This window comes from Aristolochia californica, unplaced genomic scaffold (genome assembly GCF_029961685.1).
Source record: "Aristolochia californica isolate CCGP_79_NKW_82.1479 unplaced genomic scaffold, dmAriCali1.0.hap1 SCAF_10, whole genome shotgun sequence".
Classification (NCBI taxonomy): Eukaryota; Viridiplantae; Streptophyta; class Magnoliopsida; order Piperales; family Aristolochiaceae; genus Aristolochia; species Aristolochia californica.
This window is the reverse complement of record NW_027181771.1, coordinates 30,602,584-30,657,914: the sequence shown is the minus strand read 5'-3', so window position 1 is coordinate 30,657,914 and position 55,331 is coordinate 30,602,584. Positions and strand designations below refer to the sequence as shown.

Here is a 55,331-nt window from a genome sequence, read left to right as displayed (position 1 = left end):
CTACTCAAATGTTAGGTATGAAGTTTTTATCTCAATCAATTAATCCACCAAAGTTTTATGATGATGTAGTCTTGGCTTATGGTTCTACTTCTTCAATTCTGGGGGAGGGTATTGTTAGATCTACTTCAAAAATGTCATTGGATTTTGTTCTATTTGTTCCCAACTTTTCATTTAATTTACATTATTAAATCCCTGAATTGTTTTGTAATGTTTTCCCCTACATCATGTGTGTTTAAGGATTTGAAAACAAAGAGGATAATCGGTTTCGGACATGAGACAAACGGGCTTGATGTGATGGATGGTGTTTCTACTTTGACAACAATAGAATTATTTGAAAAATATTTATCTTTCTTATGGCATCTAAGGTGGGAGCATCCATCAACAACAAACTACGTCAGTCCTTTCCGTCTTTACCCATTGATGTATCTTTTGAGTGCAAGTTCCGTCAATTGGGAAAATGCCATAGATTTAGTTTCCAATTAGTTCTATTAGTAGTTCTCCTCTTTTTAAATTAATTCATTATGTTTTTTGGGGGCCATATACTGGAGTCCTGAGTTCATTTGGCTTTTAAGTACTTTGTGTTCTTCACTGATGACTTCAATCATGTGAGTTGGTTGTATCTGTTATGAGAAAAATCTAAGGTATTTGATGTATTTATGAAGTTTTTTAATAAAATAAAAAATAAATTTGATGCACCTATTAGTGTCTTTCGTACTAATAATGGACTTCAGTACCTCAATCAGCAGTTTGCATCTTTTTGTGCCTTGCATGGAATTATTCAGAAGACTTCATGTGTGTATACTCCCCAACAAAATGGGGTTGTTGAGCATAAAAATCGACATCTTCTTCAAGTTACCGTACTTTATTATTTCATATGAATGTTCCTAAATCGTATTGGGGAGATGCAGTGTTGACATTCTGTTTTTTTATTAATCGTATGCCATCATTTGTAGTGCAAGGAAAAATTCAGATAAGATTTTAAAACCAGAGTGTAAATTGTTTGATGTTGTCCCTCGGATATTTGGGTCTACTTGTTTTGTCCATGCTTTCAGTTTGTCTATGGATAAGTTATCTCCTCATCTATCAAATGTGAAGGGATACAAATGTTATGATCCAGTTAACAAGAAAACATATATTTTTTCTAATATCACGTTTTTTTGAATCCACTCCATATTTTATATCTTCCACAGAATCTCCTTCAACGCCTTATATGGATAACCCAGTTCCTATTACCGTTATGGATGCACCTTCTACAGGTCCTTCTCCACTAGTTCAGGTGTATAGCAGCGCTTTCGCTGCCTATTGCCTCCATCAACACTAGCAGAATATCCAACCTGTGAGCTCCCTTCTCATAACCAGCCATCTTTTTCTTTGCCTACAATTCCTACTACCTTTGACTTAGATCTTCTTATTAGTCTTCGAAAAGGTAAATTGTTGTGTATTTCTCATCGTTTTTCTCACTATGTATGCTTTGATTTCTTGTCCCGTTCTTACAAGTCCTTTGCTATGTCACTATCCTCTTCTTCAATTCCTCGATCAGTGTAGGATGCTATAACTTTCCCTGAGTGAAAACGTGTTATGGATGAGGAAATGGATGCATTGGTATCTAGAAGCGCATGGAGCTTGTGTAACCTCCTTTTGGTGTAATTGTTGTTGGATGTCACTGGGTTTATACTATTAAGTATAAGGATGATAGAACTATAGAGTGGTATAAGACCAGATTAGTAGCCAAGGGCTATACACGTATATTTGGTGTGGATGTCTTTGAGACATTCTCATCCATTGCCAAACTTACTTTTGTTCGTATATTGGTTTTAGTGGCTATTGTTTCAGTTAGATGTGAAGAATGTTTTTCTATATAGGGACTTGAAGGAAGAGGTATATATGGAGCAACATCCGAGGTATGTTGCTCAGGGGAGAATGCAAAAGTGTGTCGATTGAAGAAAGTTATTTATGGGCTTAAACAAAGTTTGAAAACTTAGTTTGAGAAGTTCAATAGTGTGGTTACACAATTTGGTTTTTATAGAAGTCATTGTGACCATTCGATTTTTGTACTCAAAAGGAAGCACGGTATGTTATTTTAATTGTGTATATTGATGATATTATCTTGTTTGGCAGTGATTTAGAAGGGATTGTAGAAGTATAAAAGGACACCCCTATGGAAGTGAATGCTACTTTCCATGACTCACACTCCCTTTGTTAAGGATAAGATCCGATACAAACACATAGTTGAAAAGTTGATTTATGCAACAATTACTAGGCTCGATATATCCATTGTAGTGGGAGTGGTGAGCAAGTTTTAAGGAGAATCCCAGGTTGGTACATTTAGAAAAACTTTCGGATCTTGAAATATTTGAAATGAGCTCCTAAAAAAGGCCTCATGTATACTCAAAATAATATGATGTTTGTACTAGGTTACCCTGATGCAAATTATGCTGGGTGAAAAATGGATTGGAGATCCACTACTAGTTATTATTGTTTTTTTTTTTTTGTGGAGGTAACGTAGTGAGCTGGAAGAGCAAGAAGCAAGCTGTAGTGATTGATCCAGTGCAAAGGCTGAATATCGGGTAATGGCTCACATAGGTAGTGAACTTATGTGGGTCAAGTTTATACTAGTTGAGTTTGGTTTTTTTGTTCCAAAACATATGACTGTGAAGTGTGAAAAACAAGCAACAATTTTCATAACAACCTTGTGTTTCATAAAAGAAAAAAACACATGGAAGTTAATTGTTATTTCATTAGAAATGTTGTCTTGCAAGAGAAAGTTGTTACTCCATATGAAGTCCACAGAGCAGCTTGGAGATGTGTTTACGAAACCTCTGGGAAGAAAATAACACTTGGAATTTTGTGACAAACTGTGACTTTTGATATCTACTCTCCAGCTCGAAGGAGAGTGTTAAATTACATAGGCAGGGGTATTTGGTCATTTATCCGTGTCGATAAGTGTTATAATGTAACATCAGGGTATTTTTCATGTCATATTCCTATGTTTCAATTTGTGTCAAAATCATAGTTGTATAGAGTAAGATATGAAGTGTTTGTACCTAAGGGGTATTTTTGTCCTTTCATTGTATTTTCACTTAAGTGAGTATATAAGAAGGATTAGTCTCAATTTCCAGACAAATCACACAGCTTTTCTTCGCTGCTCATGTCAGAACTTCTTCCCCCTTTGCTTCTTCGTCTCTTCTATCTTCATTTTTCCAATATTTCTTATTTTTTATCATGAATAATAGGATATGTAGTGTGTGATGTTGCATGAATGATTACCTGCTCAGGAAACAATGGAACTGAATTGGAAGCTAGTTTTGAAAGAGATTACAGATTCCCAAATTTGACCTCCTCCTCTCAAAAGTCCAACACCAATTTTTTGCTAGCCTGCCAAGAAAAAGAAGCCAATGCTACCATGCATCAAAACCAAAACTTGGTGAAATAGTTTTACAAAGAAAACAAGATACCTTTCTTGTTTACTTATTAACCTAGATTATCAAGCATAGGCTGAATACTAATTGTCCTTAAAATGTTTGAGCGAGTCCTGCACACATGCTAGTGTTTTTTCAGTTTCAGGATAAGGCTAGTTGAACAGAGGATAAGTAGTAAACAAGTACCAGCCATCAATCTGTGACAGCCAAAACTGGCATCAACCTGCTAGGTTGATTAATGTCCAGTTCAGCAAATACTACCAACTTAAATGAAAATTATAAAATAAAGAATTGAATGAATACTTTAGATCTCCCCACATTTCAAATTGGAACCAGTTGAGTTTACATGCCAGTATCACACAGTTCACAATAGAACCGGCTGGTTAGTCTGGCTTTTCCATTTTTTACCACCCTTGATTCATCTTGGGATTTGGTCCTGGCTTCATTGAACCAGGTTTGAAACCATTGCCATCTGTTGAGCTATCAAGGAAGAGAAGAAATAAAGGTGATTCTCCCTGAGTATGCTCCGGAACAGAAGAACAGTATCACCTCATAAGCTCCAATAGAAGTGTCTGATGAGGTTAACATTCTAACCAGCACCTCCAGAACAAAAGGTGAAAAATCCTCAGATAGTTCACAAAAGCATCCAGCGGCAAATGGTGATGCTTTTACCTGAATTTATTCACTATTTATAGGATTAATGATGGGATATGATCTGTTCAGCTGCACTGAGAGCACAAGTTCAAAACAGAAAAAACATACTCCTTTTTCCTTTGCATCTCACCTTATATTCCGTGAAGCCATAACCTGCTAGAACAAACATAATTTGAGAAGAACAGGGGACAACATGAGACTTGGCAAGGATAAATTAACTTAAGTTTGAATTGAATTCGTAATAAATTTGATATCTCAATTTTTTTAGTATCATTCAAGCAGCTGATTGGATACAATTTAGAATTTCAACTAGATTTCCTGAGGTGGAATCTTCTGATAAGCAAGTTACCATACACAAACTTTATAGAACTTAACTGCCCCTTCTAATAGCTGGAATTTCAAATGGATGGTAACTGATAATGATTCAATATTCATGCAATGTAAAACATGCAATACTGACGTGCACAAGCTTAAGCTATTATGTAGATAATTTCCTTAGTTGTGCAGTAGACAGTGTAAGGAAAGAAAAATCCAATCAGGAGAAATTTCAAAATGAAAAAGAATACTCATACTCAAAACATTAAAATTCTCTCGTACTAATTAAAGGACATTATGACTAACCTCACCTCCAGGGTGTGGCATGAGTCCAAACATGATTGTATCATAAACCATACATTAGCAATATCTTTTGCAAGTTCAGCCAAATAGCAGAGGACATGTAAATATAAAGCTTTTGATTTAACAACATCAGTATAAAAAAAATAATAATGATTCTTCTCTAAAGCTCTACATAGTTGGGAACCCTTTGCTTGGATAAGATGCCATTATACGGTTGAAGAATTTTCTCTGTTGCCTCAACTCAAGGAGAAATGTCCTTAAAACATCGACCCTGATGTTGTGGAAGAATTGTGTTTGCAAACAACCTATCCTCCCCTGGGACTAATCCTAACATATATATCATAGCCATTATAATGAGTCATTTGGTGCTCCACAACTGGGGTTAAAGCCTGTTAGAAAATATGTCCAGGGGCATTTTTGTTAGTTCACAACTTCTGTAGTTTTATTTCTATATGTAATCTTGTTCTATGTGTTGAATTATGTTAGTGGTTAAATTTTCATGCATATAGGATATATATTTACAGAGATATAAGGAGATTAAGCGTTATTGAGTGTATAGGGGCAGTATTATAATTTTGATCAAGCCCTATTATTAAATAGAGATGGGGGTCGTGCACAACCCCCCAACAAGCCTTCTTTTGGCTTTTCTGTCTGCCTCTCTCATTTTTCTCTTCTTACACCACCAAAAACCTTAATTTTTACAAAGCCCAATCTGAACTACTGCCTCAACCTTCTGTCATGCAACAATGGACAGAACTGCTTCATGAAGACAAACATGACTTATTGTAATAAAAAAACAAAAACATCACTTATTTATTCTTCAGAGCTCTAGAGACTATTACAGGAATAAATAGAATTCACCTCAATAACTTGAAAATAGGACAAGAGAAGATGTAGGCCTTCTGCAAGTCAATAAGATCTGACAAGCAAATTAATAAGTTTTTTCTCAAGTTTGAATTATCAGTGTTCATAGCAGATTCACCACATCCTTTGAGACTCAGCAGACATTGGAAAATGGCAATGGATCAAACTTGCTTTATCAAAAAACTACTTTTGTTGTTTTACAAACCCCTAGGCTAAAACTGGAATGAGAGATGGAGACATCACACAGACTGCAATACACGTCAAACAATATGGTGACCATCTCAAAAATTTATCTTTTGTTGTTTTATATTCTTATAGCATTGGTTGATCCTATTTCTAATTATTTTGTCATATTTTTGCTGACTCTCACTTCTACACAGTTCCATGTACCCTGTAGCAGATTAAGGTATAGTGTGACAATAATGTTTTCATCATTCACTACAATTTGTGATAAAGCTCTCTTCTATGCTAACCTCAGCTGAATAAGAAGCTATATAGCATGTAAAGTACAATATATTGTTATAATCCTGTTGCACCCAAACTGGGGTTGGACCTTGCAGTACCATAACACATCTTTAAATTCAGGATACTTCCCTCCCATTTTAGCAACAGGCAGAAGACACATGATCAGTCTTGCTTCTCAGTCAAAACAGATGGTAGTAACCATTTTTCCTTCAGTTGAAGTGAGCCTACAATACTAACAAAGCAGTAGATCCATATCTAAGTTGGCCTGTTGCAAGTATCCTCAAAAAATTTGGAGTGATCTAGATTTCTTGTCTCGACATCCCTTAACGAATGGAAGTTAAAGTGCACAGAGCTCCTTGCATAACCAAGAATGTCCAAGTTGTAGATGTTTTATATAAAAATATGCAGAACATAGCCGATCTAGGGCATAACTTTTTGTGACAGTATAATTAACATTTCACAGGTCAAACATCTGATTTTCCCTTGTACGCATGGTTGAATCTCAGTGACAAAATAATGATCACTGCACTCTAATATACATGGTCTCAAAATGAGTTTGAACTCGTGTATAAAGCGATAACAAAAGTTTTCAGCTGATTTTGCATCCCTCGTCAGTGAACAGAATACATAGGACTGTTACATGGAATCTACAGCATAATCTTCAGCTGGTTCAAGCCGCCATTCACTCCCATAATAAGAGTTTGGAAGACCCAACCAAAACTTGAAGGCCTCGGCTGCTCTCTTCCTCTCTATCCTTCTCTCCTGCCTGGCCCTTGAGGCATGCTTACTTGTGAACATCCTTGCATGCATTTCTACATAGATCCTTTTAAACTTGGTCTTATTAGGCGCTATTCCATTTTCCTCCATGCAGGCAATAATCTCCAGTGCTTTCTGGAAGAAGGCAGCTCTCACACAAACATCTGCCAGAGAGTCGAGCAGCCCTTCATCTGGCTTTATTGGGGGCAGCGAAGATGAAGCAGAAGAGACTCCATCGGCCTTTGCTTGATAACACCTCTCTTTGACCTCATTCCATAGCAAGAGAGCTTCCCCTGGCTTTCTTGCCACTGCAATCCCATTGGCTAGACTACCGTAAGTAGATACATTAGGGTAAAACCCATTTTCCTTCATCGTTTCTATGATCTTTTTCGCTATATCCACGAGCCCCAGCCTGCAGTACCCTTCAACCAACATATTCCATGCAGCCAAATCAGCTTTTACTCGGGGGTCTTTCAGCATCTCGTCAAACACCTTGTGTGCCATCTTTGGCTGCCCTGACACAACAAAGGCTTTCATCAAAGTGGTATAACTGACCTTGGAGGGTGCAATCCCCTTTTCACGCATCTCATTAAAGAATGCAAAAGCTCCGGCTGTATCATCTACTAGTATACACCCATCAATTAGTATATTGTAAGAAACCACATCTAGTTCAATTCCTGCATCTTCCACCATCTCCTGTACAAGTTCCTTTGCCTTCTCTACCTGAAACTGTTGGCAGTATCCCTTGAGAAGGACATTGTATGTAATCCGATTGGCAGGAATCCCTACACGGGCCATCTCTATGAGCACATATCTTGCTCTATCAATGGACCCTGCCTTGACAAACGCGGTTACCACTGTCGTATAAGTGACATGATCAGGAAGACTGCTATCGCCCTCTCCCTGCATGGCTTCGAGAGTCTGGACCACATCACTCACTCTGTCTTGTTTCATGTAGCCTTTCATCATTGTAGTGTACATCCTAGAGTCCGGGGTATATGTCTTAGGCAATAATAGCGGTTCTCCGTCCGTTTTCCCGACCAATTCATCAAGAAAATCGTCATTCTTTTCTGGGTTTTCATATTTTTGGCTTCTCAGGATACTGCATATGTCCCTTCTGCCTTCTCGCAATGCTTGAATCATGTTTTCTGCAGTCTCCAGATCACCAAAACCAACATAAGCCGCAACCAAGGAAGTCATTGTAGTGACACAAGGGGTAATTCCACCGCGAATCAGCTTTTCTAAAACGAAAACAATCAAATCTTTCCTACCCACCCGCGCACAGAGCTTGATCATGACATTGTAGGTGAGGACATCTGGCTCAGCCTTAAACTCCTGCATTTCTTCAAACAACTGCGCGAACTTTTTAGTGTTTCCAACATTGGCGCAAGCATTGAGCACCGCGTTGAATGCAGCAGTGTCCGGCCTCGAATCAGCAACAACCGAAGGGTCGACCATGAGTGAGCGTATCCGGCGGGTAACAGAAGCAAAAATCCGAATGGCCTCGGCTGGGCCTTCGTCAGGAGAGGAGGCGAGACGACTCACCACAGCACTCCATGCCTTGACATGGGGTAGGTAATTGGACTTGAGCATGAACTTGATGATTGAAGTGGCATACAGGGTAGACCCCCTTTTGGCCGCAAAAACGGCAAGGAGACCGAGGGAGTTGGCATCGAGTCGGTGGAGCTGGTTTTTGTTGCGGAGGCGGCGGACGATGGACTGTGTGCGGGAAAAAGCAGTTGAGTTGTTCTGGTGGGACAACTGGGCAACCAATCGACTGAGACAAGTGGGATTGGGAAGACGAGGAGAATTCCTGTAAGCAATCCATGCTTCCTCGGTTTTTCTCGATTTTAGCAGCGTCAGCAGGTTCTCGTTGCTTTGGCCATCATGATCAGGTGTGGAGGTGAAGGAGACGCTTCGGGCATGTTTGGTGGTTTGGGCTCTCACAGGGGACTGTTTGGAGGATGAATATGGTGGCGACCCAAGGCGAAGATGAGCGCATTTGAGGATGCAGCAATCCATTTGAGGGGAAAGGTCGATTCTGTTTATCTGGTTGTCTCATGGCTGTTGATCCATGGGATTCATCAATCAAAATCTGGAAAAGAAAGAAAGGGAGATAAGGATCTCACTCTTGTTAAAATTAGGTGAATGGACCAGACTTGCATACGTATTGTGAATATTGTCCTCTAATTATTTGTGGACGGGGAAATTAAACTCGATGGTCTGATGGCGCAGAGATATTATAATCTAAATTTTTATTTGTCTCAACCCTACTTATAGAGAAAATTCGAAAAACCCATCGTTGTTTTATGTCTTGTCTCCCCGATACAAGAATAGTCTCCTCCTGCTAAAATTTTTGTTTGCAGCGTTTGATGGAATAAGATCCTCACCTTCCAAACCCGTCTTCTCCCTTTTGCCATAACTTGCCGGGAAGTGTTACTCATGTGCTGCTACATTGTAACTTCGCTTAGTCAATTTTGGTTAGCCTTCTAAGCAGGATAGGCATCCACTACTGTGTCCATCATGATCTCCCTTCCTTGTTTTCTGAGCTTGCTTAATCCATTGTTGGATAGGTCTCCACTTGGCTCCTCATAAAAAAAGAATTCATCCACCTCTGAAACTCCCATCTCTGAGGGAATTGGTGTCTTGTTGCTGCAATGACATATCCTTCTCGTCCTCCCACTATGGTTGCTTGGACGGCTACCTCAACCTAAATTTTGATGACAATGCCTATGGCTATCCTAGGCCTACGGGGTTTGGTAGAGTTATCCATGATAATTGTAGCAATATTCTTTTGTCCTTCATTGGTTGCTTGGGTATTTTGGATTCCACCTCTGCTGAGCTCATTGGGGTGCTTCATGGCCTTAAGATCTTTTGTGATCGGTTTTTCTGGTCTCCTCATCATCGAAGGTAACTCCAAAGTGATAATTGACTGGTGCGCCAAGTTCAAGACTCCTCCCTAGTGTCGTTGGGACATCTTTTTAGATGTTTGTAACATCTCTTCTCCCCTTGATTGTATTTGGGCCCATGTTTCTTTGTCCACAAATTAACTTGTTGCACATCCCTCCAAACCCTTGATGTGGTAGGAGGCCCCTCCTTCTAGGTTGTATATTTCTTTTGCCTTATTTTTTTTTAAATAAAATTTTCACTTTTCATAAAAAAAAATATATAGTGCAAGCTACCTCAAGTAAATGACGATTCTTACACTCAAAAACTCTATTTGTTGTGGAGTGAATACACAAGAAGTTTGATAAATGATTCTTTGTAACTGACAGAAAGAGCCAAATTTACGATTCATAAGCTCAAGACCGTTGTCTGTACACAAGCTATGGATAAAAGTTGCAAAGTGATTTTTTATTTCATTATAAAATAGTTGAAATACATAAAAAACTTCATATTTTTTTCGCATGAGATAAATCCAAGTACATCTACTGAAATAATCAACAAAGGAAATAAAATACCTATGACCAAACTGATTAGTCACAGGACAAGGACTCAGACATCTAAGTGGATAAACTCAAAAAATTACTTTGTCTTATGTGATGAAACAAGAAAAAATCTTCGATAATGTTTACCCAATTGATATGACTTGCATTGAAAAGTAATATTAGAAGAAGATCTTGATATACTTGAATCAGTTTTGTTAGAGATAGATGACCAAGTCTACTCTGCCACCGAAGATGTGAATTAATGGTGTATAGTGCATGAAAAATATTGTCATGTGTTATAGTTTTCCAAATAGTATAATTCCCCTGTTTCACTAGCGGAACCAATCATGAAATCCTGAAAACAACAACATTTTTCACTAATTGTATTAGTGAACAAACTTTTTAAATCAGAAAATAGCGAGGACAAACTCTTTAAGCCTTTTACGTTGGACTCGAGATCAGACATAAGAGAGATTCTTCAATGTTTTTCTTTGTGCAGGTTCACCTAACTTTTGGACGCTATTACGGTTCTCCTCATATGCCCTGGATGAAGAGATTGAGAAAAGGGCGTGAGAGTGGGGCTGTTATTGGAAGCTGGCATGGCCGGGGAAACAGGGTTTTAGAGAACCAACGGTGAAGATAAGGAAGCAATTTCTCTCTCCATTTCATCCCAGGCGTCTCCTTTCTCCACTCTTCTCCACCCTCCGATCTCTTCCCCTCTTTCTCTCTCACCCAAACAAACCAAAAAAAAAAAAAAAAAAAAATCCTCGCTTCTCTGCCTTCACGCGCCAAATTCAAGATTCACAGGTATCGCTTCCTCAACTCTTCTTCTGCTTTCTTCCGATTTTTTTTTCCCGCTTCATGGCGACTCCAAATCTAGGATTAGGGTTTCCGTACTCACCGGCTAGGGTTTCGGAGTTAGGGTTTCGTCGCCAATGGCGGAAGTCCCAGGCAGCCCGGGTGGTGGGAGCCACGAGAGCGGGGAGCAGAGTCCTCGAGGCTCCTCATTAAATGTGAGGGAGCAGGATCGTTACCTTCCTATTGCCAACATTAGCCGAATCATGAAGAAAGCGCTCCCGGCAAATGGCAAGATCGCCAAAGATGCCAAAGAGACTGTCCAGGAATGCGTGTCTGAGTTCATCAGCTTTATCACTAGCGAGTGAGTCAAATCTTTGAAGTGTTTTCTTCTTCGTTGTATTTTCTGAAGTGGCCGTTGTTTCTTTTAAATTGAGTCTTTCGCTGTGTTTTCTTCCGTTGCAGGGCGAGTGAAAAGTGCCAGAGGGAGAAACGTAAGACGATCAACGGTGACGATTTGCTGTGGGCAATGGCGACCTTGGGTTTCGAGGATTATGTTGAACCGCTTAGGATCTATTTGAACAAGTTCAGGGAGGTTTGTCTGATCCATCTACTAGTCAACACTAGAGTTAATATTCTTTCTTGGAACGTTGGACTGACAATGGTTTCTCACTCAATGTCGGGATTGCGATTTAATCGATCGGTGACTTCAGATGGAGGTAAATGAATGCTTTCTTTTCTGCTATTTATTCCATTTTTAGTTCGAATTCTATTCCGTGATTTACCTTGCCTTCGCTGTGCGAACATCTTCATAGGGTGACAGTAAAGGGTCCGCCAAGTCTGGGGATGGGTCCACTAAAAAAGATGGTGTGCAAACTGGGTCTGAAAATCAGGTAGAACCTAATACAATTATTTTTGCTAGAGGGATTAACTTCAGCATGACTTGTGCATTTTGACATTTGTTTTTTCCCTGGAAGAGTTTATGTGTATTTTACTACCAAATCTGCCATTGATAATTAATGCAGATTGGCTATCAGGGCTCTTTTTCGCCAGGCATGAACTATTCTCAGCCACAGGTACTATTTTTTTCTGATACTTGTCTTCATCTATTTCTTAGCACTCGTTGTTTCAAATGCTATGCTTTAGCTGTTTTACATTTCCACACTGATTGGAACAGATTTCCTCTGTTATAATTTGGTTTCTATTCATATGTTTTTGTACTTTACTGAACTTCAATTGATTAAGTTTCCCAGTAAGGAAGTTATAGTCAAACTTTATTTGCCATCATTGTTTACATGTTTCATGTTTTACATAATATGAGACTACCCTTGGATCTAATGTTGATTTCGGTATTTATTTCTAATTTTACTCTCTTTTCTTTACTGTTCATATTATTTTTTCTTCAAATCTTCATGGACCAATATATTTATGCGGATGTTGGCTCCTTTTTTCTGTGTGCTGGTTTCTTCCCATTTTCTCTCTTCTATCTTTGTATTCCTTTTTCTACTGAATGATGCTGCAGATATAGTGTGCACGTTTACAGGAAGAAACAAGGAAAAGTTGAAAGCTCACTAAACTGTGTAATTTTTGTAGGGGTTGGCTTTATCTGTATCAGATACTGTGTTGGGACTCTTAAAATTTGATCCCTAATGCTGATATATTTTGTCTTCGGTGAAAATAGCTTAAAAAACAGATATATAATTATCAATGATATGCCTTTCGACGTATGTCTCTTTTGGAAATCCAGTACTTTATTTGGTTGGCTAAAGTGCGCAATAAGTTGATCAAAAACAAGAAAATTAATTCCAAGGTAATTTAGTTTCTTGAGAAAATGTGTCTGTATGTGTGTTGTGCATCCATGTAAAAATGTGAAGTGAGGGGAGACAATGTTTTATTTAGATTAAAGGCTGTGATGTGAGATGATCATGTCACCTTATCCTATTTTAACTTTAAGAAAAACAGACATGATACCCTTTTATTAAGTAACTCACTTTCTTTCATTTACACCCCCTTTCCTCTCCCTCTCTGAGCATTTTGACTGGTAGGGGGGCACCAACATGGGACTCCCCATCCCCCCTAGCTGCACATGCAGGAGGTTCTGGGGGACCCTTTCCTCCATTTGCAGTCATGCAGATGAGGAGGGCCTATCCCTGACCATAGTTTTTTATTGTTGTTATCAAATTATGTCAGATCTGGTTCAGTCACTGTTTTCTTTACTGTTCTTTTGGTTAAACTGAAACCAGCAACCTCACTGGGCAATGGCTGGGCTAGATTTGATAACATTGCTCTAACTAGCACCTTTTATCTAATTTTCTTGAGAAAGTCAATTCTCCCGCAACTTTCCCAGTGCAGTAATTGGAAGAGACGAGAACAATCGTGGATCTAGTATTTTTATCAGTTTTGTATTTATTTGATATGATCTAACATGAAATTGGGTACCTATAGGTTGTTGGGATGTGTTAAAATACAAGTTCAGGGGTATTTTGGTAGATTTTCAATATTAAAAATTTCTCTTATAGTATGGCTATTAGATAGAGAATGTCTTATTTTATCTCTAGTTAAAATTTTATTCAATTTAGACATGTATTTTAGGAGATATGTAATTTTGAGTATTGAGGGGCATTTTTTTCCTATTGTAAAATTTCAATTAAATCCTGATTATAAAGAAGCAGGAAAGGCCTTTCTAGCTCAGATTCCAAGGCAACAAAGCTGCCTCTCTTCCAGAAATCCATTTTTTCTTCTATTTTCTCCCCAAATCACCTATTTTTCATGGTATCAGTGCAGTAACGCAAGTATTGGGCAAGTTTTTTTGGATTTTGTGGGTCTTCTTTCCATTTTTAGCAATCTCCTTGAAGGTTTTCCCCACATTTTTGGACTGATAGGGTAAAATTTTCATTTTTCCCTTTTTCTGCGTATCTTAGCCTATTGGCTAATAATTACTGTTTCTATTTGATTGAATGTTGAGATTTAGAAGTATTTAATGATCCCAATTTGAGAAAATTTCTCAAATCTGCCTGTCGTTAACCTAATACTTGCGTCATCATCCATATAGCCTACGCCATCTTGATTTCTTGATTTCTTTCATTGATTTTTGGTCTCAATTGCTAGAATTGATCATTATTGGTTCTAAATTGAATGAATTGGGTGTTGCATTGCCCTAATTGAATTTGGTGCAGTCTATTCAGATAACTACAATTCGGTTGAATGGATCGAATTATGTAAATTGATCTAGATCAGTTTTGATGTATTTGAGGGCTAGAAGAATGGCAAAATATATAAATGATGATCCCCCGGTACCTGTTACTGAAGATTGGGTGGCAAAAGATAATTTAGTAATGATCTGGTTGGTCAATAGTATGGAATCCATATTTAGTGATCAGATTTTGAGTTGCAATATTGCTAAGGCAATGTGGACTACATTGACTTCCATTTTGTCTCAAGAAAGTAATTTATCAAGGATCTATGAGTTATATGTGAAGTTTTTTAATATGAAGCGTAGAGGTAGATCAGTGACAGATTATTTCACTGAGAGAAGGGGAGTACTACAGGAGATTAATACTTTCCATCCTTTTATTACGAATATTGAAGACATCTGTAAAAAAGAAAATCAGATTTAAGTAGCCCGGTTTTTGGATGGTTTGGGGGATGAGTATGATGCTATTAGAGCCCAATTGTTGGTTAATGAAGATGTGACCACTCTTGAGCAAGCTTTTAATAGAGTTCTTTGAGCTGAAGATGCAATTGTAAATAAGAATGAGTCAGGTGGATGTTGGACCCACATTCTAAGATCCGCAAATTCAGCGGCAGATGTACTTGCTAGGCAGGGAGCTACCCTACAATCTCTGGTTGTAAGGGAAATGCTCCTTCAAACTTTGTAATTTTCTTCTGTTTTATTAATACATCTTTATCAAAAAAAAAAAAAAGAATGAGTCAGGTGGAGCCCTCTTAGAAGCAGCTGCCCTTAACCTTCAATCTTCTACTGGTAAGCCCGACGGTCAGTTTCAGGGTGGTAATAATAGAGGTAGAGGTTGCTCTTACACAACCCGTGGTCGTGGCTGAAATGATCGGGGGGATCGAAAATGTGTTTATTGTGGTAGGACTAATCATATTTCTGAGAAATGTTAGGACAAATTTGGTAAACCTACTTGGGCCAATTCTATAGTCACAGATAAGGACGCTTCTTCACACACTGGATCGTGTGAGGAAATTCAACAGTTATTACAATCATTGGGTCAATTGATTACTTCATCTATTGTTTCTTAGACTATCGAGACTCCTTCTTCCTTAGCGAGTGCCACGATGGCTAGTACAGGTATGAATGCACCAAATGTGTCTCATTCCCCCTTTTGGATCATTGATTCAGGAGCCTCTACACACATGTCAGGTATGCCCTTTTTATTTCAGTCTATTAGTCCATCTCATTCATATCGTCGAGTTACTTTTAACTGATAGATCCACCTCTCCCATTCTGGGGGAGGGTATAGTTCCCACTACTCTACAAATATCCTTAGATTCTATTTTATTTGTACCAAAGTTTCTAGTTAATCTCTTGTCTTTGAGTCATATAACTAAATCCTTAAACATTCCAGTAACCTTTTATCTTACTTCTTGTGTTTTCCAGGACTTGCAGACGAAGAAGACGATTGGTTCAGGACACGAAAAGAGAGGGCTCTACATGCTGGATGATGTATCCATTTCTCGAGTTGTAGCTCTTACTACTATAGATTCTTTTTACTTGTGGCATCTGCACTTGGGACATCCCTCACTAGCTAAGTTTCGTCAGTCTTTTCCTTCTTTGCCAACCGATATTTCATTTGATTGCGAATCCTATCAGCTAGGAAAACATCGTCGCTCCAATTTCTCAGTTAGTTCTAGTCAAAACACCAAGTTGTTTCAATTAGTCCACTCTGATGTATGTGGTCCATGTCGGGTTCCTAGCCCATTTGGTTTTAAGTATTTTGTGTCGTTCATTGATGATTTCAGTAGAGTCACTTGGGTGTATCTCCTACGGGAGAAATCCTAAGTATTTGATGTATTCCTCAATTTTTTCAATGAAATAAAAAATCAATTTGGTGCATGTGTTCATGTACTGCGTACTGACAATGGTTTGGAATCTCTTAACCATAAATTTTAAGTATTTTGTGATTTTCATGGTATTACCCATCAAACATTTTGCCCTTGTCCTAAAAATAGACATCTCCTTGAGGTTACAAGGACATTATTATTGTATATGAATGTTCCTAAATCTTTTTGGGGAGATGCAGTTTTAACTTCGTGCTACTTGGTTCATCTTATGCCCTCAACCGTTTTGAATGGTCAAGTTCCACTTCAGGTTTTAAAACCCAATTGTAAATTGTTTGGTGTGGTTCCCCATATTTTTGGATGTACCTGTTTTGTTCATATGCTTGGAACTTCGGTCGATAAGTTGTCACCTCTGTCTGTCAAATGTGTTTTTTTGGGATATTCTCATCAACAAGTACAAATGTTATGATCCTATTTGATGTAAAACATATATGTCAGCTGACGTGACCTTTTTTGAACATGCTCTATAGTTTTTCATCATCTACTGAGCTTCTTATATCATTTGAATCTCCTTCGGACTGTCCTGTTCCTATTGCAGTTTTGGATGTACCAGCATCATTGAGTTCTTCATTGCCTCTTCGTGTTTACAGTCGTCGCTCTCGTACTCCTGTAGTGCCTCCAGTAGTTACCTCTACAAAGCTCTCTTCTCATGATCTACTAACTTCCTAATTGCCTGCAGATCCTGCTGTCTCTAATTTGGACCTGCCTATTAGTCTACGAAAAGGTTAATGGTCTTGTACTTCTCATCCGATATCCAAATATGTGTCACTTGATTTTTTGTCCCCATCCTTCAAGTCTTTTGCTATGTCATTGTCTACTTCTCGTATACCTCGTTCAGTGCAGGAAGCCTTGTGCTCTCTAGAATAGAAACAAGTTATGGATGTTGAGATGAGTGCTTTGTTGTTTCAGGGAACATGAAATCTATGTGATCCACCTGCAGGAGCAGCTATTGTGGGGTATCGTTGGGTTTATACTATCAAATATAATGTTGATGACTCTATTGAATAGTACAAAGCTCGGGTGGTAGCGAAAGGGTATACACAAACTTTTGGAGTTGATGTCTTTGAGACATTCTCTCCTGTGGCCCGATTTACTTCGGTATGTATCTTAATATATGTGACTGTTAATAAGGGTTGGCCTCTCTTTCTACTTGATGTGAAGTATGCCTTTTTATATGGTGATCTACATGAGGAAGTGTATATGGAGCAACCTCCTGGGTATATTGCGCAAGGGGAGATAGAAAAGGTGTGTGAGCTGCAGAAGGCTATTTATGAAATTAAACAGAGTTCACGAGCTTGGTTTGAAAAGTTTAGTGATGTGGTACTACAATTTGGGTTCTATAAGAGTCATTGTGATCATTCTATGTTCCTACTTAAAAGGAAGACTGGTATGATGGTTTTGGTTGTCTATGTAGTTGACATTGTATTATCTGGTGATTTTGATGGTATTACAGAAGTTAAATAATATCTGGCCTCACATTTTCAGACAAAGGATTTGGGCTCTCTCAAGTACTTCCTTGGCATTGAAGTCGCTCGTAGCAAGCGAGGTATTGTTCTTTCTTAGAGAAAATATATATTGGATATGTTATAGGAGTATGGTTTATTAGGTGCTAAACCTATAGACACCCCCATGGAAGTTGATCATAATCTACATGATACCCAGGGTCCTACACTCAAGGATAAAACTCAATACCATCGGTTAGTAGGTAAACTGATCTATGCTACAGTTACCAGGCCAAATATTTCATTTGTTGTGGGAGTTGCGAGCCAGTTTATGGAAAATCCTTAAAAAGTTCATTTAGAAGTTGCTTAGAGGATTTTGAAGTACTTGAATGGTGCACTTGTAAAAGGTCTTCTGTATACTCATAATGGGAAAATTGATGTACTTGGGTATTCTGATGCCGATTATGCTGGGTGTAAGATGGATAGACGTTCTACATCAGGCTACTGTTGTTTTGTTGGAGGCAACCTGATAAGTTGGAAAAGTAAGAAACAGACAGTTGTGGCTAGGTCCAGTACAGAGGCTGAGTATCAAGCAATGGCTCATACAGTTAGTGAGCTTATGTGGATTAAATTTGTGCTTCTTGAGTTTGGTTTTATGTTACCTGACCCTATGGTTATGAATTGTGATAACCAAACAACCATTTTTATTGCCAGCAACCTTGTATTCCATGAGAGAACGAAACATATAGAGGTTGACTGACACGTCATTAGAGATACAGTTATGCAGGGGAAGGTGGTAACTCCTTATGTAAAGTTTTCAGACCAGTTGGGAGATATATTTACCAAGCCTTTGGGGAGACATGAATTTGTATCCTTTAGTGACAAGTTGGGATTGTTTGATATCTACTCTCCAGCTTGAGGGGGAGTGTTAAAATATAAGTTCAAGGGTATTTTGGTCATTTCTTAGATTTTTGTTGGAAGATGGGCTCCAGCCCACACGACCGAGGAAGGCCCACATATCTAAATGTACTATAAAATGGGCCACACGACTAAGAAAGGCCCAAGCCCATAAGAAGTAGGACCCACCATGATTACCACGAGCTGGCATCCTTATCACATAAGTTGAAAGATAAAAAAGGATCGACAAAATCATATTTATCTTATGATCACGTCCTAGAAGAGTTCTAGTTTGAGTTATATTTGTCTTTTATCTATATTGAGTTATTTAATTATACTAGGACTTATCTTTAAGTGTTAGAGTTTTGGTGTAATTGGGACAAAGGTAGTTTTATTGTAATTGGACTCTACTACCTTCCTCTATTATAAATAGAGGTTCATGTACTTTGATTAAAACAAGTCAATGAAGTATTTCTCTTTTTCATAAATTCAACATGGTATTAGAGCAGGTTCTATGAGTTGACATGGTCAACCTACAGAGGTAATGTGATCCTTTTCTCTAAACCCTAAGTCTTGGTTCGTATTTTTTTTTCAGCCTCTACACCCGTTAGTTTTCTTTGCGTTTTCACCTCTATATTGAGTTTTTCATATTGCAAATTATATATTGACAGAAAGCTATTTGAGTCTACTTTCCCAAGAAAAAAATACTTTTTTCAATCGGAGTTATCTAAAGAGAGATATCAATATTTGAATGAGCGAAGGTTAGATTGCAAAAAGGTTCGAGTAGCAACAGCAAGCTTCCACATCCGAGGTATTTTATGCTATCAAGAACTAGACTTTATATGGAGAAATATACATCCAAAGAAAGATCTGTACGTTTATTTTTTACCTATTCAACCAATTTTTTATTTAAGTTATCTACAAAGAGAAATCGAAATTTGAAGCACCAAAAGGTCAGATTGCCAAAGAGGTTCGAGAAGCAGCGGAAAGCTTTAACTTCTGAGGTATTTTATGCTATAAAGAAAGATATTTTATATGGAGAATTATATATCAAAAAAAAGATATGTAAGTCTATTTTCTTACCTATTCAACCAATTCTCGGTATGATTTTTTTATAAAGAGATATTGATCTTGGAAGAGTCAATGGTCATTCTAGAAAAAAAAAGAAACAGTACTTAGTTAGGCCAGATGATAGAGACCGAAATCTATCAGATTATTTATCTTCTTATAATTATATTTTATGAAGAGAAGTTATATTTGGATGAAAGGTATTTAAGTCTAGTTTCAGACGAAGAAAATTTCATGTCAATCTAATCTATATTTAAAGATATATTCGCATTGGAAGAATCAAAGGTCATGCTGGTATTCTGTTTCATTAAAAAATTTGAATTTAAGCCAATTGTTTTGCGTCACTTTTTGAGTTGATATATCAGGAAAGTATCTCAATTTTCCCTGGTTTGAGGGTTTATCTATACATCTATGTTATTTGGGCTTATGGCTACATCTATGATATTTGGTTCAAGCTGGGATCATTGCCATTACCTCCCAGCTTGAGGGGGAGAAGTAGAAGAAGTACAAGGAAGAGGTATTTTATTCCATATGTTGTGGATAAGTTTTATGTGACCAAAATATTTAAGAAAGGGGGAGCACAAAAGATGAAGCTTATGCATCTAAGAAATAATATTTATATCAGATTATGATTATTTCATGGGTCCTTCTACAAGGTTTATTATTTTGGTTCGTGTTATATGTGTTGGAAGATGGTCGTGTTACATTACATTTACTACTATTATCTCTTTGGATGAGACATTATATTGAAGAAGAGGTGACCTCAATACCTTTTCTCATACCATAATTTATTTGACTCTAAAAAATGTCACGGTTGGGACACCATGAGAGTCGGTACCCGGATTGGGACACCATGATAAATTTAACTCTAAAAAATATCACAGTTGGGATACCATGAGAGTCGGTGTCCAGATTGGGACACCATTATAAATAAACCCCCTACCCCCCTGTAATGGCTTTTATTACTCCTAGCACTTGAAAGTCGTTGTCCTGTGGAGGGATACGGTGGTGGACACTTCAGAGCAATGCTGATAGACACACTACCTATAGAAGATAGAGTGTGCCCTACATCCAGCATTAGGACTGGAGTATGGAGCAATGTCTTACCGGCTAAGAGTGATTTTTACTCTCATTTATATTATGCCAACAAGACCACATGGAAGGACGCAACAGCATGAGGGGGAGCGTTGGAAGATGAAGGCATATTGGAATATGTGTTATTTTATACAAAAAGATTCTATACATCATTTGTAGCAAGTTGGGACTACATGATGTTCTCTCACCCCCTGCTTGAGGGGGAGTGTTGGAAGATGGGCTCCAACCCACACAACCATGGAAGACCCACATATCTAAGAGTATTATAAGATGGGTCACACGATCAAGAAAAGGCCCGCAAGATGGGCCCAAGCCCATAAGAAGTAGGATCCACTATGATTACCACGAGCTGACATTTTCATCACATAAGTTGGAAGATCAAGAAGGACTGACAAAGGCATCTTTATCTTATAATCACGTTCAAAAAGAGTTCTAGTTTGAGTTATGTTTGTCTTTTATCTATATTGAGTTATTTAATTATGCTAGGATATATTTTTAAGTGTTAGAGTTTGGGTGTAACTGGGACAAAGGTAGTTTTATTGTAATTGGACTCTACTATCTTCCTCTATTATAAATAGAGGTTCATGTACTCTGATTAAAACAAGTTAATGAAGTATTTCTCTTTTTCATAAATTCAACAATTTTCAATATTACTCAGTTAAATATTATTTTATCTCTAATTAAATTTTCATTCGATTTAGACACGTATTTTAGGAGATGTAATTTTGAGTATTGAGGGGTATTTTTGTCCTATCGTAAAATTTCACTTAAACCCTGATTATAAAGAAGCAGGAAGGGCCTTTTTGGCTCGGATTCCGAGGCAGCAAAGCTGCCTCTCTTCCAGAAATCCATTTTCTCCCCAAATCACCTATTTTTCAGGATGAAACTGTTTGAGAGGTGCAGAATAGTTCTGGTATCTAATGACACTAGTTGTAGTGTTAGAAACCGTTTTATAAAAGAAGAATGTGACTATATTGATACATCCTCTTTTGTGATTGTTATTACTCAGTCATTACTCGACATTCAGTTATGCATTCTTATTCAGCAACCTTGTTGATATGCTTTTTTGTTCTATATTTTGTTATGTGTGCACCTTCATGGGATCTTGAAATAGCAGCCAGTGTCATTCGCTTTCTTTCTTTTTGTTTTTTTTCTTTTGGTTTTACATTTAATAGACCCTCACTTTCTGATGTTTCTGTTGAAGATCAATGGTATTTTTTTTTTTTTCATTTCTTGTGGGTATGTCAGGAAAATTTTCAATTAAATGGCCTGAAAAAGAATATTATATTGTAAGTGACCTTTTCTAGACGATCAAAACCATTTCTATTGTATATTCAGTATAAAACCTTTTGTGTATCTAACATGCTGATTAGAATAGTTTTTTCTCTTTCTATCAGTTTGCTAATTTCTCAATGGACGATGTCAAGCTTACTATCCTCTACTTTGCTTATTTTGTTTTTCGTGATTTATTTTGTCATTTTATTTGTTTTCTGCTGTTATATCAAAAGGTTGGGTTTGAATGATTTATAATTTATATCCCAGTTATTTCAGATTAACAAATCTTGTTGGCTTTTCTGCTATGAATTTTTCTGCGACTTTTTGAAATCTGGTTGTAACCTCTTCCAGATGTGTTTTCTTACTGTAATATGAGAGCAGGTATTAGTTAGGAATGCCCAAAAGAACGTGACAGTGGCATGGTATATGTAGCATGTAATGTTACAAGGAAAACATCTAAAGCCTGGTGAGAAAAAAAAAAACTGCAGCTGTTGGGTAGACAAAGTTCAGCATAGTGATTTGGGTTCTATAAACGACACAGCTGTTTAATTCAGATTTTTGTTTGCACCGCCTCAAGCTTTGCCTATTATGCTAAAAGCTGTTTCCTGAAACATTGGCCATTGTCGTAGCAGTCTCCTAGTATTTTTTCCCAAATGAAAACGTAAAAGCTAATGATTTTGATTCATGTTTTGCAGACACAGGCACATGTCATGGTGCCTATGCATGGAAGGGAGTAAAAAATGGCTCACTCAAGGGTCCCCCTGAGATGTATGGACAGAGTGTGGCCCAACGTGCTTCTCAGGAAATGTACTTGTCTGGGCATCCTTTGCTTTTCATCAGTTTTAGAGCGCAAAATCAAAATCGTTGGCCTCTTGATGTCTGTCATGAAGCGTTTTGTCTCTGCTAAAAAATCATCAGAAGAGCGCCAATGGATGACATATAACTTGAATTTGGTTTTTACTCTCTGTGTAGTGAAAATTGAACCGCTGAATAATCCTAACGTGTATTCATATATAAAAATCTTCTTTCTTCAGGTACTTACTATTCAGCTCCCGTTTATTTTTCTTTGCAGTCCATTGTTAGAGGCGCTCAGCTATCATTAACATGCCGCACGGGGTTGCTTCGTCTAGTAGGAGCAAATTTTAAATGAAGCACCCTAGTGGGGAAAAGGTACTAAAGAAGCGACACACACAGTTCATCACACTGTCCAAATCCTAAGCTCAGGAGGAAATTTTCAGAGCTTTAATACGAAATCATGGGAAGAACGAGATAACTTTTCTTCTGCTAAGATTCCATTTTCTGAAAAGCTCCTTGTCCGAAAAGGTGTTAATGAGTTGGCGGGGCTTGCTTCGTCTAATGGGGAAGAACTCGGCTGTGGCCAGGAGTTCTTCAGTCAATGCGATCGGGTTTCCTGATGTGAAAAAGTGCACTTTGATGGAACAAAAGATAAAGTTATATTTGAGGCTTCCGCGTTCCTTCTCCCTTTGCTTCCTCGAGGCACAAAAATGCGTCCTCTTTCGGGTCGGAAACGAGGGGCCCCATGTTCACGTGCTGTTGCCCACTTAGCGGGTCCTCGAGTCGGATTCTTCGCGGTCCCAGGTGTGATCCGAAAAGAGTTGATTTCGTCGGTTGATTCGTTTGTTATGATAGTTTATTATTAAGTATTCACATCTTTCTATTATTCGGAGCGGGTTTTATTTTTAAACAATATGCGTCGTGTGCGAATATAATTGTCGGGAAAAGAATGTCCGGAAAAAAAGTCCGGAATCTGAGGAGGAGAGTAGAGCAGAAGGAAGAAATCAGTTGGGGGGACCCACTTCACTGACAAAAGAAGCCGGGAATGAAACAGTCCTTCCCACTCCGTAACCAAACAAAATTTGTTCAAAAGAATCATTTTGCTGCTTTTCCCACTTCCTTTAACAAAGCGCTCACTCTCAGAAAGATACTCCCTCTCTCCCTCCCTATTTTGTTTTTCGCTCTGCTATCACTTTGCCATTCTCTATCTTTCTCTGAAAATGGCATCGCGTCTCCTCCTTATCCTTCCTTTAATTTTTCTCAACGCCAGAGGTCAAATGCCCGGTAAGCTTCTCTTCTGGTTGTCTCTCATGAGTTTCGGTATCTCTTTCTGTGGAGTTTTCTCTTCCTGGGGCTTTTTTTTTTGTGTTCTTGAAAGTGATATATTGAGTTTTTGGAGAGGATGTCTTTTAGTTTTCAGGGGAAGAAATAAAGGAAGCCAAATACATCTTAATCAGACTTGCGTCGATCCTTGAGGCTGCTTAACCGACCCAAAATTAGTAAACTAGTTCTGAATGAGGAAGAACCGAAACATCTCTAGAAGTTCTTTCCAAGGGACGAACTTGAATGGATTTGCTTTTCATGTGTAATGTCCGCCTACCTCCGTATTTAGTCGGCAGAATCTGCCTCTGAATATCTCCATCATCAGTTTTGGGTTTATCCCCACTTAAAAGCCAAAATGGAATGGTAAATTTATACTACTCAAATCTCAGGTTTTTAGTCTCCCAACACACCAAAATGTTCGTGCATGGCACGAAAAATTAGTGGCCACAACTCCTGATCTGCCCCTACTGGATATCATCAATTTGTTTTACTTGTTGAATTTCGAATTGGTTCACTTACTTTTGTTGGTTTGCAAGAAGTGAACGGAAGAATATGTATGGAGTAGATAATCTGGTGAGCTTATCTTGATTTAAACTTCGTTTATCTACTGAACGATGGATTTACATTTAAATGTTTCTTCTATAATTCACAGGGAAGACCAACCATACACACCATAACACACCCCTTGCAAACTTGGTGTTGAGTGGATCATAAATAAAGCAAAAAACTTGCTCTTATTACTTGAAATGAAAAACCAAGTATAAATATTTATTACATGACCATCAATCTCTCAAATAAATATGTACATCTTTCTAAACAAACCAAATTTTAACCTTTTTTAGAAATTCAAAGTTGCAGGCTCTTCTGAATCTCTCATGCATACACAGAGAGGCACTGCAGTTGTTATACTATTGACATGGGTGGACTACCATAGATTTCATGCCAACTGGTTTTTGCTGAATTGATTTTGTCTTTGTTCAAATTTTTATGTTGTCTTTTCATTTTAGAACATCATAAACCAGTTTTTTGGTTTATAACATACATGTTTCTGAAAAAAGAGATTTCTTCTTCCTTCATGCTTATGAGTGCTCTGTTTTTCGACAATTTCAGTATGCTTGAGGTCATTATATTCTAGTAAACAGAATTTCTTAGTTTTGTGGGAGCAGGTTTTGTGAGCATTGATTGTGGTGGCACCGGGAGTTACACAGATGAAATTGGACTTGAGTGGGTTCCAGACAACCAATACATGTACGGTCAAACAGCTAATATATCTGTCTCTGGTGAGACCCGAAGACAGTATACAACTCTTAGGTACTTTCCTCCCGATGATAACAGGAAGTACTGTTATGACTTAGATGTTAAGTCAAGGATGCGGTACCTCATACGAGCAACCTTCTTGTATGGGAATTTTGACAATAGTAATGTTTTTCCAAAATTTGATATCTCTTTGGGGTCCACACATTGGTGGACGGTGGTCATCTCTGATGCTAATACCTTGGAAACTCGAGAGCTTATCATTTTGCCAATGTCTTCAACAATTAGCATCTGTGTATCTAATGCCACTACAGGACAGCCATTTATTTCCACTCTTGAGCTTCGCCAGTTCAATGATTCAATGTACTTAACAGATGATGAAACCGAATTTTATCTTAGTGTCTCAGCAAGGATTAATTTTGGCGCATGGAGTCCAGAACCTGTCAGGTATTCTCAAATCCATTATATTTTACATTTTGGGTTGGATTCCCAACTATTCTGACATAACTCAGCTTGTTAAAATCTTTGATGCAATTGCCTCTGAGTATTTCCTAAGACATGTAGAACACTTGGCCCTAATATGGCCTTTGTGAAATAAAATGCTTCAACCTTCTTCACCTTCTTCTAAAAAATTTTAAAAAATAAAAAATTCTCACCGTGCTGTGAGAATAGTCATCCGAATGTTCCAATGAGAAATAAAAACATGTGATCAGGGTGGCATGAATCGAAAATGGCTGATGACAGGCTGAAAATAGCCAGACATTTTTCACATATGCTTTTTGACTTTTAATTTCTGTTTCTTGTACTATTCATGGAGCAAAAACAAAAAGTCAGTTTCCTAATTACTCATATTTACATCTTTAATGGTAATTTTTGTTGGCTTTAGTTTTCTGAAATTGGCATATTCTTTCTGAATTTTGATTAGCACTACCAACAACTTTCCTGCTAACGGGACATGTCTATCTGATCAGGTACCCTGATGATCCATTTGATCGAATATGGCAATCAGATACTCTGAAGAAAGCAAACTACTTAGTTGATGTTGCTCGTGGGACAATTAATGTCTCAACCTCAATGCCAATTGATGCTAACAGATATGAGAGACCACCACAGAAAGTAATGCAAACAGCCGTGGTCGGTACAGGTGGCAGTTTAAATTACCGGTTGAACCTGGATGGTTTCCCTGGGAATGGCTGGGCAGCGTGCTATTTTGCTGAGGTTGAAGATTTGGATCCAAATGAGATCAGAAAATTCAGGCTACGGCTGGCACAGCACCCTGAACTTAATAAACCTGAAGTTAATATTGAAGAAAATGCTCAAGGAAGATATCGGTTATACGAGCCAGGCTTCCCCAATTTAACTCTCCCTTTTGTCTTGTCATTCTCATTTGTAAACACATCCGACTCATCCCATGGACCCCTGTTGAATGCTATGGAGATAAGCAAATACTTGCCGATAAATTTGGGATCTGTTGATTGTAATAGCCTGAGATCTTGCTCTCTGTTTTTAATTGTGTGATTTGAAATACGTTTTGGTAGTCACTAATGTGACCCATTTTTTAAAGTACAGCTACTACAATGACAAGGTTGATTTCACTATACTCAAATGCTGATTGGGCTCAAGAAGGCGGCGATCCCTGCCTTCCAGTTCCGTGGACATGGGTGCAATGCAACTTGGACCCACAGCCAAAGATAATCAAAATGTTTGTAAGATGGCAGTGTTTTCGAGTATCCATTGCTTTTCTTTGACCCAGTTGATCCTCCAAATTTTTAGGTCAGTTTTGTTAAGAAGATCATCAGTCTGATTTGGCACTAACATCTTCTCCTATTTCTGCAGTGTCTTGTCAAGGAGGAATTTGACTGGGAGTATACCTATAGAGTTAACCAAGTTGACAGGCTTAGTGGAGCTGTGAGTACCATGCTTGTTAATTTTGCACACCTTGGATCCCCTTTTTTCTTCTCTAACTGTATGATTTTCTTGTCAGTTGGCTTGATGGGAACTCATTGGTGGGTCCAATTCCTGATTTGAGTGGGGCTATAAATTTGAAGAGCATGTAAATGTTTTTGATTTTTCAGTATATAGTTGTCTAATGACTATAAACATTTAAAAACTATTCAAATAACAGTCGTTGTCTCTTTACTGTAGTCATCTTGAGAACAATCGCTTGACTGGAGCTGTACCATCATACTTATTGAACCTCCAAAATCTAAGTCAGTTGTAAGAATCTGTATCTTTATACTAGATGAATTCAAGGTTTCATTTATTTTGAACTTTTTAGTTATCATACCCTCTGAGTGGACCCTGACTTAGTGGTGATAAACCTGTCCTAACAATAGTACTTGTCAATGTGTCTTGTTTCAGGTACGTGCAGAACAATTTACTGTCAGGACCAGTACCTTGTTCCCTTCTAATAAGGGATGTAGATTTTAAGTGGGTATTGGTTTCTTTACAGTTATTCTTTTTTCGCTTATATGTTTCCTCCCAGAATAAGATGAAACTCTTTACTTTATATTTCTAAGGATGCAGCTGTTTTGGCAGCACTCACAACCAGGTGTTGTCTGATTAATCTTTACAAATGGGTATAATCATGGACTGCTCTATCCTATATAAATTTCACTATTTTAGTGTGTAATTGCCTCTTAGTGGCAAACAAATGAAGAAAATAGGGAGATCTTTGAATGATATAATTAGCGCAGTTTTCTGAATCATTTTTTCTTCCCAGATCTCCAATGAACATACCAATGTTTAAAATGGAAATGTCTTTTGAATTATTTTACTATGTTGCAAGGTGTACTTTTCCCAAAAACAGAAGGCTGCAAGGTATATATTGAATAAAACATTCACAAATTTTGACACATTTGTACTGTCATTGCAGTAAAATAGCACTCATCTATCAATATAACTATTTTGTCAGTTCAGGCCATATTAGTTTTTAAATGATCGAACCAAGTTTATCTTGTTATGCAGCTATTCAGGAAATGTAGAACTCCATTGCAGCAAGGGTCTTTCTAAGGACAAAAAGATCATTATTGTTGCAGTAGTTGGAGCATCTGCTTTGGTTCTGGCTGCCATTATATGTTGTTTATGTGTATGTCATATGAAGAAGAAATATTTTGAGGAAGGTATATCTAGTTGACTGGTTTTATGCTAATCTCTGCTCTTGTTTTTTACGGTAAAAAATTCTCCACATTCAGTATTGCTGTCATATGCAACAGAGAATCTTAGTGGTGTTCTACCTGCCCATAAGCTTGCTTCTTCCTTGAGTGATGCTGGTGCTGAATCTGCCCACTGCTTTCGATTGGTGGAGCTTGAAGATGCAACTGAAAGATTTGGGAGGCAAATTGGTTCTGGGGGATTTGGTGTTGTGTACTATGGAAGACTAAAAGATGGATATGAAATTGCAGTCAAGGTACTCTCGACAGATTCCTTCCAGGGAAAGAGAGAATTTTCCAATGAGGTATTTGTTCGCTTCATATTATATCTTTATTCTAATTCTTAATGCTTCTGCCTTTTCTGAGTGCAATTCCTGCACCTTTAGTGCAGCCTGAGCCTTATGATAGACTACTGAAAAAATCGTATCATTCAGGTTGCTCTTCTTTCAAGAATACACCACAGAAATCTTGTCCAATTTCTGGGGTATTGTCAAGAGAAAGGAGCAAACATCCTTGTTTATGAATTCATGCACAATGGAACTCTAAAGGAACACCTTTATGGTAGGTGCAGTTAGTTTTTTTTTGTTTTTTTTAATATTTCTATGCACGTGTGATGCTGTGTCATCCCTATTTGATATTGCCAGGAAGCTCGACTCAGGAGAGAAGCATCAGTTGGATCAAGCGCCTTGAGATTGCTGAAGATGCTGCTAAAGGTTAATACAAACATTTTATGTTATTATTATTTTTTTAATAGTGAACCCTTACCCTGGTAAGACTTGAACCCATTACCTTGTATTGGAAAACCCCCTTGTGGTCATTTAGTCGAAGGTTCAATCCACTACGTTTTTATGTTTTTAATATGACAGGAATCAATGGTAAAGTGATTTCTCAAAACTGTTTTCAGGTGTGGAGTACCTCCATAGTGGGTGTGTTCCTACTGTCATTCACAGGGATTTAAAAAGTAGTAATATACTTCTTGACAAGCACATGAGGGCAAAAGTCTCAGATTTTGGTCTCTCAAAACTTGCAGTGGAGGGATCAAGTCATGTATCTAGTGTGGTTCGAGGAACTGTTGGTTATTTAGACCCAGAGTAAGTTTATATAGCATATATAAGCTGAGTCAAAATAAGGCATCTACATGAAATGGGTGTTTTTACCTAAGTACTTGTATACACTGAATTCATGTTCTGAGCTTGTTGTATTTTGTCTTTTTTGTCTTTCTTGCGATAGGTACTATGTCACGCAACAGTTAACAGACAAGAGTGATGTATATAGCTTTGGTGTCATTCTGCTTGAGCTAATGTCTGGTAGACAAGCGATATCTAATGAATGCTTTGGTGCAAACTTCCGGAACATTGTCCAATGGGTAAAACCCTTTCATTTTTTGACTGGGTTGACGATACTAATCTTCTTATTCTTCCATTTGATCCCTGTATAGGCAGGCTGTGTTGTAGTCCTACATATCAACATGCATCTATTTCATGATTTTTTCCTGTTGAATCTCTTAGATTTTTACTGAAGCCAAAGACCATTGTCCATTGTTTTCATCATATTTGCTTGTTGAGATTTGTAGATTGTAGCCTATACAGGGACGGGCATTCCGGTTTCTGAGATGTCTTACTTATGCCAAATCCGAGATGTCTTAGGCGTAATGCCTGAGATGTCTTGGGTGTAATGTTACATATTTAGTTGTATAAGGAGTGAGACGTCTCACCCCCTAAAAATACTGAATTTCTCATCCCCATACATGAGATGTGTCAGTGAGACACCCACCTCAAAAAAATAAACATTGGGTGTCATGTTTTTTAAGTTGGTGCACTGCCAAATTTACTACTGATTGCCATATCTTGTGTTTACATGAACTTTGCAGGCAAAGTCACATATTGAAAGTGGAAACATACATGGCATAATTGATCCATCTCTGCGGAACAACTTCGATATTCAGTCAATCTGGAAAATTGCTGAGAAAGCGATGATGTGTGTTCAACCCAGTGGGAGGCAGAGGCCATCCATATCGGACGTGCTCAAGGAGATTCAGGAAGCAATTTCCATTGAGAGGGAGGCACAAATAGGGCTAGAAGGGAGCTCGGACTCATTATCAAGGAGTTCTCTACAATCTCCCTTAGATGGCAATTCTCAGGACTTTGCAGCATGTGAGCCATGCACTTCCTTTGATGATCATGTGGTGGTACCGACTGCACGTTAGTGTCCCATTCCGATTGAGAGCTTGGCAGGAAAACCAACTCCTATTTGTGTTTCACTGATGGGAGGAAAGTTGCTGAGATCACAGGAAATTGTGAAGAAAAGGTGATATTTTGTGGGTTTGAAATGGGAATAAAATTTTGAGAAGGGAAAAAAATTTCAAATGGCGTCTGTTTTGTGTTTTCTTGCTTTCTGTTTGTTTCAGTTACACGGAGAGAATGCAACATTCCTTTTTTATATTTTAGATGCAGAACTGCTGTTCATCATGCCTGGTTTGACAGTTTTGTGTTAATTAGAGGAGTTTAATGCTAATAGCATTCAGACGCACAAATGGTTTGATATTTTTGTGCTAATTACAGGATTCTAATGTTGATAGCAATCAGACGTACAAATGGTAAAGCATCATGAGACGAAAACCAAGGTAGAAAAATCCCAAATCTTGTTCATCTCTCCTTTCTGCACTTCGTTTGAGAGGGAGAGGCCGGAGCGCGGGCCGGTGGTGGCTAGCATTGCGTGCGGCACAAGCCGCATTCACGTGCCATGCATGCCTTACGCACGTGCCATGTGGCATCAGGCGTATGTAAAAATTTCAACGATTTTTTCTCTAAGAAATATTTCTCAGTGAATAATGGTCGAGCAATTTTTTTTAAAAATCGAAATATTTTTCTCGGAAAAACCACAAAATTTTAAATATAAAATCTATTTATAGGTGAAAATCATGGAGAAATATTTTTATAAAAATAAAAATAAATTTCTCTTGAAGAAAATCCTGAAAAAATAATTTTTTTAAAAAAAATTATTGGTAGAAATATTTGATAAATATTTAAAAATAAAAATTTATTTAGAGGCAAAAACTTTCACTAAGAAATGTTGGTTTTTTAGTGGCGAAATAAAATTTTTGCCCTAAATAGCTATTAACGTCAAAATTTCGCATTTTTTGTGGGTGAAAAATCCACGATAGGTTTTTAGTTCTTACTATTACTTTCTATATATTAAGTTGGATTAGTTAGCAAAAAATAAGGAATACAATAACATTGACTTAACACCATCAAATGTTAGAAATCTCTTGGACTGCGACCTCAACCATTCAATAGATTTTCACCATTCCTCATTTTCCTTCATTTTTCTGTCCGATCTTCTCTCCCCTTCAACAATTTGATATATTTTAAGCTTTTCCAAATTATCGCTTCGCTAATGTAGCTCGTAAATCAAGTTATATGGCAAAGACGTCCTGTGACAGGCAAAGGAAGAAATTATCAAATTGAAATATACTATGCACTCAAAACACAAAATACCAGGCTTCCTTTAGCCCTGAAAAGTGCTAGTGGATACAGTTTTGAACTTTGGGGCCAAGGAACAATGACAAAAGATTCTATAACAATGTTCAAGATCACCAATAAAATAGCTCCTCAACAACGATGTGACAACTACCCTCCAACAGCTAAAGCCTGTCCCTAAACATGTGTAATCTCCTGTGAACAAAATTCCTGGATAGAAAAGTAGGAGTATTTTATAGATATTCTGAGGTCAACTGAAATCGGTTGTACAGACATAACACAGAAACAGGAAATTTTAGCTAGTTCACCTAGTTATGATTACTACAATTACTCGTGTAGTCTTTTTGACTAAATAGTTCAGGAATACAGGTTAATTATCAGTAACTACTATAAATTTGCTAGGCTAGAACTAATGAAGTGAGATGAGGGAAAGAGACCGTATCTATTATATACTGTTGTAAAGTCTAAGAGTTTGTAATTGACAAACTAGAAACAAAAATCATAAAATATGCTTTCAGGAAGTTGTTGACAGGAGACCTGACCTTATTAGATAACTTGGTGCTAAAGAAGTGACAAAGAATAGCGATTACTGTCCTTGTTGTTCTCTTTTTCACTCCAGAGAGCCTCCCCTTCACAGTAACTGTTTGCTACAAAAGTCTCCTGCTTTAGCTCCACAGTGGGCGTTTCTTTGCCTTTCCTAGTAGGGTCAACTTTTTTTTCTCTTTGCTTTTGTGTGATTCCTTCCGCTGCCCAGGTAAATGATCCTTTCCTAGAAGTAGGGTCAACTGTTTTTTCTATTGGCTTTTGAGTGATGCCTTCCACTGCCAAGGCAAATGATCCATTTGCATTGCCAAGAGACGGTTTAGCCGACAAGGGTGTTCTCATTGAAGGTGATCCCATACCCAGATCAGCCAGAGAAGTAAGATCTGCGGCACTAATTCCAAGATCTATCATGATTTCATGAAGTGGGAGTTCCCTAGAACGGGAAGCTGAATTAGAATGAACAGAACTAGTTGAGTTCTTCGCATCCAAAGCCGAAAGAGAGGGCATCTGCTGTCCAGTCACATTTTTTTCTATGCCCACATCAAAATTACCAATGGGTGATAATTGATCTAGGGTCTGTTCATTAAAGCCAGGCTTTGCTTCAACTAAAACCTGAAGTTCATCTTTACACGTGGCGTTACTGATGATATCCGTTGAATGAACCTGCTCCACAGGCTGCACTTGCTCATTATTCTTCTGGACATTTTGTGCAGTGTGCCATTCCACTTCAAAATCAGGATGCTGATCACAATCTTTTGTATCAGACAGATGTAGTTCATCAGAACTCACATTAACCTCTCCACTGGTTGCAGGAGATAAATTTGACTGCTTTTGCATGGGTGAAGAGATTGCAGGTTTCATGCCTGAAGCTGAAAAATCAGCCTGAAGTTTATTATAGGACTTTTGTTTTAAAGCCTCTCCTAGTTTGCCAACTCCAGCAGCACTTTTAAAATGATTGCTTGGCTGTATTGTATAAGACGGCAAAGACCCACTAGAAGTATGTGACACAAGTTTGTCCTGAAAAAAACAGACAATATTCAGTCAGAAACAAATGCACAGGATTGGTAATCTTTCCATATACAATATCATAAACAAGATCTGCTATCACATTACATCTTTCATGTGCAAGGACAAACAGTGTCATTTATCAAATAATTCAAAGAAGTCATTCTGGCTATAAGGTCATGTGCTTGCTTCCCCAAATTAAAACTACTGATTTTTTTTTTTCATATTTCTACACTGCATAAAGCACAAGCTACTAACCGCATCAAAGAAACCTATCTTTGGTGAAGGCAATCGAAGACCAGATGGTTTCAGCAATCGCAAGGCTGAGGTACTTTGAAGTCCACTACTAAGAGAATCCATACCAGGAGAATGAGGAAGTACAGCATTTCCCAGTGGAGCTCTTTTGGCTACTGCATTACCCAATGCCATTCCTTTTTCTTCCGATTGACCAGCATCTGTGAGCTGAGGGGGAACACGCTCTAAAGCATTCCCTGCAGAAAATGAGGATCCAGCATGAAGGCTTATTTTTGAATTGTTTGCCCTTTGTTTCGCAGTAGGTGTTGATGAAGATGACTCTGAAGAAGACATGCCATCAATAGAACTTGCAAGCAATGTGGTTGACAATTTCGAGGTAGGCATTAAATGCAATGAGGCCTTTATCTTTTCATGTTCTACTTTTTTCCTTGAAGAGCGAATAGGAGTTTTTAAGGTCGAACCAGAGGAAAGGTGGGAACTATTTCTAGATTCAGCTTTATTTCCAGATATCCTTGAGGTAAATTTACCTATGGACATGGAAGAAGTGCCCCCAGATCTACTCTGGGCTAACTTGGGCAAACCTGACAAAGAAGATGGTTTAGAAGCAGGAATAGAACGAGGAGGTACAGGTTTTGCAGATAATGTCGACAGCTGTCTGTTACCAGTGTCCCCTGCATTTTGCCACATCAAAGCAGATTTATAAAACAATTAGATTAAGGTCCTCCATTATAGCCAAATACTGACTCTTCATGAGCATCAACAAATACAATGAAGCTCTTACCACAATTAATTTTACTGTTTGAAGTCCCAGGAGCAGCTAAGGATGTTCGTTTGCTGGGTAGTGAAGGGAGTGGCCTGATCCTGGATAAAGTTTTAGGTGGCTTTGGAGAGGATTTCTGATCTTTGCTTTTATTGAGGACCTTTAATTGATAAATAACTAAAATAGTCAATATTACCCAGCACTTGAAACCATTTAAAAGATTATGTGTATAAAAAAAGTGCACCTTTACAGTTTGTGGATGAGAAAATGCCTCCTTGGAGATCTTACTCAAGCTTTGATAACTGACGCTCTGTCTCTTCGAAGCAGAAGGCACACGCTTTATCTGAAATTTAGCACAAGATAACGTTAGCATTAAGTGTACAAAAGCGTGATTACAATTGCTGAAAGAAAAATAATTTACCTTGCTCTGAGAAGCCAGATCCTGCTTTCTTGATGCTGCAAAGCATTAATAAGGAAAACTTTAAGAACAATATGGTTATAGCAAGAAAATAAATTAAAAAAAGACCATCACAACATAGAAAGATCAAACTCTGAACATTTGGAATCATTATTTGAACGATTATTGCAGATTTAAGGCAAGTGTAAAGGCATCCAGACCAACCAGATGGTCTTGCAATGGATAACTGTTCTAAATATGGCATCAATCAGATGACTTATCAACTTAAATTAAAAGCCTTGAGCAGTATCAGACCGATTTAAAAGAAACATGTAACCATTAATTCTACTTACTGCTGCAAGATGATGGGCCTGGTTTGCTTGTTCCAGCTTTGCTACTATAGGATGACACATCTGAAGCTTTATCACTCTCATCACCAGAATAACGAACAGAAGCTCTTAAATGATCAAATAAATCAACTTCGAGGCTTTCAAAAATCCGACTCTCACTACCAATGGTGGTACTTGATTCAGTTGATCTCCTCAAATCTTCTTCAATTCCAGGTAATGCAGGAGCTTCAGCCTTCCTAAATGTTTTAGTCACCATAGCTAGCTCATCAGCATCAAGAACACCTAATCAAAAGAACGGAAAATCTTATCTTTATTTAAATTTTGTGATATATACTACAAAGAAAAAGTTATCAATTTTGTTCTGAATCCTACTACAGAAAATTATACCTTCACTGGTGAAAAATGCATTGTCCCAAGCTAAACTTTTACGCAAGTTACACTTGGGAGCTCTTCCCATTTGCTTTGCTTCTGAGGTTTCTGACACCAGAGACAACAGTTCCATTTGCTTGCTGATTTTAGTTCTAGCTGGTTCCTCCAAGCTTTCCACCTGCGGTGCTACACCAATGCCTTTGGGATCTATATTTTGTGGAAGGCCTGTCACTGTAGAAATCATTTAATGAGTCAAGAAGAGTGTTTTTAAGATGATGTGGCAAAACCTACCCACAACAATATCACGGCAACTCAAAAATCAATGTGATTTGCAGAATATATGCTTTGCTATAAATAGTAAGAGTCTACTTCTCTAAATTGTCACCTTATCATTTCTAGTTGCATATAATGAATGACCCAGTCCCTTTCTAGCAAGGTTGACCCCTCCTCTAGATTGCACTCTTGCAGTCACACACTTGGAAATATGGCAAATGATGAATATACCCCAACTCTATGAAAAGAAAACAGGGCTCTATACAAATTATGACAAGTCTGAAGTATCAAACAGGAGACCGGACTCATATCCTATTAAACCTCTCAGGGTTTACAGGTTTTGATCATTTTGGATGTCCCCATTAAGCTGAAAAGGCCATAGAAGTATATATGGCAACAGATAGTAGATGGAAAAATAAAGCTCTTTGTTGCAGGTATGAGACGGTACGTGAAGGCATGAAAAATCATAATAAAATTGCTTCTTCGATGCCACTTTTATCATTGAACACATCTAATAACTCCAATGAATATTTCTTTTGGAATACTTTTGACTGATGGCAGTATGTAAACCAATGACCGAGGGTAGATGTAGCCTCAGACTAAACAAAGTGGTTACCAAGGCATTCAAGCTTAAACTTCTCTACACTCTGATAAACAGCAACACATTATGGGCAAATATAATTAGGAAAAGTCAGGCAGGAAAATCATCAACCACCCTCACCGACTAGCCACATAACTTCACTTGCATCATAAAATATCTAGGTTTCTAGAACTTAGAACCTTGTTCCAACAATGCTTACTTCAACTAATGGGAAAAGGCCAGTTGACAAGAGTTAGGTGTGACTCATTGGTTCCTAACCATCACATTCCCAAAAAATTCATCACATCTGGAGGGTAAGGATGCTTGGATTTTGATCATTGATCCATATGGAAAGTTAATAATTAAGCCACAACCAAGTTAATTGACCCCCAAATGTCATGGAAGAAAGACTAGCAGACATCATCTGCCAACTAATTTGCAATGTTTAATGTTACCTACTTGTCAACTCTAGATTATCTCTTAACTGTGTTATGAAGGCTTTGAGTCACAGTGAGTCTGTCAAATATACTCTGTGTCCATTAAGCATTTAGTGTTTTTCTTGTTCAGCATATGTAAAATCTGCATGGTGAAAAATTATCACAGTTGAAAACTCAGTGGGTTGTTCCCTCACATTGTGAAAAACCTGTTTTATATTTCTTCTCACCTTATCTTAAACAAGGTATCACCCATATCTGCAATTGGGCCTGTGTTTCCACACTGTGTGCCCTCTGGAAGGAGCACAACTATAATTTATTAGGAAGACGGCAAGTACAGCCCCGACTCCCTAGTCTTTCAAATTCATCAAATGGATCTACATTTTTATCTCACCAGCTATCCTTGGTATATTACAAAGAAAGTTGAAACTAAAGCTCAGGTTTTTTGTGAACTGGGGGATTCTCACATTGACAGCCACTATGAAGGGAACTGAATCAGTCACTCCTCATTTCAACTGAGTGGATAGCTTAAGGTAAATTTTACTATGATCATAATTTGGTGTACCCAAGGCATAGTCGTTATTTAGGATGCAACAGGCCACCTGATTATTTGTGTTGCATTGATAACGACTATGAAGGGAACTGAATCAGACAGTCACCATTTCAACTGAGTGGAGAACTTCAGGTAAATGTTAATGTGATCATAATTTGGTGCACCCAGGGCAGAGTCATTATTTAGGTTGCATCACAATTAACCTAGCTGAAATGCACTCCATATGCTATTAAAATTGGCAGTCAAGCTTCGGCATAGAAAAATCATTATAAACCCCAAATGGTTATTTCTGCCTTACAAGAGGACCAGCACATGGAATTCCAACACCTGCATCCATTAGAGTACTTCCAGATTTTCAGTCACTGGTGGTATGAGAGCCACCTTTGGCATACTTGACAAGATGGCAATAGCATCACAGACTTAAATGGCATCTGATAAAGCTACTCATGAGGATCACAGGATCAACATTCTTTTGATGATTGGAGGAGCGCTGGATAGCCTTTCGTACCTGCTTTGGTTGGACATAGGTCTGGTTGGGCCTCTTTGCTTTTTCATGATGTTTCGGTGAAGGTAGCAGGCTCTCTGGAGTTCGAAGAGGCCATTGACGTACATATGACTCACTTATTCCCTATCTCTTTTCTTGATATTCGTTTATTTTATATCCACCCCCTTTAAAAAATGAAAATTTGAAGAAGAAAAAAAGGTTCTAGTAAACCTAAACCTAACATGCCCTGCCAACTCCTAGCAGGCAAAAACCTCACTGTACACACAGACTTGACTGGAAGAGCAAGCTTCTATTTGCCATCCCGCAGAAACCTAAAACATGTAAAAAACGCATAAGGCAAACCCTATAATTGAAACGTCAGACATCAACTGCAGAAAAGATATTCCTTTCACCAACTTGCGGCAAGCATACCGAGAGCTCGGAATTGAAGGCAGATAAAGAACGTATTCAAATATTTCAGTTCATGTTCAGACTCTAATTTCGTCACAGGAGCAATATAAAATAGCTGAAATCATTTTTTCTCTAAACGAAAAAAGTAAAAACAAGCTAATCAACAAACCATACAGATAAACTCGAGGAGCAAATGATTCTTCAAGTTCATTGCTTCTAAAATAGTCATTGAAACAAAAGAAGCCACACATATGCGAGAACACAAAGAAATATAGAAGCAGCAACGAATTGCGAAAATGAAAAAGAGAAGGAGCGAGCGAGCGAGAGAGGAATGTTGACCTACTGTATTGAATCAAAAACCGTAGATTGTCATTTCTCAGATACAAATCTTTGAATAGAATAGATTAATAACGATATAGAAATCCATACATAAAGAATAACTACGTCCTACCTGAAGATCGGAACAAGAAAGAGGCATCCGAGACAGAATCAATTAGACGATCATCGATAGAAGAAACGTCAATAAGAGAGAGCCTCCGGTCAACGTGGAGATTCAGTTTATCGTCGTCCATCTTGCAGCAACGAAATTTTCAGACAATAGTTGAAAATAAAAAGAGATCGAAGCTCGATCAGAAGAGGCGAGTGGAGAAAGCAGGAGTAGCAACCACAACAACGGTTCTTAATTGAATTATTAAAATGTAATAACAATAACTGAAAAATGGGAGCGTTTCAAACGAAATACGAATCGTGGACAAGCGGGAAAATATTTAGTCTTTTGTCTACACAGTGGAGTCTAGAACCAGAGAGAAAATGAGATGGTATAGTATCAGAGCACAAGTTTGAGAAGCCTGTAAGAATCGGAAGCGTAATTAGCTCACAGCCTAACGTGCCGCAGCTCAACATCCACCGGATCAGAGTGGATGTGTTAACAACCGTAAAATGTGTTAATTTTTATTTATTTTATTTTTTTATTATTTATTTATTTTTTGGAAGTAGCTAGTAGGAATGACAATATATTTTGCTCTTTTGACATCTATAGCTCCCACTAGTTATAGTGTGGCCATAGATAATGAGTCAACTTCACCACAATAGTGTCCCCTCAAACTACTAATACAATGGAAGGGAGCCTAGATGAAGGTATTCAAAATGAGGAAGAAGGTGACTCTATCAAGAGTACAAAAAGACACAAAAGGTATCATGTGTAGTTGAAATTCAAATAAATCTCACTTCTAGATGATACAAAAAATGTATTTATTGTAAAACCAATTTGTGTATTATTAGTATTGGAGTGACCTCACATATGAGTCGATACTAAACTCTATCCTAGTAGAAAAGTGACAATATGAAAGCAAAAAATTATAAAGTTTCAACCAATGGGGTATGTTGATCATAGTTCATCTAGCCTTATTTTTATGAAGTTTGGAGGCAAATTTGATCAGGCTAAAAATGAAAATTCATATTGCTCAAAACATTTATTCATGATAATAGAAGAGGAGAGATTAAACTTTGTAATAAAGATGACAAATGTAAATTATGGAAAAATATCTCGTAAGACCATTAAGAAGGAATGTGTGGAGGTGTATGAGGCGGAGAAAAGGAAATTAAAAATTTTATTGAAAGAGATTAACAAGATTAGTTTTAGCTTGGATTTTTAGAAGTTTTAAAATAAAAAAATCGGATACATGTTATTACTAGGCATTTCATTTATAGTAATCGGAAGCCACAAAAGGAGTCTTGAGTTTTGTGCATGTTATTCCTCCTCCTCGTGGTGTTGACATAACAAATATTACTTACAAGTATTTGAAAAACTGAGAAATTGAAAATAAAGTATTTAGTAACTCAATTGATAATGTTATGCATACTGATATTTGTTTGAGAGTTTTGAAAGATGATTTTTCAAGAAATAGGAAATTGTTTTGTGGGGAAGTTGTTTCATGTGCATTGTATTAATCCAATATGTCTTTGTGCAATTAAGGATATCATTGATAATGTGTATGAGAACATCAAATTCATTAATCAGTATGAGGTAAAATTTCTTACTTTTTTTAAAAAATTATGCAGCAATTATAGCTAGGTGCAAAAAGGTTAGTCATTGATTGTCCAACTTGTTGGAACTCTACTTATGATATGTTATCTTGTGCATTAAAATTCAAATATGTATTTCCTAGATTTCAAGATAGAGAGTCAACTTATGATTGTTTACCAAATCTTGATGAATGGAAAAATGTTGAAATGATGGGTGATATTCTAGAAGTTTTTAAAGCAATTACTAATATCATTTTTGGGAGTGACTACCCTACTTCTAATTTTTAATTTAGTGAGATATATAAGGTAAAAGAAGTTTTGAATTTTCATTAGGATAATGGTTAGTAAAATGAAAGAGAAATTTGAGAAGTATTGGAGTTAATGCAATTCGTTGATGGTTGTTGCTTCAGTTTTGGATCTAATGGTCAAAATAAGTTTGATTAAAAATGTGTTTTTTATAGATATATTTTGAAGTGGAAGTTAGAATGAATATAAACATAGTTTGATAAACCTTATTTGAGATTTACTATGAATATGTGGCCATGTATAATGTGGGAATTAGTAGTAAAGAATGTTTCAAGTGTTAGTTCTTCAGGTGTTTCCACAAGTTGTAGGTCATATTCTCCATTAAGTTCAAGTAGTCAAAATTAATAAATTATGTGAAACAAATGAAGTGGTGAATTCATCAAAGTTGAAATTAGATAATTAACTTAAAGAAGGCAATACCTGAACAGGTGAAGAGTGCTCTTGGATATGCAGTTGGCACCATACAGTGTCCCAACTCTCAAGAAGGAGGCAATGACTTCTTTCGTTTTTTTATATTTTTTTATTTTGTTGTATATGTTTTTTTATAAATTCTTTATATTTTACCAAAAGAAATGTTTTATATTTTATTCTATTTTATATTAAATAGGGAAAACATAAAAAATAACATATTATTATTACCATAAACAATATCTATTTTCTACTTGAATATCAAAGAAAAATTTACTAATAACTTATACATGTGAGCATAATAAATATATTTTTGGAGTTTATACACTCTACCGGCAAATTTTAAAATTCACTGGTAGAGTTTTTGAACTTTAGAAGGGAATTTTAAAATTAGTTGGCAAAACATGTAGAAGCAAAAATGCAAAAAAGGGTTCTTTCAGCTATTTTTCACTGGAAGAGGTTACACAAATGAATTTTATGCTTCCACTAACAAAAAAATTCGTTGGCGGAAGTTTTTTTCTTGTATTGATTGATACCCTAAAAGAGTTTGCTAATTTCAAAGGTCCCTATGTTCTTGGGTTACCGCCATGAATCATGTCATACTATAGTCCTAATGCTTCGCGAAAAAAATATTTTTCAAAATCGTATTTTTCAAGCTTAGTTAAATATTTTAGAACCCTCCATTCATTAAGATTTGGCCTTTGTAATGTTTAGAACTTAAATGTATATATTGCAAAATAGCATGATCAATCATCCTCCTAGTTGTATGATGAATCATTCATAATGCAACAAGCCTAAAACATAAAGGATGATCAACCTCTATAGGCATGATCGATCATATAGTATGCTAATATACAACTTGGGATGCATGCTCGATCCACCCCGTGGGCATGATCGATCATATAAAATGTTGCAAAGTAGAAGTTATAAAGCATATAGAATGATCCATCAACCACTATGCACATAAATGATACAACAAAAAATAATTATGCCAGACAAGTATATATAGCATGATCGATCAACACCATTACAACATGATTAATCGTTCTACTTTAAAATGTTGATAAACACCTTGATCAATGCGATCATCAACTGTAAAGCCATAGGAATCGATCGCATAGCCATTAGGGGGGTGATTGATTGATCAATAGAAATGTATGGGTCCTTTAACCTCTTTTCCAGTTTTTTTTAACAATAGTGAAAATAACTAGTTTAAGAAACTTATAAATAGGGACTTATATTATACGAGTGAAATTTTTGCTAGTAAAAGTAAAACTTTTGCCCGTGAAACTATGATTTAGCAAGCAAAGTGTTAAGCACCTAGGCAAGAGTATTTCCCCAGAAGTCACCCATCCTAGAATTGCTCTCGCCCAGGCTCGCTTAACAGACTCGCTTAACCTCAGAGTTCTGAGTCAAGTACCTAGCCAATACTACCTAAAAAACCAATTTGTTATGAATAGAAGACATAGGTACTTAACCCAGGCCCATTATGAATTTCAACTTGAGCGTACTTGAACTCCATCTGTACTTCTAGGTACTTCTGACGTCATCTCTACATTCACTGTGTCGGTATCTCTATCGTAGTTATAATGAGTCTGACCGTCTGAAGAACCACCCACATTGCAGCGTTCTTTGAAAGCAAGCAACAGCTCCGGTCTCCACTTGAACAGACCTAACAGCAACGTCAACTTCATTGGCAAACACTTCCACTGTGAAACACACCCACGGCATTACAGTAGCCCCAGAGCAGGCTTATCCTAGCATTTATAGTTTTGTCTTCTTGTATCCTTTCGTCTCCACGATCTGCCAATTATATTCCTGCAAAATCTTCTGTAAACTGAGAGCAAAAAGGAGATGGCGGGCAAAAACTGTGAAATCGGAACAGTAGAAGCTTTGGCAGTAGGGCAAGCTGTTTCTGCTTATGTAACGAGGGAAAACACTCACGTCATGATCCAAATAACATGAGTAAACTACTGTAAATTTGAGGATGTCATTCAGTTTCGGAAGATCTTCCTGAAAATACGAGTCTAACAGTATTGTTTACCAGTTATAAGCAGTAGCAATGATGAAGAATATGTTGGAAATGCCACCGCGCTTCTGTCCAAAAACCTAACAAACTTCGAGGCTTCAGAGCCCAAGAATCAAACTCCTTCCATGCCTTTCCCAAAATAGAAATCATGCATGCAGCACCCACTGCACTATGTTCCGTCCATGGGTTAAAAACAAATTGGAATTTCATTCATAATATATCAACCGAACAGAGGAAAACTGGGGAAAAGAGAGATTAAAAAAAGGAAGAAAAGAAAATATCTAGCTAGCTAAATACATCACAGCCATGAAACGAAGATCATGGTTTCCAAGCAAGGAAACGTTTGCCGACAGCCAAAAACTAGACCAACGGACTGTTCAGAAGGCCGTGCCAAGAAGACCCATTCCCGTTCCAGTAATCTCTTCCCGACTCAATGATACCCATGTTGCCATCTCCACTGTGCTGCCAGTTGAATCCCACTAAGCTCCTGTTGTTGTCCCTGTAAGGCTCCTGTTTCGTTGTGGTCATGGTTGTCATGGCTGTTGCAGTACCGATCTCTTCGTAAGGCAGCACCCCATCCAACACATGATAGAAGCTGTTGAAACCATTTGGGTCATCTAGGAAACCAGTCTTCAGTGCATCGTGAAGGGCATGGTTGCTTGTGGTAGGTCCCCGTTCCCCAAGAATGTCAGTACGGGTGAAACTTGGGTTTCCTAACATGGATATGTCATGGTCTTCACCCAGTGAGGGTTGCTTGTGGAGTCTTGCAAAGGCAAGTGTGAGATCGTTGGGATCATATGCAAGAGAGGAGAGATTAGGAATGAGTGGGTTGTTGGAGGGAGAGGCAAGAGGTGGCTCTTGTGCCCTCTTTGAGGAAGAAGGTCTCTTGTTTTTTCTGCAACCTCCTCCGACGGGAATGTTTCTCAAGGAACCTCCTTGTGTCCAGTACCTCCTACAAGCCTTGCAAAAGTATCTAGGTTGGGAGAGGCTGTAGTTATTGTAGTAGCAAAACTTGGTGTTTGTGGAATCACACCTAGGGCACTTGAGAGCTTGTTCAGGTTGGGGTCTTACTCTTCTTTCAGGCTGTGGTTTGGAACCCACAAAGACTTCTTCCAAAGGATGAGTAGCCATGGACTGCTCAAAAGAAAGAAAAATCGCAATAAGGAACTGAAATTAAGGTCATTTGTCTTTAACAAACCTGGAGGACAGATGCACACAAGACAGCTTACAGACGATGAAAAGAGTTTGAAAGAGAGAGGGAAGAAAATAAAAAATGAGTGCCTGTAGAATGAAATTAAGCTTTAAATCTTTAAGGACTAAGAGTGAGAAAGGATAAAGAAGCGAGAAAGATTTTTAAGTTCTGTATCTATAGATTATGAAACTTTTTGAAGCGTGTTAATTGCAGATCACGGGACTAGAATCGAAAGAGGAAGACATTGAAGCAAAAGAACCTCGAGAAAATAATATATGAAAATCAGTTATAGTTTCTCTTATTACTCGAAATTTTGAAGTGATCCATAAATTTTGCTTCTAGTTGAAATTCATAAAGCGCTAGGCTAGCCCTAAGCTACCTCCCAATCAAACCTTCATCAAACAAGTGCCAGTAAAATGGTCTTCCGCACAATGCTTAGACTTGACAGCGGCAACCCAACAAGAAAATAAAATAAAAAGAAAGACCACAAAAGGCAACAACCAAACCATCGGAAAAGAAGAAAACACACGAAAATAGATCATCCATTTTTTCTCCATTTTCAGTCACAAAAACTTCGACTTTAAAGTACACCGTATACCATCAGTAGTTGAGATCCATCACATAAAAAAAAAAAAAACTCATCACAGCTGATTAATTCAGCTTCAAAGGCCATAGAAGTCAAAAGAACAAGAGCGAAAAATAAAAAAACCACTAGACAACCAGAAATCATCTCCAAAAAATGAAGTAAATGACTTAGTCTTCACCTGATGTAGCTCCTGCAGATGATCCATCCATGCAAATTCAGGTCGAGAAGCCGGGAGAATCAGGAACGAAGGCTCCAGCATAAAGAAGAAGAAGACGGCCTGTATTTATACAAAAACACCGGCGAAGGCACACAGAAGGGAGAGAGTTACACTCGCGACGGAGGAGAGAGAAAGAAGCAGAAGCGAAGACTGCCATGATTACTTTCCGTACGAGATGATCGATGTGTCTGTCTTGCACGCAGAGAAAGCACGAAAAATTCGAGTCCATCTCCAACGGACTCATCAGTCACCACCCTCCATCACTCAGCGGGTCCCCGCCACCACGACACGTCACCCCCTGCCGATTAATCGCCAGCTTCAAGCAAACGCCTCTACCTGTCCACGGTGGGCCCACCCACACATTCAACGGAAGGGATGTGGTCCAACCAGCTTTCCCATCACGTGATACACACGTGACACTGCAACTGAAAAGCGTGGGTTCACACCTGAGGTGGGGCACACATGGGAGGAAAGCGTGGGGCGTAATTAATAGTTAATGACGAGATGAATGAGTTAATTAATGTAAAATAATCATGTGGATCTTCTCCAAATCAAGGTGATAATCCATGCAGGATCCTGTTATGTCCTCGGTAGTGCAAAAAGAAGAGGGAGGGGACTGCGATTGGATTGTCCTTCGCCCTAGATTCACGGCAGGGGTCAATTTTGTTGACCGGTCAAATTACGGTCCTCGTCAAGAAAAAGTAACGTAAGGCCGACACGCTCGTCATTACGTGGACTTGAGTCAACTCGAATTTAAACGGAGCTTTCACATGGTCGTCATTTGTGGTCTCTCTCCTCTTGTGCTTTCATATTGAGCCTTCTAATTTGAGTTTTCACGCATACCAAATGATTGTGTTGTGCGTGGAACTTTTTGGCTTTATCTGAATAATTCGAACTCAGATAATCAAATTAGAGTCCAAAAATTTTAATCAAACTCGGTTCTAGTTCTAACCTATATTTAAAATTTTAAAAATAATAAATAAATATAATATTATGATTATCTCGGTACCATAACCAATTGAAAAGGGAATTATAAATCGGTTTGGTTGCGTGACACCCTAGTTTATCTGTCCCCGCTGATTACATATTTTGAATGATTGTGACATTCTGTGGATATTGAATTAGTCCGGACCATGATTCTTTTCGTAACTTAGCTGCACCCATAACTCGTAAATTTTGCGGAGGTGGCGTGAGTGGTAATTTGGGATAAAGCAGTTACGGTGGAGCCCGGGCATCTGGGATGTCGGTGGCAGATGGGACCGCGCTGTCAGAGTATGGCCGGCGAGGGGAAGGAAACTGAGAGCGAGTGGGAAGCGAATATTTGGGCTTCCGTGAAAAGAAAACGAAGAGCAGCGGAGGGGCCCAACGAGGGATTGTTTCCCTTCTCAAGCAAGGGATCATTCCTCCTCTCTCTCTCTCTCTCGTTCTCTCGGACCTTCGTTTCGTTCCTGCGTCTTTCTCTCGTCTCGTATCAACAGCCGTTGGACTCGTGACTCGTGACTCGTGACTCGCTGGATGCTCTGCGGCCGCGACGTTATCGTCTCCCTCTTTCGAAACGGATTCCTAATCGCTGCTCTGGATGCTACTTCTCCCGCGGAGTGTCTTTTCACGTCACATGTAAGACACGTGTTTTGTTGCCGCTCCGTTCCGTTTCATTGTGTGAATGACCCAAAGCGGCCGTTCGCGATCACGTCAATGTTCCCTCATCGCGGCCAGTGGAAACGTCATCTGTCATAAAATGCGTCAAGGCACACAAGTTGGAGTGGTTTCGAACCGAGCGGCTCAGCGGCTCTAGCTCGGTTCAGTTCCGGTTCGGTTCTATTTGATATTTGGACATCTAGATAGAGCTTGTTTGAGTTAACTGAGTTTGACCAAGTCATAATTCGGTTTGAAAGCTCGTGTGCCGCTAGACCCTTTCCCTCGGCGTGTCTTGGTGGAAAAAACCGAAAACCAAAAACTATATACCTAAGTTAAAAGGGGGAAAATAATTCCCCCCCCCCCTCCCCCCCCACGCGAAAAGACGATTTAGCACGTGCGAGATCATAAACAAGTGAAAAAAAAATTAGTGCATCATGTTTTTCGGAAATATTTTTATTAAAAAATCATAAAAATTTCTAAATAAGATTTTCCTGCCAAAATGAGCGAGAAAATCGTATAGAAAATTTTTGAATAAGTATTTGACAGTTGATGTTGTAATACTTTTAGCATGAGGTAATTTTCAAAGCAATTTTGTGTTTGATAATTTATTTGATTAAAAATTTATCAATAAGTATAGTAATATATTAGATTGATTATTAATTTTTATTTATTTTCCTAGAAGAGGCAATAAGAGGTCCGTTTAACTTTCCTAAGAAAATTTTAAAATATTTCTTGTAATTTTCTAGTAAGTCACTTATAGTAATAGGATTTTATTTAAAGGACTTTTTGGAAATATGAAACATTGGAAAATATTTTTAGTTTTTCCTATAATATAAATTTTCAACTAGGGTCACTAAGGAGGTCATAGTAAATTTATGGCCAAATTCAAAAATTATAAAATAAGCTAAACAACATTTGCGGTAAAAAAGATTAATATTGGTGCGTTTTAATACATTATCAAGATTCAATCACCTCCCTATCATTCTTTTTTTTAAATGTATGCACAATTTTATATATAATTTATTTGACATATATTTTATCTAGAGTAATAAATGTAGGTTAAGCTCGAACTCGAACTCGGTTAAAATTATTTGGTTGGGGCTCGAGTACTATTTTAGGTTTGAGGTTAAGGTCGGCTCGAGTTCAAGTTCGAAATATTTAAATCAAGCTTGGCTCGAACATAGGAAGGTTCGAACTTAGCTAGATTTAATGCCACCCTTATGCCCAATTTTAAGTAGAGGTCATGCCCAATTTTATGTAGAAGTCATGCCTAATTTTATGTAAAATGTATGCATAATTTTATATACAATTTATTTAACATGTATTTTTTGAAAAGTTTAAAATGAATGTTGAAGCTCGAGCTCGGTTAAAATTATTGGGCTCGAGCTCGATAACAATTTTAGGCTCAAGCACAAGTTAGAAATATTTAAATCAAGCTCGGCTTGAACTAAGGCAGGTTCGGCCTCGACTCGGCTTGAACATAGGCAGGTTCGGGCTCGGCTCGGTTCAATACCACCCCTACACACAACTTTTGTATCAAATATTTATCAAATTTTAGTGTTTATTACTTAGTATTTAATAATTTATTATAATGGTAAATTAATATTGTTAAATGTGTTGCAACTCTCGAGTTTAAGACTATACTTGTTTGTATATTTTGTTTTTAAAATATTGTTTTACTTGTAACTTGATATTATAATAGATTAATTAAATCTATGATATTGGTTATTATTAAAAAACATTAATAATAGATTAAATATTAAGAATAAAATTATTTGTATTGATAAAATGAATATTCATTAATTCATTAATAAAAAAACTTAAAATATTAATGTTATGTAGTATTAAAATTAAGTACATAATAATTAAAAATTAATTGTTATAATAAAATTAAATTCATATTTAATTTTAACCCCAAAATAGTTACTTTTTTAGTATATATTTTAGAACATATGATTTTAAACTATTTAATCTTAGGAATAAAATATTATAGTGGTAGAACTTTAAATAACGTGAATATTATGTTATAAAATCATAACTATATCTTGTATTAATTTAATATGTTATATATTAATAATAAACAATCAAATTAGACATGCTTTACGTGTATCTATTTCATGGGTCATATATCCAACAAATCTAACAAATGGATTTGGATAAGATTTTGGAAGGATTTTAGGCATGTGAGATAATATTTATTTGAATTTGAATAAATTTGAGATTTGTCTTGTTTTAGGTGGCATTTTCTTTTCATTTGGCTAAATTTCTTCTTAAAAGAGAGGCTCACTAACTTATTTTTCACCAAAAGTAAGTTAGACAACACGTCGAGGTTAACTAAACAAAGGTATATAGTATGTGAAACTGAATCTCGTTTAACTTCTTTTGAATATAGGCTCGAGAAGGTGGAGTGTCAATGCTTGAGTTGGGAGGAAAAAATTCAAAAAGTGACAGATATTTGATAGCATAGCAAGCGGCTCAAGGGCGAAAAGACGATGTACATGCCTTTGTTGCGGTTCTAAAAGCGAATACTCATAACAATCTTGATGATATGCGAGTGTAGTTAGAAGAGATGCAGACAAGCATGGCGATTCTCAAGCGAGCCGATAGAATGGGAAAATGGTTCCTATGCACATGAAGACCAAAGTTCCTGAGCCTAAACCGTATGAGGGTGTACGGGATCCGAATGTGACCTAGAACTTTTTATGTCAAGTTGACCTAAAACCCAGGCATGCGGGCCTATCCAATTGGCTAGCTGATGGGTTCAAAATTTTGAAAATTGAACTAGGGGCCTATCCATAAGATTTTGGATTAGATTTTTTAGGGATTTTAGGCATGTGGGATAACGCCTTATTTGAATTTGAATAAATTTGAAACTTACTTTGCTTAGGTGGCAAATTCTCATTAGTTTGAATAAGGGATAAAGGAGTTTATCCCTCTTTGGCCTATAAATAGGGTTTTGTAAATCACTTGAAGTCATCAAATTCATGCTAAAAGTTATCCATTAAGGTGAAAGGTCATTTCTCTTTATTTTGACTTAGTTTCTTCTTAAAAGAGAGGTTGACTAGTTTACTTTTCATATAAAGTAAGTTAGGTCGCACATTGACGGACTATGAGCTTCTTATACCTCAATCTAGCAACCTACAATTAGATTACTTAACTATTGTGTTCAATTCTTCATTTTCATTTTGTAGTTAATATAATAACTAGAAAATTAATAACTCTTAAAGATAATATTTTAATATTAATTTAATATTAATTAATACTAAGTTTTAGATTCTATATCAAAACACATTAAATTATTAGATTAATAATAAGTTAGATTAAAACCTTATTATTAGATTAATACCGCTCAATACCCACTTAATTTTATATATTCAATGTTAGAAGATGGGCCCAAACCCACACGAGCAAGGAAAACCTATACATTCAAGTGTGTTAGAAGATGGGCTCAAGCCCAAAAGACTAAGGAAGACCCACATATCCAAAAGATGTGGAAGATGGGCTCACCGCCCATATATTAAGGAGAAGGCCCACATAGTGATGGCAAGATGGTAAATAAAGAGTCATCTCATAAGAGATGGCAATGATGTAATTAGGTTAAGTTCTAGTGATATAATTGTAATACTATAGTTTCATTAATCTAAAAATTGAGCTTCAGGGGAAGGGGTAGGATATAAGTCTATAATCTCTTCTTGCACCTGTTTTATCCCAATGGGTGTCCTTCTCTTTTTCTCCACAAGCTAAATCCATGGAGTTCTGAAAATCAACATTGTATCAGAGCGGGTTCTGAGAGTTGACTCAGTCAACTCACAAAGATAATGTCATACTTTTTTTATCTATTATCTCTAGCAGTTTAAGTTTGTATTTATCTTTTTTCTCTTTTTTTAATCCTTATACCCATTGTTTTCTTTGAGTTTTTACCTCTATACTAAGTTTTTCATATTTTATATTATATATTGACGAAAAGATATTCGAGTCTACTTTCCAAAGAAAAATGAATTTTTGCAATCAGAGTTTTCTACAAAGAGAAATTGATATTTGAAGTAGCAAAGGTCAGACTGCAAGAGAGGTTCAAGCAATAGCAAAAAACTTCAACTTTCAAGTCATTTTATGCTATCAAGAATGAAACTTTATATAGAGAATTATATATTAAATGAAAGATCTATAAATCTATGTTTTTACCTATTCAACCAATTCTCGCTCTGAGTTTTTTATATGGAGATATTAATCTTGAAAAAGTCAATGGTCATGTTGGCAAAAGGAGAAAGTGTACTTAGTTCGGCCATATTACAAAGATCAAAATTTATTAGATTATTTATCTAAAAAATAAGTATATTTTATAAAGAGAAGTTATACTTGGATGTATGGGTTTTCTTTGGTTGTGTGGGTTTGGGTCCATCTTCCTACACCCTCCTTTAAGTTAGGGGTGAGAGAATATCATGAATACCCAACTTGCTGCAAATGGCGTATAGGATATTCTCGTATACAATAGCAGTCCACCATATCTTCCAACAAATATATTGAATATATTCATTTATTTAAGCATTACATATCAATAAAAAATCTAACTGAACTAAATCAATTATACCTCATTAATATTATACACAAGTTACTCCATTACGATAATATTTATATTTTGTAGTAGGTATTTAATGGTATATATGTTAATGTATCACAATATAGTTTAGAAAAAATATTTATGAACATTTATTATTGATTTAGTGTAAAACAATATCATTTTCTGCATTTTTTAGGACCTTTAGGTACGAGGAGGTTGTTTTGCAAAGAGTTTGTACTAGAGTTCTATAATTATTTCATGATAAATAAAGTTTTTGTTAATTTGTAAATAGAATGAATCATGTGATTGAAATCTGTAACATAATGAAATTGCGTGATTGAAGAAAACAACGAGATTGTAGAAATCTACATGTGATTACAACCCCGAGATTTTTAAAAACAACTGTATAAATATACATCGTCTAATTCAATTGAATCAAGATTTTGAAAAATACTTTTCTCCCATTTTTACATGGTACCAGAGCAGGCCCTTTGCCGATCGTGCTCCCTCATCCCGCCAGAAGGTTGAGTGATTTTAGTTTCTTTTTTCTCTGCACATCGCTTCCCTTTCTCATAAATTACGTCGAGCCCTTCCTTGCCGTTCGTCGCCACCGTTCATCGAGCCCTTCCTCTCTGTTCGCCGCTGCTCGCATTTTTTGCCGTCATTTGCTGTTGGTTTCCCTCGCTCTGCTCAAAAGCGAGAGGCAAAGAGAAATGTGATGCTATTTAAAGCAACATGTTCTCAAACTCAGCTGAGTCGAAACCCGATAAGCTAACTAGCCGAGCCAAGCCAAACTGAGCCAGACCAGCCGAGTCCACTCACCCATTCCACTGCTGCCTAGTCGCATTTTTTTTCATCGAGTTAACTCGGATCGGGTCAATTCGGACCCATTTTTTGCCTTCCCGCGCTATTCGGAAGCATGTGCCGCATAGGGAAGATTATTTATGGCCTTCTATTTGTTGTTGTTTTTCATCGTTATGAAGAACGATCAATCTTCAAATGAAGGTAAGCTTGATGCTACCCATCCATATTTTACTCACCATTCCGATCATCCAGGACTCGTGCTTGTTTCCAAGCTTCTCAATGGGGATAATTATTTGACATGGTGTAGAGCCATGACGATTTCTTTGAACGCCAAATCCAAGTTAGGATTCATAGACAAGACCACCACAATGTCATCTGCCACAACCAAACCAGACGAATATTCTTCATGGAGAGAATGCAACGATATGATCCTCTCTTGGATTCTCAATTCACTCACACCAGATCTTGCAGGCAATGACATTTTTTTTACCACCACCCAGGAGGTATGAGAAGATTGTCAGGGTCTTTTTTCTCAAAGCAACACCGTTCATTTTTTCAAATTGAGAGGGACATTGCTTGTCTTACTTAAGATAGGATGATTGTTGTGCCTTACGACACAAAGCTTAAAAGATTATGGGATGAACTAGGATCCTATAATGACACTATTTATTCTTGTGGGCAAACCATATGAGATGCAAATTGATGCAATTTCTCATGGGACTCAATGATTCTTAGGGGCAAATTCTATTTATGAATCCACTACTTGATGTTGGCAAAGTCTACTCTTCCATTGTCTATTAAGAGAAGCAGCGAAGTTTGGGGGCTGCACGTGAAACGTTGGAGAACTCAACCATGATCGTTCAAAGGACCAAACTGGTGGCTTTAGCTATTCGATGTGGATAAGGTTCTTCTCGTTCTAACACTTCTAATAAAAAACCTATGCACTGCTCTTATTGTGACCGTGACCAGCATATTCGAGAAACATGCTGGAAGTTGAATAGGGACCCACCGAACTCCCTAAATATGCATCACACAAGCCTAATCAAGAAGGTACCCATTCCAAACACAACAAAAGTTATCAGCCTTCTGTCAACAATGTCAAGGACGGACAACACAACTAAGCTCTCTGATTTGCAAATCCAACAAATCTTATCTATCATGCAAGGAAAAGGAATAATACAATCAGGCAATCCTAAAGATAATGTTACTACTACTTCCTTACGTTTGTTACAAACATTGTTGACTCCATCAATTAATTATTGACAATGGTGCAACAGACCATATATCTTCATCTCCAACTTTACTTGTCAACAACAGTAACAACACCCTTTTGCAACTAACTACTATGCTAAGTGGAGAACGTGCTCTGATTACTTCCATTGGGGATTGACCTTTAAAAAATGTGCTTGGTGTGTTATCTTTTAAGGTGGATCAAATGTATGTGAGTTGAGTTACCAAAGATCTCAATTGTTCAATAACTTTTTATCCTCACTGGTGTATTTTGCAGGATTTGATGATGAAGACGACTATTGGTTTGGGTGAACAACGAGACAAACTTTATTACTTGGTTGCATTAGCATCAAAGAAGCCAAAATCTCAAATTCCATCTGTAGCAACCACTTCTTGTCATTCATTCAACCTTCGGGTCACTTCTTCCACTATTTTGTGGCATCACTAATTGGAGTATTTCTCTTCCTCTAAATTAGATTTTATGGTAAAATATTTGTTAAATTTCCTTTTTAAGTCTAATAATATGTGTGATGTTTATGCGTTTTCAAAATAAATTTGACTTCAATTCTCTATTATTTCAATTTCGTCTGTTAGACCTTTTGAATTAATTGATTGTGACATTTGGGAGTCTTATAAAACTATCTCCCTTTTTGGTGAAAATATTTTGTGACTATTGTGGATGATTATTCTAGATTCACATAGGTATTTTTCATGCATCACAAAAGTGGACATCTACTTGTTAATTTTTTCTCATTTGTCAAAACACAATTCCATGTTTCAATAGCAAACATTCGGATTGATAATGGTGGAGAATTCTTCTTTATGTGATTTTTTTTAAAACAAAAAGGAACTATTTATCTACATTATTGTGTCTATACTCCCAAAAAAAAGGGGTTGTAGAGCGCAAGCACCGCCATATTTTTGAGTTAGCTCGAGTTTTTATTTGTCAAATCCACCTTCCTTTACATTTTTTGGCAGAATGTGTTTCAACTGTTATTAATATAATTAATCGTCTGCCCACACCACTCCTTTGTCGCCAAACTCCTTTTGAACGACTTTATGGCAAACTTCCTTCCTATTCCCATCTTCGAGTTTTTGGGTGTCTTGCATATGCTACTTATGTGCACGTCCCCCATAAATTTGCCCCTTGAGTCAAACATTGTGTTTTTCTTGGTTATCCAGTTGGTAATAAAGCTTATAAGTTATATGATCTCACTACTCATCAAATATTCACTAGTCGTGATGTTGTTTTTCATGAAACTATTTTTCTTTATGAGTCAATTTCATCTGTTTCCTCAACTTCAGCCCCGGTGATTCCTCTTTTTGTACCTGATCCTTATCCACTAGTCCAACAACCCTTGCCACCAACTCCAGTTTATCCTCAACCATCATCTGCCAATCCTCCTCCCGAACCAATTTTGCGTTGTTCTCAACGACCTCATAACCCTCCCACGACTTTACGTGACTATATGTGCAACCAAGTGACGTCGCCCAACCATTTGTCGCCTTTGTCATCAAGTCCACAAAAGGGTATGCATTATCCCCTTAACAATTTTGTCTCTTATCATCACTACTCACCACAACATTACTCTTTTATTATTTCTATTACTCAAGATATTGAGCCTACATTTTATATTGAAGTAGCTCCTCATTCCCATTGGCAAAAAGCAATGCAATTTAAATTGGTTTCTTTAAAAGCCAACCACACTTGGGCCCTCACTTATCTTTCCCCTGGTAAGAAGCCTATTCGTTGTCACTGGGTTTATAAAATCAAACAACACTTGAATGGTACCATTAAGCGTTTCAAAACTCGTTTGGTTGTGAAAGATTACACACAACTGGAAGATATAGATTACCGTGATACTTTTTCTCCCACTGCTAAAATGGTTATTGTTCGTTGTTTATTGGCTTTAGCAGCTGCCCAAATTTGGTCTCTTCACCAACTAGATGTCAACAATGTTTTTCTTCATGGTGATCTCTTTGAAGAAATTTACATGTCTTCAGTGACAGGGGGAGAATCTCGTATATTGCCTTTACAAGTCATTATATGGCCTAAAGCAAGC

General features: G+C 37.3%; 5 protein-coding genes across 8 annotated transcripts; 2 read left to right on the top strand and 3 right to left on the bottom strand.

Annotated features, from left to right (window-relative positions):
* Nucleotides 1-6,017: 6,017 nt before the first annotated feature.
* On the bottom strand, nt 6,018-8,855 carry LOC137942416 (pentatricopeptide repeat-containing protein At3g09650, chloroplastic-like). Its single transcript, XM_068788049.1, has one exon. The coding sequence runs from the start codon at nt 8,796-8,798 to the stop codon at nt 6,657-6,659; it is 2,142 nt and encodes a 713-aa protein (XP_068644150.1). The 5' UTR covers nt 8,799-8,855; the 3' UTR covers nt 6,018-6,656.
* Nucleotides 8,856-10,714: 1,859 nt separating this feature from the next.
* Nucleotides 10,715-11,890, top strand: LOC137942414 (nuclear transcription factor Y subunit B-1-like). Its single transcript, XM_068788048.1, has 4 exons — nt 10,715-11,011; nt 11,127-11,363; nt 11,465-11,718; nt 11,815-11,890. The coding sequence occupies exons 2-4, from the start codon at nt 11,140-11,142 to the stop codon at nt 11,817-11,819; spliced, it is 483 nt and encodes a 160-aa protein (XP_068644149.1). The 5' UTR covers nt 10,715-11,011; nt 11,127-11,139; the 3' UTR covers nt 11,820-11,890.
* Nucleotides 11,891-23,795: 11,905 nt separating this feature from the next.
* Nucleotides 23,796-30,850, top strand: LOC137935796 (probable LRR receptor-like serine/threonine-protein kinase At1g67720). Of its 2 annotated transcripts, none has more exons than XM_068780232.1 (15): nt 23,796-23,937; nt 25,143-25,677; nt 26,202-26,707; nt 26,800-26,932; nt 27,067-27,138; nt 27,215-27,283; nt 27,376-27,447; nt 27,592-27,660; nt 28,198-28,352; nt 28,446-28,687; nt 28,817-28,943; nt 29,027-29,095; nt 29,287-29,473; nt 29,613-29,748; nt 30,253-30,850. In XM_068780232.1, exons 1-15 carry the CDS (start codon nt 23,874-23,876, stop codon nt 30,586-30,588), a joined length of 2,772 nt encoding a protein of 923 aa, XP_068636333.1. In that variant the 5' UTR covers nt 23,796-23,873; the 3' UTR covers nt 30,589-30,850. The 2 variants fall into 2 exon arrangements, with proteins under 2 accessions (XP_068636333.1, XP_068636332.1); XM_068780231.1 differs by having other exon boundaries at nt 28,425-28,687.
* A 739-nt stretch (nt 30,851-31,589) lies between these two features.
* LOC137942412 (uncharacterized) lies at nt 31,590-38,930 on the bottom strand. Of its 3 annotated transcripts, none has more exons than XM_068788046.1 (9): nt 38,727-38,930; nt 35,559-35,771; nt 35,175-35,453; nt 34,846-34,880; nt 34,669-34,767; nt 34,446-34,584; nt 33,668-34,335; nt 32,404-33,421; nt 31,590-31,815 (listed from the first exon to the last, which is right to left on the bottom strand). In XM_068788046.1, exons 1-8 carry the CDS (start codon nt 38,845-38,847, stop codon nt 32,423-32,425), a joined length of 2,553 nt encoding a protein of 850 aa, XP_068644147.1. In that variant the 5' UTR covers nt 38,848-38,930; the 3' UTR covers nt 31,590-31,815; nt 32,404-32,422. The 3 variants fall into 3 exon arrangements, with proteins under 3 accessions (XP_068644147.1, XP_068644146.1, XP_068644145.1); XM_068788045.1 differs by lacking the exon at nt 31,590-31,815 and adding an exon at nt 31,871-32,071; XM_068788044.1 differs by lacking the exon at nt 31,590-31,815 and having other exon boundaries at nt 32,209-33,421.
* Nucleotides 38,931-43,151: 4,221 nt separating this feature from the next.
* On the bottom strand, nt 43,152-45,109 carry LOC137942411 (dof zinc finger protein DOF2.1-like). The gene is made up of 2 exons (XM_068788043.1): nt 45,000-45,109; nt 43,152-44,177 (listed from the first exon to the last, which is right to left on the bottom strand). The coding sequence occupies exons 1-2, from the start codon at nt 45,078-45,080 to the stop codon at nt 43,404-43,406; spliced, it is 855 nt and encodes a 284-aa protein (XP_068644144.1). The 5' UTR covers nt 45,081-45,109; the 3' UTR covers nt 43,152-43,403.
* Between the last annotated feature and the right edge of the window lie 10,222 nt (nt 45,110-55,331).

What these genes read in the sequence shown, in the direction of transcription:
- LOC137942416 (XM_068788049.1), bottom strand. Translation starts at nt 8,798, where the DNA reads ATGGATTGCTGCATCCTCAAATGCGCTCATCTTCGCCTTGGGTCGCCA.
- LOC137942414 (XM_068788048.1), top strand. Translation starts at nt 11,140, where the DNA reads ATGGCGGAAGTCCCAGGCAGCCCGGGTGGTGGGAGCCACGAGAGCGGG. An exon ending in ATCAGCTTTATCACTAGCGA is followed by an intron (nt 11,364 to 11,464) that starts GTGAGTCAAATC and finishes CTTCCGTTGCAG; the next exon opens with GGCGAGTGAAAAGTGCCAGA.
- LOC137935796 (XM_068780231.1), top strand. Translation starts at nt 23,874, where the DNA reads ATGGCATCGCGTCTCCTCCTTATCCTTCCTTTAATTTTTCTCAACGCC. An exon ending in AGAGAGAATTTTCCAATGAG is followed by an intron (nt 28,688 to 28,816) that starts GTATTTGTTCGC and finishes CGTATCATTCAG; the next exon opens with GTTGCTCTTCTTTCAAGAAT. An exon ending in GTTGGTTATTTAGACCCAGA is followed by an intron (nt 29,474 to 29,612) that starts GTAAGTTTATAT and finishes TTCTTGCGATAG; the next exon opens with GTACTATGTCACGCAACAGT.
- LOC137942412 (XM_068788046.1), bottom strand. Translation starts at nt 38,847, where the DNA reads ATGGACGACGATAAACTGAATCTCCACGTTGACCGGAGGCTCTCTCTT. An exon ending in TTTCTTGTTCCGATCTTCAG is followed by an intron (nt 35,772 to 38,726) that starts GTAGGACGTAGT and finishes TGATTTCTACAG; the next exon opens with TGACAGGCCTTCCACAAAAT. An exon ending in ATCTGGCTTCTCAGAGCAAG is followed by an intron (nt 34,768 to 34,845) that starts GTAAATTATTTT and finishes GCTAAATTTCAG; the next exon opens with ATAAAGCGTGTGCCTTCTGC.
- LOC137942411 (XM_068788043.1), bottom strand. Translation starts at nt 45,080, where the DNA reads ATGCTGGAGCCTTCGTTCCTGATTCTCCCGGCTTCTCGACCTGAATTT. An exon ending in ATCTGCAGGAGCTACATCAG is followed by an intron (nt 44,178 to 44,999) that starts GTGAAGACTAAG and finishes TCTTTTGAGCAG; the next exon opens with TCCATGGCTACTCATCCTTT.